The sequence below is a fragment of the Molothrus ater genome, chromosome 14, assembly GCF_012460135.2.
Source record: "Molothrus ater isolate BHLD 08-10-18 breed brown headed cowbird chromosome 14, BPBGC_Mater_1.1, whole genome shotgun sequence".
In the NCBI taxonomy this organism is placed as follows: domain Eukaryota; kingdom Metazoa; phylum Chordata; class Aves; order Passeriformes; family Icteridae; genus Molothrus; species Molothrus ater.
Window position 1 is genome coordinate 11,794,446 of NC_050491.2, and position 69,414 is coordinate 11,863,859.

General features: G+C 45.0%; 2 protein-coding genes across 4 annotated transcripts in view; both read right to left on the minus strand.

Annotated features, from left to right (window-relative positions):
* The window catches only part of DOCK11 (dedicator of cytokinesis 11), an 82,881-nt gene extending 75,724 nt beyond the window's left edge, over positions 1-7,157 (minus strand). For 2 of the 3 annotated variants that reach the window (XM_036401956.2, XM_036401957.2), the window contains exon 1: positions 6,994-7,156. In XM_036401956.2, coding sequence (XP_036257849.1) covers positions 6,994-7,095 — 102 coding nt within the window. In that variant the 5' untranslated portion in view covers positions 7,096-7,156. Of the gene's footprint in view, positions 1-6,993 lie in introns of all 3 variants that reach the window. The other variant, XM_054516307.1, reaches the window with a different exon arrangement.
* Positions 7,158-16,988: 9,831 nt separating this feature from the next.
* On the minus strand, positions 16,989-40,206 carry WDR44 (WD repeat domain 44). The gene is made up of 20 exons (XM_036402269.2): positions 40,102-40,206; positions 33,735-33,768; positions 31,247-31,321; positions 30,114-30,744; positions 29,410-29,540; positions 29,224-29,316; positions 28,156-28,292; positions 27,061-27,144; positions 26,633-26,739; positions 25,526-25,677; positions 23,971-24,109; positions 23,815-23,879; positions 22,494-22,607; positions 21,578-21,700; positions 20,499-20,690; positions 20,235-20,336; positions 19,857-19,972; positions 19,284-19,411; positions 18,513-18,644; positions 16,989-18,062 (listed from the first exon to the last, which is right to left on the minus strand). Exons 1-20 carry the CDS (start codon positions 40,173-40,175, stop codon positions 17,968-17,970), a joined length of 2,724 nt encoding a protein of 907 aa, XP_036258162.1. The 5' UTR covers positions 40,176-40,206; the 3' UTR covers positions 16,989-17,967.
* Positions 40,207-69,414: the final 29,208 nt, after the last annotated feature.

The following is a 69,414-nucleotide window of genomic DNA, read 5'->3' on the forward strand; positions in this document are numbered from 1 at the left end:
CAAGGGCCACAGGCAGAGGCTGTGCTTGTCAGGCTGGCAGAGCCCTGGCAGACACAGAGCCAGCTGCCCTTCTGAGCCCTCCAGAGCTGCAGGACACGTGCCCTGCTCCACACACAGACACTGCAGCCCAGCCCACACCCAGGCTCCAGGCCACTGCCAAAACACAGTCACACATGGCTGTGATGGCTCTCCAGAGCAGTGTGCAGCACTCTGACACCAGCAGCTCCCACCACTGCACAGGGGAGATGTCATTTCTCCCTTGCAGTGTCCTTGCTCAGGGGAGAGAGGCCAGGCTGCAGTGGGGATGTCACCCAGCATGGAGCCAGGGGCAGAGGAGGAGTGGGGAATGCTGTGGAGCAGCACAGTCTCCTTCCAGATGCAACCACTCCCCAGGAACAGTCCTGTGACAGGAGATATTAACAGGGAGAGAAGAAACTGCTTTTCAGTGAGAGAGAGGGGTGAGAAAGGGGTCGGGAACAAGCAGCCCTGACCCCATTAGAGAAGCAGCAGGAGGCAGGGAAAAGCTGTAAAGATAAGTCAGGGCTGTGTTGAAGGAAAGAGGAGCCATCAAGGGAGAGCTTTGATTTGTACTTTTAAGGGAATGAAAGAGATGGAAGAGTTGGTGACAGGGAAACATATTCCAGCATTTTTAAGATGACAGCAATGGCCACAAAGGTATAAGAAACGACTCTTTTCTTCCCTCCACAAAGCAGGAGTGAGGAGGCCAATTAACCAGGGATGCTGAAGCACACGTGTACCCCAGGCCTGGCTGCTGCTCAGCTGCTGTGTGTGACCCTGACTTGCATTCTCAGGCCACAGAAATGTCAAAAGCTTTGTGCAGTTTTGCACCATTAGAGATAATAAATCAGCATGCAGAGGGCTAAGTGAAATGATGAAAGAGCCACCCAGCTGCATCTAGAAAATGATGCTACACTACACACTAGAGCAGGTTCTGCTGGTTCAAATGCTCCTGGTGCTGGGGGAGATACCTGCAAATATTTCCAGATACCAGAACAGGCTGAAACAAAGCCCAGGAGCCATCCCCTCTGTATTCTGAGAGCACAAATCCCAGCTGCAGTGCTGGCAGTGGCTGCAGGCAGCACCACCAACCATCTGTTCCAGGCATTTCACTGCACTGACAGGGGTGGGCTGGGGCAGATGCTGCCAGGGCAGGGACACCTGCATTTCCATGACACTGTCCTCAGCACTTTCAGCCTTGCCCAGTGAGTGCTAAAGCCCCAGCTAGCAAAATGTGGTAGGAGATAAACACATGTGGTGCTTCGTTCTCTTCCCAGAGCTCTCCTATAACAGGCAGGAGGACACAAACATTTAAATGATGCCTAGGGAAGGATAAGATTTTGCACCCATCAAAACCTTGTCATTGCTTCCAAAAACCTCCAGAACTGGACACACTGACTGCAGCTCCTGCTGTAACAGTCACACCTCAGCACACAGAAGAGCAAGGAACTGCTCCATCTGTTAAGGATGGGTATCAGTAGGAGGTGTGCCAGAGATTTGTCCCCACACAGCTACAGGGTGTACTTGGAGCCTTGCTCCTCTCCATCAAGGCATGCCCTTCATCCACTCCACAACTGGTGTGTGCTCAGGCAGGGGCAAACTCAGCCACTTCCCTGGCACACTTGGCCAGCCCTGGGCTAAATCCAGCCCCTCAGGGCACAGGAGCCCTGATTCAGGAAAGCATGGGATTAATTTTAGGAATGCTTTTAAGTGTTTTCTCGAATGAGCCCCTGTGAACAAGATTCTCTCCACAGACACTTCTATAGGAGTCAGCAGGGCCAGCTCTGGAGGCACAGCAGGCAAACCCTGCCCAGCTTAAACCAACAGCAAAGCTCCCGCCCACCGAGGCAGGGGCAGAATTTCCTCCCGTGCCTCATATATGTCTGTTTTTCTATGTAAATTGTGCAAACACAGCATGCTGACTACCCCCAGGGGAACAGGCATATATTCTGTCTCTCTTGGGTGCCAAGATCACTACAAACGCTGCATATAAACAGGCTTCACATTGATCAAAGTGAATTTAGCTTATTAAAAGAGGATTCTATGCAGAAAGCTGATTTCCTCTGCATGAGCATAAATCAAGACACTAATAATATAGTTTAAGCTGAAAAAAAAAAAACCCACAGAAAGAACAAAATGCCTTTTTGCCTCCAGTCAAAACCTCCTTACTATCACCATTAAGGAGCATTATATCTCCTTTTTGTGTCTGACTGAAACTGAGCCACCCATAGGAGCCCAGCCCAGCCCAGCCAGGATCAAACAAAACCCATCTCCTCCTGGCATGCTGCCCACCCTCTCACAGGGAGCTTTCAGGGAGCACACCACAAAGAGCAGACACTTGCCCTGAATACCTCTGGGTGGCAAGGATCCACACAGTTGTTTGTAAGCAGAGGCTCTCCCACTGCCATTTGCTGGCCCAGAGCTGTGAGTGGCACCAAGCTGTGCCCTGGGGGTATCCAGAGATGCTCCCCTGGCCTGGCTGACCCAGCGTGGGCTAATCTTTTGCAGCTGCTCCTTCTCAGATAAGGTAGTCTGGCTCTGCACCCTTTCTAAACTCCTCATGGCAAAGCAGTAAATGCATCTTCAGTCAAACTGTATAGAAATGATCTAAAGAAAATCAGGGCAATTGTGCGAGACTTTGAATTGCCACCAGATGACTGGGTTTGGCAGCACTGTGGGAAAATGCATCATCTCTGTTTTGCCAAGTGCTTGCTGCTCTGATCTTGTGCCTCCCACACTTTTAATTTCCCTGTCACGACACAGAGAACGACACTTCTGGAAAACCTGCACTGGGCTGAGACACAGCCCCCTCTCCCTGCAGGGCCCCAGAGCTGCTGAGAACATCCCAGAGAGACAGGGCAGGCACAGGGGGTTCAGCTTTGGCCTCACATCCACCCAAACAAGTGCAGCTGATTTGGTCCTTAGGCAGAAGGAAGAGCCCTTGCTGTTGTCCTGGCAGTGTCACAAGAGCCAGGGTCTCACTCACACACGTGAGCTCAAACTGCTCCACTCTGCAATGCCCCACTGCACTCCATGGGCTGCAGGTGAGTGGAGGAGAGGGGCACAGGCACTTCCATCAGAACAAGGACTGCCCACCTGAGCACTCAGGTGCATCCTGCTGGCAGAGTCTGAGATTGCAGCTGCCCAGGGCCCCCATCAGCAGTGCCCCCCAGCACTGCAGGGTTCCCCTCCTTGCTGCTCAACTTTTCCACTATTACTCAGCAACATCAGAGGATGGGAGGAGGGAGATTGCACTGAAGGTCTGAGCCAGAATCACCCATCTCCATCCACTGCCAAAGGTCCCTGGTTGCCCTCTTTCAGCTCTAGCCCAGATGCCTCTCCCAGGTACCATCAGCACTTTGGCTCTGAAGCTGCACTTCTAACACAGCATTTTACTGTGGGTGCCCGAAGGTTTAAGCTGGCTCGTCTTTCAGTCAAGATTGGTTTACATTATCACACTTGGGCTTTGACTGCTCCTTTCTTTAACCTAATCTTAAAATTTCCCTTTACCTTTCAAGTGTGTCATTTATCCCACCTGCCAACAAACACTTCCACTAAATTTGTCTGTTTATTTAAACAGTGACATTATTTGTCAATTAGCCAGCCCAAACTTCATCCCTAGCTGTAATCAGTAGCACACATCAGGGACCATTCAAAGCTGAAATTGATACAATCTGCCCTGCAGCCTCGTGCAGAGAGGAGCACAGGGAGAAGCAGGGTTCCCACAGAGCGCTGCCTGCGGCACCTGGCACTCCCAGCAGGGCTGTGCCTGCTTTCAAGGGATTCCTGCTGAACTGTCCCTCCCCAGAGCTCCCCTGCACAGCCCGTCTGTGAACGAGATGCAAGGCCAGAATGATGGCCAGGATGCTGGGAACAGAAGCAGAGTGAGAGGGAACAGGAGCCCCAGGTGACGGCTCTGCATCCTTCCCCGTGCTTCACACAGGGACCAAAGTGTCCCTGAGCTCCCCTCCACAGCCTGTGCTGATTTCCACTGCTGCAGGTTCCAGCTCTGCTTACCCTGACAGGAGCAGCTCTGACTGCATCCTAGCAGCTGGTCCAAAGGGCAGAGTGTGGACACAGGGACTCCAGGACACCTTGGAAAGGGACAGGCTCCCCTCACTGCCAACCGCCACCATATCCAACACCTCCCTTTCACAAGCACAAAGGAGCAAAGCCCTGCCAAAATCAACAATGTAAATACTCTCCTTGCACTAGACAGGCATAAATCAAAAACCAGGAACAGAAATAAAAGATGGCATGGGCTTCACTGCTCCTGCAAGACAGCAGCTTTGTAACCACACTGTAGCAGACATCACACTCCTGGGGCTGGACACGGCGCTTCTGGCTAGAGAGACACCTCCTTAAACACACAAATTGTGGCTCTGGACAAGCTGACCACTTCCATGGCATTAAAAGCTTTCCTCACTGAGATGTTTTCTTTTATGAGCATTTCATTCACTGACTACAAACAGCTTCTTACTCCAGACAGTTCCTTGTCTCGAGGCGTGCCCTGAATGCCCAGAGTGCTGAGCTCACCCAAGACACCGAGAGAGCCCCATGGTGGCCACTCCTCCAGGGGATGGAGGTGTGGGCTCTGGTACCTGCAGCATTAGCTCTGCCCACCACCCTTCATCCCCTTCATGCTCAGCACCAGAGATACCTGTGCTTTCAGCTATTATTGCCAGAGGTACCTGTGCTTTCAGCTATTATTGCCCCAAGGCGAGCAGACTGCCAAGGCACTTGACAAGATGACCAAGGGAATATTAAACTATTCACATGCTTTTTATTGACTCAACATCACCTGCTCTGTCCAGGATGCAGGAAGAGGATGGGATCCTGCCAGGCAAAGGCTCCAGTGCAACTCCAGTCTGCTTCATAAAGTCCCAGTTCCTGACATGCTGGGACACAGAGCATCACCTGCTGCCAGCCTGCTCCACCCAGTTATCAAACACCAGCTCCTACTGGCCACCCTCGGCTTCCCTGAGCTCAGCACTCCCCAGGGTGAGGGATCACAGTCCTGATTGCTGGGCCCTTCCACCTGCCCCACACTGGCTGTGGCAAGCAGAGGGCAGATGGGATGGGGAGGTGCTCACACAGCTCTGCGGCTGCCCAGCACCATCAGCACCAAAACTGAGACTCACCTCGGGAACACGATCAGAAACTGTGACTTCTCAGCCCCACCCTCCCTCCACCACTCCCCACCATCATTTCTCAGGATCCTCTCTGTACCCTCCCAACAACCACAGACACCAGACATCCCTTCCTCACAAAGATGACAAACTAGAAGATAGAGAGGAGCCAGCTTTTTGCTGGAGCACACCTCATCCTTAATCACTGAGGAAGGTGAAAATGCCACCTGAGACAGTCCTATGAGCTTGTGCCACCTCCTTCCCCACTCCCTGATCACTGCAGTGCCTTATGGCCCTTCCCAGTGATGCAGAAGTGCTGGGATTTATCCACTGCTGCTGAACTGTGGAAAGCAGGAACCTCTGCCAGGACCTGGATCAGGAACACCTGCCCTCACCCTCCTCTGGTGCTTGGCTGCAAACACACGAGGCAGCACAGCAGCTCTGGGGATCTGCCTGCCAGAGAGAGGGAGAAGTTGGCAGGGACAGCGTGGGCAATGAAACCCTAGAGGGGATCAGAAAAAGAGTGGCTGCCTGACAGACTCTGATGCTCCTCTGGGTTCCTGTCAAGGTTTTATTTATCTTCATCTGCAGTCCCACCCATCCCTTCCCCTTCTGAGAAAAAGAACCTGACACGGGCGCCACATAACCATTTGCATGTAGGATCCCAAAGCCCTTCTGGTCCTATATATGTAATTTCTTGTACAAAGCCTTTGTCCCTGTGTATTGTTGATGAAAGAGGGAAAGCAAATCACATGGAAGCCCATAAGAATCTCCAAACAACTGCACATAGGAAGCAAAAACTAGTACGAGGAAATCAGGCTAGATTATCACCATGGCTTTTTTTCTGGCTTACAAATCTGTAAATTTACAAGAGAACTCTGCTTTTAAAATAAATGTTAAAACCTCTCAATTTATTTAACAGCACATGCCATTCAATCTAACAGTAGAGAACTAATAGGAATCATTTGCTGAACTTGTACTGCACTTTCTGCATATCCCATTGCCTAACCTTTCTTCCATCAAAGTCAAGGTCAAAGTTGATCACACGCTAGAGTAATTCAATGAGCACCAGTGAAACACATCCAACAAAGCCTGGGAAGCTGGGAGTTGACCCCGGCATCCTCCCAAGGCGCAGCGCTGCCGTTTGCACAGCTGTGAGCACAACAAAGACAACCTGCTGCAGCATCCCACATGCCGGCAAGAAACGCAGCTGACCACGAACGTGACTTTCACCCCAGACCCTTGAGCGCGATTCTCGGGATCTATCGGGATCTACGGGATCTATGGGGCTCCCGGCTCACAGCGCCTGTGCCTCCCGCCTTGCCCGGCCGTGCCCTTCAGTCCTGCCCTGTCCATGTGCCGGGTTCACACTGTCCGCACCCCGTTACTCCGTCACCTGTTTGCTCGGTGCCCCGCACTCCGGTTCCCGTTAATTCCTGCTGCTGCCGCCGCCCCACGCCAGGACCGAGCGCCGCTTCCCTGCGATGCTCCCGGCCCGGAGCGCTCAGAGGGGCGCGGTGGCGCAGGTGGGATGGCAGGGCAGGGCAGGGCACGGCACGGCACGGCGCACACGGAGGGGACCCCAAAGACAGATCCTCATCCCCTGCCTTGCCCAGCCGCGCCCTCCTCATCCCCTGCCCGGAGCTTCCCAAACCCTGCCCCGCCGCGCCCTGCGCATCCCCCGCTCTGCCAAGCCCCGACCCAGCTCTGCCCTTGCTCCAGGCCCTCTTCCTCTTCCTCTCGGCGCATCCCCTGCCCAGCTCTGCCCGTCCCCGGCGCTGCCGGGCTCCTCCCGCTGCCGAGCGGGGCCGGGGCGCGGCCCCTGCCGGGCGCTGCCCGCGCTCACCAGGACGAAGGAGCTGCGCACCGCCTCCGACACGCTCTGCCGCAGCTCGGCCGCCGTGCCCGGCTTGCTGAGCCGCTTCGTGAACTTCCTCACTTCCGACATGGCGACATGATCCGATCCGCGCCGAGCCAAGCCGAGCCCCGCGCTCCCTTCGCGCTCCCTTCGCGCTCCCTCGCTGCCGCCGGGCGGGCGCGGCCGGGCCGGGGCGGGCGGAGCCGCGGGGCGGGCCCGGGAGGGTCCCCGCTTTGTCCCGCCCCGCCCGGGCCCGCTTTGTCCCCGCTGCAGGTGGCCCGGAGCCCGCCCCGGCACAGGCACAGCCCCGGGGGATGCACCAGCGACCCGGCCAGCGAGGGCACGGCGAGCCGGGGACAGCGGGCTCAGAACAACGGCACTGGCGGGATGGGGCAGCGGGCAGTTGGTATCACGATCTCCCGGCTCTCCCAGGTGCTCCTGCAAGACTAAGCTGGATCCAGGACAAGAGCTGTCTACTGAGCATCTCTGTGCTGGTGATATTTACCAGGGCAGCGGGCTGTGTTTTGGATTTGTGCTGGAAACTGTGTTGATAATTAGGGATGTTGTCCTTACCGCTGAGCAGCGCTGACACAGAGTCAAGGCAAGAACTTTTCTGCTCCTCACCCCACCCCAAAATTGCAGCAATGAGCTGGGAGGGGACACAGCCAGGATAGCTCACCCCGAGTGACCCAAGGGACACCCCACACCCTGTGGCATCAGCTTATGGTATAAATCAGGGTCAGAAGAAGGGAATGGGGACGTTCAGAGTGTCTTCCCCAGTCACCATCACTCATGAGGGAGCTCTGCTGTCCTGGGGATGCCTGAACCTGTCTGCCCTGGGAAGTTGTGAATGAATTCCTTGTTTTGCTTTGCCTGTGTGAGTGGCTTTTGCTTTACTTGTTAAACTGTATTCAGTTTCCTCACTTATACCCTCCTGATTCTCCCCCAACATCCCACTGGGGTGAAGGGATGGAACAGCTGCGTGCAGCTGAGCTGTGAGCTGGGGTTAAATGAGAAAATATCCAACCTATCGAGTTTGCTATAGAAAACTGCTAAACTGCTTTGATTACAGAGGCCATGATCACATTTGCTTGCCCAGCTGCAAAACCAAGAAATAAGGATATGAAAAGAAGATTCCTTAGGACTCAATTCCTACTCCTCATTATTTTGTCATTGTGCGCTTCTTTGAAGGATGGTGATTTTGAAATTACAATGGTGAGCCTTTGTTTTGTTTATTAAAGCCTTTTAATTTTTTTTACTTATTTTGTGTTTTGTGTCTTCACAGCAAGATACTGAATTGAACAGAGTTACCATGTAGTCATAGGAATTTACACACATTGTGCCATATGACTGATTTAATACTATCTACAAGGATCTCACTGGAATTATAGGCATCCCATTAATCACACAACTTATAGAGAAGTAGTTTTGATTATGAGAGCCAATCTGTAGGGGGAAATGAATACAGCCATTATGATCCAAACCATTTAAAATGTTATTCATGACTCCTAAAGCATGTAAGCCAGTTATTGTTCTGCTTTTTAGGAGTTCACGGAAGGGGCAGCAGTCACCATTTCATATGAAACATTGCTCTGGGTTTTTACATCAGAGGCAAAACAAATCTGAAATTTTATTGTTAATTATCCAGTATCTACTAGATGCAGGATAGAAAAAGTTGACAAGTTAAGGAACTTGCATTTTCACATATATGAAGGTTTTCTGAACCCAAGTTAGTTGAAAAGCACTGTGATGCACAATTCCAGTAGCAGCACTGTGAGGTTCACTTCCTTATTCCCACATCCATGAATGTTCTTGTAGAGATTTTTATCAGCCACTTCAAATCCTCACAGCACAGCTCCAGCGACTCCCCTGCAGTGAACTGGCACATAAAATTATTAGGTCTCCTTCACCTGGCCACAAAAGGACAGGTAACACAATGATGCTGGTCACAGAGTGAGGGTGGCCCTGTTCCTGCTGGCTGCTGGGGACAGCCCCTGGCCCCTGTGGCTCCTCAGAGGGGCCTGGGCACTGCAGGAGAGCCCCACCAGTGACTGGGGCCAACAGCTCTGCCAGAGCCATTCCTGCCTTCCATTTGCTGCATTAGGAACAGCTCTGAGAACCAGAGTGTTTGTCTGGGGAGGAGAGTGCTGGGATGGTCACTTGACAAGAAATAAAACCCTCCCTAAAGCACACACTCCATTTCTTAGCTAGACAGAAACAAAAGGTTCCCACTAAGTTTATGAGCCTGGTTGGGTGCCAGCATCCAAAGAGCTGCCCATCAGCATCCCACTGACCTGAGCTCAGCAGCCAGGGAGGACCAGGGAACAGAGAGGCTGCTTTTTGAAGCAAAGCATGAAAAGGAAAATAAAAGCAAAGGGAAGGACACATCACATGAAAACAACCTGCAGAAAGCTGTGATTCCATCTTGGGCAGACTAAACATCAGAGTAAGAGCCTCAAGCACAAAAAGTGTTAAGGCAAGACAACAGCAGCCACAGCACTGCTGTTACAGACCAACCCAGGCCTGCAAGGACTGTACCTTTCATCTCCTTTTTCACAGGGAAAAAAGGCCAGTAATGGTTTATCAGCACAAGAAAGGCATCCAAGGACACACAGGAGCATTTAGAAGTGCTGAGGAGTGGCACTGCCTCAGATAAAACTTTCTCCAACTCAGTTTGCATGGGGAACTCACAGATGTGAGAACTCTCAAATGTGCCAATATTTTCATCTCTGTCTTTTTGTTGAGACTACAGCCTTGAAGTCCCCAATGTCATTTTGATCCCACATCTGCCTGAGTGATCAGAGGGTGAGCAGCAGCAGCACTTGTAGATACATGCTGGAAGGTGCAGCCAACCTGGGCAAAACAGCTCTGCTGCACAGCACAGAGAAAATTTCCAGAGGACATTATATTAGACTGATAGTGGTATCCTTCCCACTTAGCAGTAGCACTATAGCACAGAAGATGCACTAAAGAAGAATCTCTTTTCTTTTTTTTTCTTTTTTTTTGACAAGTATCTGTCAGTGCAGCTGATGCTGACATAAGGTTTGGAACCATACATAGGGGACCCTGACCCAGCTCCACAAACCTCCCAAAGGTACTGAAGGGTTAGTGGCAGGCTCAGAATTTAATTTCTCAAGCCATCCAAGATAAAAGGCACTTAATATTATCAGCCAATAATCCAATTTTTCACTGCTTTCAGTGATTATCTGTGGGCCTTACTAGCACCTGCCCATGAGTCTGTCCCAGAAAAAGCACCAATGTGATTAATTGGAGCAGGTGATTAACCAAGAGTTTCACTGCACTCAGGAGGGTCCTGCATTCCTGCAGGGAACCTGCCAGACTCAGTTACCCAGATCCAGATGTGGTTTTTTTGCTGGGCAGGAGGAGGATTACAAAGATGCCATTACATCTTCCATTTCCCAGCTGTGAGATACAGCTGTGATGTTTGAATCTATTTCAAGTACTTCAAAATTAAAAAAAACCAAAACAACCAAACAATCCAGAAAGTGTCCTTAGAATGGTATCTGCACACTGACCCCTCTTGATAGCAAAGCCAAGGCACAGACTGCCCCAGGTCCAACAAATTTTGTGCATCATGTGCCTTCTGCCAAAACAAGGGGCAAATGAAGTGCTTGGCTATCTTGATCAGCCATCACTCCTGAGCTGCACATGCAGCCAACCAGCACTGCTGCTGTGCTCAGGGGAAATCTGGGAAGTCTCAGGAGAGACAAACACTGTGCAAGGCCAGGTATGGCAGGAGCAGCTGGTCAGACACCTCAGCTACGGCTGCTCCTCCCCGGGAGCCACATCCCTGTCGCCCATGGCCAGAGGTGGCAGTGGCACTGTCATACAGCCCGGGAGCCACATCCCTGTCGCCCATGGCCAGAGGTGGCAGTGGCACTATCATACAGCCCGGGAGCCACATCCCTGTCGCCCATGGCCAGAGGTGGCAGTGGCACTGTCATACAGCCCGGGAGCCACATCCCTGTCGCCCATGGCCAGAGGTGGCAGTGGCACTGTCACTAAGCCCGGGAGCCACATCCCTGTCGCCCATGGCCAGAGGTGGCAGTGGCACTGTCCTTAGCAGCCGCTTGGCTTCTCCAGGCTGTGGAGGGAGGCTGCTCCAGCTGGGCAGCACGGAGCGGGTCCTCGGGCTGCAGAGCCCTGGTGTTGAAGGGCTGCCCTCTGCTGCCTGATCCCCGATGGACGGCACAGCCCAGGGGATGGGAGGAGTGCCAAAGCACGGCCCTGCCCAGGAGGGCGCCCTCCGGTGAGCACTCAGCTCTGCAGGAGCACGCACTGCTCTCACCTCCTCCAGCTCCTGGGAGGGAAGGCACGGCAGCTGCAGGTGCATCCTGGCAGCTCCCACCAGCATCCACCTCCATGGAAGAGCACACAAGGGTTTCAGGGACCTTGGGTAGACTCCTCCTTGCACAAAGGGTCAGTGAAGTAGCACTCAGAGGCACCACCAGTAATGGTGAATCCATGGGATGTCCCAGGCTGCCCTTAGCACATCCTTAAAGAGACAATATTGACCCTGCAGTCGCCAGATTTTTGTATTTTATATTTAAAAGTTCTTCCGAAGTTTACCTTGTGAAAAATAAGGCAACTTCATCACATTTGATTTTAAAAAACGTGACCAAGATGCTGCTTCTGTGTGACAGTGGTCACAGGGGTCTTTGGATGAGGCAAGAGATGAGGATTTGACTCCATATTTCAGAAGGCTTGATTTATTATTTTATGATATATATATTACATTATAACTATAGTAAAAAAAAAGAAGGAAAAGTTTCATCTCAGAAGGCTAGCTAAGCTAAGAATAGAACAGAATGATAACAAAAGTAGCTGGCTCAGACAGAAAGAGAGAGCCAGCTCTGCTGTGACTGGTCACTAAATCCAAACATCCACACGAGACCAATCACAGATCCACCTGTTGCATTCCACAGCAGCAGATAACCATTGGTTACATTTTGCTGCTGAAGCTTCTCAGCTTCTCAGCAGGAAAAATCCTAATGAAAAGATTTTCATTAAAAGATGTCTGCAACACTTCTGAAACACCCAGCATTAACTATTTTCAGATGCAGAACTACTAATAAGATTAATAGCAGTTCCAACTGTGTCTAAAACCACTTCTTCTTCATTTTTCTGGCTTTTTTTCTTCTGCCACAGAGAACTGAGCAGAGACAAAAGCTCCTCAGTCCATGTATTGTGCACACCCAGACACTGGAAGGAGAGAGGTCAAGATGTGCTTGTTGGTGAGGGCCAGCACTGGTCTCACTGTACAGGTGGAGAGCCCTGCCAGCAACTGCAGAGCTGCTGCCTGCACCACAAGCATGGATAGCACAGCCATGGTCACACAGCACAGGACAGCACTGCCCTGGCTGCTCACTGCCCTGCAGGCTCCACCCCTAACCCCAGGGAGAAAGGGCAAGAACAATTTCTGGTAAATTTGGAACACCTCAAAAAGCAGATGTTTGAATCTGTTCTAGTGTTTGACTATTCTGACAGGGGAAAAATAACCCAACCCAACACTTTTAAAATGTTTATTTAAACATAGGAATTTCCTCTATCTCATTTGTGCCCATGGTCACTTGTCCTTCCACTGGATAGCACCAGGAAGTCTCCAACATTTACCCAGTCAGGAATTTTTACACATGGGCAAGATCCCCCTGAGATGGCTCTCAGACCCAGCTCTCCCAAGCTCTCCATACCCTGACTAGCCCTTTGTTGGACTCTCTCCAGCAAATCCCTGCCTCTCTGTGTACAGGGGAGCCCAGCACTGCAGTGATGATCCCCTGAGCTGCTGCCCCTCTCTCCTGCATCCTGGAGCAGAACTGATCAGATGGGAGTGATGGAAGGAAAGCCCAGGGTTCAGGCTAAGCACAGAGCTCTACTGTAACACAGCAACATCCAGCTTATCAGCACTCCCCTATTTATCTTCCTCTGCTTGAAAGCTTTAACGATCATTTACAATAACTGCCACACACAAGAGGATTATTATCTCACACAACTCCCATGAGCAGCTCTCCAGCTTGGACAAAGAATACAGCAATTAAGAGGTGGATACACACAGCTACTGGACATCCCCCCCTTAGGTCAAAATGCCATTGCTGCCTGGTCCCAGCCCAGTATTTTTCATGACAACTCTGTAAAAAAACAGAAGAAAAAACTCCCTGATGTTTGTTTCCTTGTATAGCTATGTGAGGCCAACTGGAAACCTGTATGGGGGGGGTCACCATTGCTCAAAGAAATCTATTTCACAATATGCTCTGCAGAGTCAAGTACTGCACAGGTCAATAAACTAATCTCTCACCCTTTCAAATTTTCTTACTTTGTTACTGCTCTTCATTATTTGTTTTCAGACAGCAAAAGGAAGGAGCAGTTACTTCCATAAAAACAGAGTCTGTTGAAAACCTTAGGCACAAATTGAACTAAGCAAAGTCCAGCAGGTCTAAAAAGACAAAAATTGCATTGGGATATTTAGATATGCAAACAGAGGAAGTAAGTGGAAGCAGAATGGAAGATAGCAAGGAAACACTTTCTGTGAGGCTGGTCACATATTGGGACAGGTTATCTACAAAAAACATAGTGTCCACCCCTGGAGATACTAAAAGGCCTGAGCAACTTGCTCTGACCTGGGTGAGCAGAGGGGAATGGACTAGAGCTCCAGAGAACTCCCTGGATCTTGAGCAATGTGTGATTCTGTAACAAACTGTTCTGTTAATCACTATAATATAATACCAGCCTTTATTCAGGAGGGTACTAAAGGATAGATTTAAATTTATGCATGAACCCTACAAAAATCAAAGGAGTTATGGTTAGTGGAAAAACAAACTTTCTGGCACAGCTCTAAACATGTGCTCATCACTTACTGCAGTTAAAGACAAATTTACCCACAGGCTTAAACAAGTAGTCGTGCTCCTTTCTGAATGGCCTTTTGTGTGCTGCTCCATACGTAGCACTTGGCTTCACTCATTTTTTGTGCTCCATTTACTGAGCATTATAGTCTGAGCAGAATTCCACACCAAAGCCTGAAGCACCATCACTAAAGCACATATCAGTTTCTAACCATGTGAACTAAAAAGCCTCCACTGCATCTTAGCAGGAGACCAATACTATTAGCAAAATACTAGGAAAGCAAAAGTAGCAGCTGTAGACACCAGCATAAAGAACATGGATTCATGACTCCAGCAGCACATCCTCAGAACCAGCCAACAGATCCCTACAGCCTTCCAGTTTGTTCCCACTTTCACAAAATGAAGCAATGTGCTTAGAGGCAGTTCTCAAACAAGGTATCATATATGAAACTAGAGAAAACACCTAGAAAACAGACACAGATAAAACACAAAAAATTTTTCATTGCTGATATTCCACCCAGAAGCAGCAGGTAAATCTGCCTCAAAAGGTTAACAGCTTAGCATTCCTTAAATTTCTAGGTTCACTTTGGCTCATTTGAGGAGTGGCCATTTTCCAACATGTCTTCAGCAAATTGGTAATGACAGGCAAAAAGAGCACAGTGGCCTTCCATGACTGATGAATCAATTCTGCCATGCCTATGGCTAATGCTCATATATTTAACACTGTTAGAATCACGCCAGCTGCAGAGTTCAGCATTGCATTCAGTGAAAAAAGAAAACCCAAAAGAATCTCACCAACCAAAAGAAACAAAGACATCCCTCTCCCCTTTTTAATTTCAGAGGAAAGGACTTGTGCAGCATCTAGAAATCAAATTTTAGCATGATTCAGCTCCTCGATCTGTTGTTTTTGTCCCTCTGTACGTGCACTGGGCTCAGTGCCCAGCTCTGAGAGAGACAAAGGTAGCAGGGGCACAGCTTTGTTTCCACCCACAGCCACTCACTGCCAGAACCAGCTGCCAGGACCCAGCTACAGCAGAAATGAGGTGCTGAAGATCTGTGACACTCACTCCAATCAGCTCATTTTATTGATTCTTGGGAAGTGACTGGGTTAATTCACATTTCCTGCACCAAGGTTCCTCTGCAATGGCAATTCCTCACTTTGTCTCCTGGGAATTCTCACTTTCTGTAAGCAGAATTTTGATGACATGAATGTCAACCTTTTGTTCCTTAACAGAGGTTATTAAGGAGCCCCCTGGAAAAAAACCACTCCAGAGAGAAGAACCCTCCTGCACAAAGAGAAATGTTTTATTTCAAGAGATCTCCATCCATGCTGTGCTTGTGCTCCAGCCAGGAACATCACTGCAGAGCAAGGGCACTCCCTGACCTACAGACAGTGAAGGCACATGACCGAACGCGACAGGCTCAGCAGGGAAACTGACATTTACCTGCAGGGAGAACTGGGAGCCTGTGACAACAGCAGAAGGCAGCACATCAGGTACCAGAGAAGTCTCCAGACCCAGCAGTGGCTGAGATCAGACAGGACACAGCACCACTCAGACTGGAAAAGCACTCAACCAACACAGCTTTTGGAAGGAGAGGGAAAGAGGCACTGATTTCTGAACCATCAAAACAGAGCAGAACAGTTCAGCTGGGGAAAAAGCATTGAGAACACTACATCAATGCAGAGGAACACCAGAACAACCAGAGTGCTGAAAAGCATATATCAAGATATATCAAATATCAAGATAAATGGAAGTCAATCTTCCTCAAGATCAGCTTTGTTTTTACTACGTGATTAATGAAAACAATAACCCTTTTTTAATGAGCACCTGAGTACTCAACAGGTCCAAACACAAACATCTTAATAGAATTTCTGGCAGCTAATATGCAAAACTAACAGTTCAACTTATATCTCCAAAGTAGTCATGTTGAAAAAAAAAAAATTGTTCAGATCATTAAGAGGTTACAGAGGAGACTTTGCATACAACATGTAAAAACTGCCAAAGTGCAGGCCACTCATGTGGCAGGAACCCCTCCCAAAGTTCACTCAGCCCCACATGTACCTCCAACACTGCATGTTGACAGCAGCCGGTCTTCAGTCACTCAAAGCTGGGTTGGACCCATCCTCTTCTGTGTATTTCTTAGCAGCTAATAAGAGCTCCCTTCTCCTATTACCCATCCCCAGTTTTGGCATTTACTATTTTAACTATAATATGGGAAAAGCAGGAGTGAAAGAACAGCACACACACACAAAACCCCCAATGCTAAGCCCATACGCCTCTCCCTCCAGTCTGGACTTTTATTTCCAGAGAAAGGCACGCCACAGTGTGCCAAGACTCTGGAATTAAGGTACCTGTAAGCAAAGTGATGGCATTGTATTGCATAAAGCAGCTTCTTAACTTGTATGAGTCAATAAATATGTAGAATATCTGTAACAAACCCTAGAAGTGTCTGGGAACAGCTCACAGAAATCTCACTCAGTTACAGTCTTCTACACAGATACTGCATATATTACAGAAACTGATTTTTGGAGTCACAAACCAAATGTCTTCTTGTGCCACCTCCTCAATTCTGTCAATTCAGTGGAGCTCAAAGTAACAAAAGAACCCTGAGACAGTTTAGCTTGTTTCATCCATGCAGGTATTTTCAACTCTGAGTCAAATTCACCCAACTGTGTTAACTGAAGATAATTTTATATAATGTGTGTACCATTCTTTTCTCTATTTTTACTGATAATAAACCCCTTGCAACTGCCTTTCTTGTCCAAGACAATTCTATACAAAGCCATAGCCAAATTCACCTGAGTAGAAAAGAATTAAATTGTGAGTGAGACTCACTTCCTGCCTTTCATGTCTTCATTCTTCCACTAATGGGAAGGAGAGGATTCTGTGCACACTTCTGAAGTTTTCCTCATGTGAAATTATCATATAATTACTCTAAATTCTACTTTATATCCAGTTGCAGTACTTCATTCCCCATTCTTTCAGAAATAAAGGTGTGACGAGATCAGGAAAAGCAGAACTCAGAAGGTAACAAGTGCTTGCAGGATCAATGATCTCAGAAACTGGTCAAAACTACTTTAGACAAAAGGCAAATTAACAACTCAAAATGGAAAAGAAGCAACAATTTCCAAGTGTGTGACCAAGTTTAATGATACATTTGTTCTCTGAAACATTTGACCATCAATAACATTTCATGGGTTATGATACCCAGAATGTTACTTCATAGGTGTTTTATATGAATATTTACAAAGACTTTCAAAATTCAGTGGCACTAAACAAACAAGAAGAACTTAAAACTTTAAGCTACAATGCTTAAAAAATGTAAACAGTTTATTTTACATAGTTGTAAAATATAAGAACTTTCTAATGCAGCTTAACTTTATCTGGAAGGTGAATATATCCTGGTGCCCGTGAACACGGAATGAGAGAATTCTTTACACAAGTATTGTGCTCCAGTGTGCAAAAAATTATATATAAGAAAGGAATCTAAAGTCCACAACAATTAAAAGACAACAAAAAATTTTTCACGTCCTGAAGTTGAGAAATTTATAAAAACATTTACACATGGTTGCTGACCCATCAAAAACTTGCATAACTTAAAACTCTGAATATTAGCTACTACAAATTCAAGATCTTTCTCCAATGGAATTTTGTGCAAAGATCAGACTAGATTATTCAGCATTTTTCCAGCCTTCCTTTCCCACCCCAGCTCCTGACATCTAGTGGCCAGAAGCACCACTAAAACCCTTTTGATACAGGTTCCAATTCGTGCATGTATCCCAAAGGCACACACATGTGCAGACACAATTTTGTGCAGAAACCTGTGCAGGTTCACAATGACATGGCAAAACAACTGTTTGCAGAAAGTTTAGAGTCTAATGTTTGGCAGGATTATTCTTACACATTCCTCTCTATCCTACAAGCCCAGGTGTTAATAGGCACACTGCTTTCCAAGGATCCAATATTTGAGTAGCCTTAAAATAAAGATTTAAAAATAAATCAGCCTGTAACATTATTATATTAGATACTTTGCTTTTGCCTGCATTATTTATGGAATTTCAATCCCACAGTACCATAGCTTTATGCTGTCAGTTGCAAACCAACTAAGATACATTTTTCTTTTTGTTAATGAAGACTTTAATTGCTCCAGTAAAGTCAGCTGATAAAAGCACTTCTGTGTGATCTGTCTTCAGAGCTCCTTAACAAGAATGAGAATAAATTGTTAGTTCATTAAAAAAAAAAAATATATATATATATGTATAAAAATCACACTCTCATTAAAATATATGACATCACTGTGATACCCTTCTTCTTATCATATTTCTGACTTCTAGCCAATACTTCAAGAAACATCTGCATTTCGTTTCATTAATGGTTGGTGCAGCTCTACCTCCTAACAGCTCCAATGTAAAAGGAACAATCCTAAAGTACTTAGGATGGCAACTGTACCCCTCATCTCACATCCTACCTCAGCTTTTAAGAATGCAACAGCTGCCAAAATGTTCAAGGTGGAATGCTAAGTTGGAATGTATACCCATGCCACTGCAAGGACTTTTCTTCTCAAGAAACCCCTGCCCAGATCAGAAGTATTCATAATATTTTCCTGCTCATGCCATGGTACCAAGCAGAGTTCACCTTAAACACCTACCAGAGGGGATGGTGTCTGATATCTCACAATCTTCTGCCTTACTTTCAGCTTCTTGCTTTTCAGAAGTTTCCAGTGACACCATCAGACCAGGATTTGGAGCAAAGATTGCAGAGGTGACGACTGCATTGTGCGCTTCAGAAAGACAATCCAATTTTGATTTTTTGATTACCTTGTTTCAAGAATTTGTTAATTTTACAAGAATAGCAGGCAGAACTTCTAGTAAATATACAAGAATCTCAGTGCTAGTGGCCATCAGGTAAACTCAGAATTCAAGGAACAACTGTCATTGTTCTATAATCTTGGGATTTCAGAAGATGATCTAAGTGCCCAAAACTAACTGGCAAGAGGTCCAAAATATATAAACATGGCCCACATTTTCCAAAAACAGTGTGCATGTGGAGCACGTAAAAGAGCTGCTTTTTTCCCCACCCATTTTTTGTTTTAGTCTGCTGTGAAAGAGAAAGTTTGCATTTGTTTTCAAAGCCACTTTTCCATAAAGGATTATGGGTTGGTAATTATTTTGATTTCTAAAATTAGCCAGCAAAACATTACATTAATTCAAAATCTCTTACTGAAGCTGGACAAACTCTAAGATACTTTGTCTCTTGCCATCCCAAAGAGAGTCTCCTGTGAACAAGGATTCCTGTCAGGCCACCAATTACCATGCATCCTGGCAAGAATTTGTTCACAGTAAATGCATAGCAAATAAAATATTTCAATTTTCAAATCATATGAGCTTTGATAAAACAAAGATCAAAAGCTGGTATTTACCTTTAATGCCTTCCCAGAAATCATTTCGATCTCTTCTTACAGATGTAAACTTGCTCAGGTCATGGTATGTACTCCAAATGTAGACATATTTATCTTCTGAACCACTTACAATGTAGGTAAAATCATGGCTAAAGATTCAAAGAAGGAAAAACATCACTTTTCTTAGCTGTTCAGGCATGCATTACAGCAGCTCTGCATCTCTAAACTCTGACACTAACTGGGCTACAGCCCAGGAAGTAGAGATGATTTAATCTGGGAAATTTATCTGGAGCAGGGGGGCTGAGCAAGATGATCTCCCAAGGTCCTTTCCAACCTCAGCTGTAGCACAGTTCCTGCCCTCACAGCAACAGTAATGGACACACTGTCCACAGGATGCAAATGCATTCACTCACCCACAGGAGTTCCCAGCTCATCACTCTTCACCAGAGTCTTTTTTTACCTTTGCATTCCAAGCCAAGTGACATTTCAGAAGCTCAGTTTCATGCCAATGTAGATTATTTAAACAAAACCCTCCATACTTCAGCCACAGCATTTCCCAAATCCATCAACTCCATTGTTACAAAACTGTCTTACCTAAAGCTGGCTTTGATTTGGCTGCTGCTGTTGACATAACCTTTGTACTTCATAGATAAAGACAGATCTCTTAGGTCATACAATCTGATTCTGGAGTCATTTGATGTCACTAGTATCTAGAAAAGAAAGAAATAAATTTATGAGTGGAAACAATTAGCCATCTGGAAACATTTTTTTTCACCTGCACATTAATCAGAGCATAACATCATTAAAAGAATATATAATCTATTTTACCACTACTTAGTATTGTATTAGCCTAAATCAGCAAACAGCAAGGCTCATTTCAGTAGTGTTAAAAGATTTGGCACAAACTTACTAAGCATTAGATAGAAATATCAGAATTCAGTACTGGTCCAAAGCTGCACTCAAAGACAGTACCTTATTTTCTCCAGGCAAAGGTTCAATGCCAGTAATTTTTCTTCCAACTCTATTTCGACCTCTGGTAGAACGCACGTGTATTTGTGTGTGATACTTCAAGTGCTGAAAAGATATCAAAATGTGTCCAAAACTGAAACAATTGTGTAAAAACATTAGTTTGCTTCAAGCTCTAACAGGTTTGTTTCTTGGTATTTAAATAACCATGACTTCTAAATCTGTTTATTATTTAACATAAAAAAATCCACAGCCTCAACGTTTGTTTACCTCTGTGTCATAAAAGATGCATCTTCCATCATAGGTGCCTATCACTGCATATTTGCCATTCTGACAGAAGTTGGCAGCTGTAATCAATTTTGTCTGCCCATCTACTTCATTCCATAATGCCACTTTTTTGTCAGGAATGTTCCAGAGTCGGAGTTTTCCATCCAATGAACCACTGAGGAAGTACCTGTCATCCTGAGAACACACACAAGGTTTAATCTCCACTTGTGCTATGAGTAAGTTTCTGCCTTCCTTAAAACCTTCCCACCCCATTTCCAAACAGCTCCTCTACAGAGTTTCCCAGTAAGAACCCTCAGATGAACTAATTATAACCTTTAAGAAATTTGTGGCAAATGGAATTCAAATTCTAACAGGTTTTTGAAAAGATTACACACATGCAGTTATACCTCAGGTTAGAAAATTGCTCACTGTTAGCACAGGTAGTTTCTACCCTCTCAACACTCACCCTGCCAGGAGCTGAAAGCTCCTTTCATGATTTCCCATACATCTACTAGTTCTGTATGTTTAGGGAACACTGACAAACACTGTTCTCCCACTTGAATTTTATTAATATTAGGAAGCTTGATTAGAGTATTTTTAAAAATTTATAAAAAGTTGAAATTAATCTCTGGAGGCCTCTGATCCACCTCCCAAAAGTTTGATCAGGCTGTAGTGGGTTATATTCTGTCAAGTTTTAAAAATTCTCAAGGATTCTGTGGTCTCTGGACAATCTGTTCAATCTCATTATGATTTTTTCCCCACAAATATTTTATCACAATATCCCTCACTAGAAATTCTAACTTTTCACAAAGTTACTCTGCACTATATCAGCTTTGATGGTACAGCCAACAGACAATTCACTTTCCACTTCACATGTACACATGGTTAAACCCCATGGACAGTCCTAGTGAAGTTCAGTGAAGATGAACACAAAGTCCTGGAATATTATCCATGAAGCATATTTTTGAAGTTCACAAACCCTATTATTCAATCATTTTATTTTTTTAATTAAAAAAAAAGGGAATAGAATGTTGTAATTTTAAATCCTACCTGTCTAGAAGTAAGAGGGCAGTTACACTTACCCTTGGATGGAAAGCTATAGCAGTGACAAAGTCTATATGCTGGAAACAGCAAAGACATTCTCTTCTTGATATGTGCCATAATCTGACAGTTTTATCCATAGAAGAAGAAAGCAAGAAGTAATTCTGTGAAACAAGAGAATTCCTCAGTTATTAATAGACACAAAGTAACTGGAAATACAGAAGCAATTTGATTGGTAGAGCTTTACTAAGGCTATGCTGCCATGAAATTCAACATTTTATATTTTCAGATAAAAAGGTTTATCCAAATTACCATTACTGATCAGTGCTTTCCTTAAGAGCTGTACACTGACCCTTGGTAACAAAATTTTCTGGAAGAATCTCAGTGAAAATGAATACTTGGAATGTAATTAAAGTATTCAGAGAAGAAATGGCATGACAGACCTCAGAGATGACTGAGATGCTTCAACCAGACTGTGTTCCTAAAAGTACAACTGCGTTCCCATGTGGAGAATTATCTGAATAAGTCTGATGTGAAACAAGGTAACTCTAATTTTAAAATAGATGTATGTGTTCAGCAACTTCAGAACATGTACACTTTGCACAAAAAGTGAAGCACACTGAAGACAGGAAAAGCAGTAACACCATATAACAGAAACCACACACCTCAATGGAAAACCCTCCCACTCTAAATAATTTACTTTCATTATTGAATACACAACTGTAATTGTTACTGGCTTGTTTGGGTTTTTTTAAGACCACTCTTAATTACACAAGCACAAGAAGATTGCTCAATTTATTCCAACTATTTCAGCTAGAATAAATGTTGCCTGTATAAAATTTCTCTTAACTTCAAGGATCATTTCCTATTGTTTAATTGTATGGTTCCAGCAGCAACTGTCAACAGAAAATAAGGAAAACACAGAAGAACTGTGTAGCCTGTATTAAGGTGCCTTACCTTAGACCAGGAAAGATCAAGAAGATCTGCTGTGTGGCCTTTGTACTTGCAAAATGGTCGTTGACGAAACGGGGCATTTTTATCATCTGGGTCTTCATCAACTGCACTGCAAATCTATCAGAGAAATGTACAGAAATATTACCAAATATTAGATGGAAAATTTTACTGCTTAAAAAACTGTAAGGACAATAACAATTTGAACAAACAATATTGCACTAATACAAAACCAAAGTAAATGTCAAGTACAATGGGCTGTGAAGCATCATCCTGGAAGTGCAAAATTATGAAGTTCTAAATTTTCCATTTTTCAGCTCTTATTCAGTGGGATCAGTTTGACAGCAATTTAAGCAAACACCTGAAGATAAGCTTTTGGAACAAAGTATCTCAACCTTAAAAACTGTGTTCCACTTCAGAATATAAACTGTGAGTTCAGGTTTCCAAGTTGCTAGTGCATATCATGAATGACAACTTCCTAGTAAGAGACCAGTTCAGAATTAACAGGTGTAAAATCATAATTTTTAAAAGCCCTAGAAGTTCCTATACAAAACCTCTCCAGGAAAAAAAACTAACCCAAACCCAACCACTCAAAACAGCATCTCTGGTGTGTGTGGCTTAGCAAGCCCACTCATTTACATGAGTTAAAGAACAATTGCTGGCCTCCCTGCTTCCCCCTCTGCCAAGACAACACACACTAAATAACGCTGCTGCCAAGATGTTCACTTAAACCCTGACTTTATCATCTGTTTCTTATACTGCTGAAGCCAAAAATAGAAAAAAGCCCACCTAAAATACATTCATTTTAATGGCAAGGTTTACTACAGTATCTGGAAACTACAAGTAAGAGTGTCTGAATACTTTTTTTCAGTCATGTTCCATTTTTTTCTACAGAGATGTGAAAAATTTAAATCTGTCAGGTATCATTATGCTTCTGGGAATCCCACTGCTCACTTTGGCCTTCCTCAGAAAAAACATCAAGTCAGATGTTAACCACAAGTAATGGTCAGAGATAAAACACTAAGACAGAAAATTCAATGATGTAGGGTTTTTCCCCTTAGCAATTCACTCAGCAATCTCCTCTGGCAGGAGGCCACAGCACAGCTATGCAGATCTTGTAATGCTTTCAATTCAGTGATGGGCTTCCTTGCTTGCCCCCCTTGTACATGGAATTAATATATTTGATTGAAGACATCTATTGATATGACAGTTTGACAAAAAGACACAAGCCAAGAACTCCTTAATGTGTATTTGGATAAAGCAACAATGAAGATCTGGCATTACAAACCAGACCATCTCTTCCCCTCCCAACACCTTGTGTACCTACCCCTGCATCAGTATCAGACTTGGAAGAATTCAGGCTTTCTTGAGAGGGAGAAGGGGAGACACGGCCTGGAACACAGACAGAAACACCATGGTCAGCACCAAGTTCCCAAATACCCAGAATTTCCCCTGTTCCAGAGCTCCAGCCACGCACAGATACCTTCTGTGTTGTACTTCATGCGCATGTTATTGAAATAGTCAAAGGCGTTCTTCAAAACCCATATCCTCACTACATTGTCCTGCCCTGCAGACGCCAGTAATCGCCCACAGTGAGAAAATTTCATTGTCCAAACAGCACCCTGTCAAAATGAAGAGGTTATTAAGTCACAAAAAGTGCTTTTCTGCATACCAAAAAGACATTCTACAATGTCAACTGACAAGATTTTAGACATACTCAAGATACCACAAGTAAAATAAACTGTAGATCAAGATGCTGATAAGTAATTGTTAAGACTGGTGGATTGTGTAACATATGTGCAAAAACAGTTTGAAAGAAAAAACCCACAGGGCAGATGACTGCAAGAGAGGAGTTACAGGACGTCAGCCCTACCACAGAATCCCACATAAGACTTGTACAGTTGTCTGAGGGGCTCAGAACCTCCTGCTTGTTTTGTAGAACTGACAAGTACTTGTAGTTGCACTTGAGGTTTGCATGCGTTTTTTAAAGTAGAAACTGTGATTGGTTACACCAAAATGGGTACTACATATATTTGTTGTATTTATCATTGGCATGAGGGTTTTGCAAAGCCTCTGATGATAATTCTTTCTCCATTGCCAAGTCTAAAGAGTTACTTGTCAATAAAACATAACCACACAAGCAGTATCCCATTTCCTCCTGCTACTGAATAAAGAGCTACCAGGCATTTGACTCCACCATGCTCCGCCTATTTGGAGGCATTTCCTGGGTTTAAGAAGTCAAATATTGGCATGATGGAAACTAGCAGGGATTACCAGCAGGAATTGAAAGTTCAGTTGTGGATGACAACTTGGAATCTCTGGTCACTGACTGCTGTAGGTCATCACCCTCAGCCCAACACTTAGAGATGAAAGATTGCTTCCAATGTCAGACAGCATCTGTCAGCAGAAGTTTGGGAAATCAGGAATACTAGAATGTATTCCAGACTCATAGGGAAGCATGCACACTTCAAATAGTGACAAATAAGTAGCTTTTCTGCCTGATTCTCCACAGGCATCTCTGCAATATCCTATCCTGGTTTCTCCCCACCTTATCACTCTGAACCACATACTCCATTAACCTCTCCTGACTTTTGCCTCCAAAACCTAGGAAGTATTTCTGTTCAATATTGTGTTCATCTGTCCAATAGACTCATTTATTTACTGCTGAGCAGGTAAAGCTTGCTGCTCTGTGCTCAGTTCTGATAGATGAAAATAGCCTATTTCAGCCTAAAGTTGTAACTGCAGGAACTGAAAAAAACAAATACCACTTGATACCATCGCTCTTCAAAGGAGAGCTCTGGAGAATCCCTGGAATTCCTAGGAATCTACATGCTTTTTACCCCCTGAAGATCTGGGCAAACCAGCCAAATTTTCTCTTCTTTTTTTTTTTTTTCTTTCTTTTTTTTTTTTTTAATGAAGTTTTTCCACAGAGAATAAACCTGACAGTCATTTTTGGAGGTCAGCAAGTAGATGGAAATGAGAAGTTGAATCTCAGGCTGAACAGATTGAGCAAAACCACAGATGGAAAAACCACCTACCATATGCTCTCCACTGAGATCCTGAACAACTTTAATTTGTTCAAAATCATATGGTCCCTTGAAGCCATGTGCTGCTTTGAACTTAACTGGTCTTGTATAGGGCATCCCTTCATCATCACTGGAAGAGGGATCATCTTGATCTGTGTGAAAGACTTAGAGGAACACAAATTCAGCACTAGATATTGCAGCACCTATTTCATATGTTAGTAAGCTTTTTGGTAGTAGATTAGTCTTGAGTTAGACAATTTCTATAGGCAATTTAAAGATCTTAAAGTAAAATAAGAATAGTATTGCATTAAGCTCTAAAAATACATCTGCATTAATTTTAGGCTACAGCAAATCCAAACACTGAACACTGAAAATAAGAAGAGCTATAAATTTTATAAATTTTTGTTCTGCCCCTTTCTTGGCACCTGCCTTGCATTCAGGAGATCCTGCACTAAGTGATTTCTGTCAGTTTGATGTGTGCTGAAAATGAGTCTGTTGGTTTTTTCTCTCTGAGTACACTGCAATGGCCTGGTGATTTGCCCATGAAGTACAAGAATTGCAAAAGAGCTGTGGGCAACAGCCACTGGCAACACAAGACACAGAAGTGCAGCATTTCCATGGCACTTATCTCAGGCTGTGGTTACATCAGCTGCTGCAGCACTAAAAGTCTGTCTGAAAGATATACAGATGAAACAAAAAGGGGAGAATTCAGCTGTAGTTGGGAAATCTAACAGGAGCTCATGCTATATGAGAATTCCAGTTGTAGTACTGGTTGCCAGAAAACAATCTGATTTACTAAAGTAATGAAGATAATCCCCACTTCTACCTTTGCTGGAGTAACTTTCCAAAAATGTGCACGTTTTGATATCAAAACCTCTTTCTAACAGCACAACAAAAAATCAGAGCATTAAGCTGGTTTAGTTGAAGAATTTATCCTTGTAACCTGGTTGCCTCAAAATGTCTACTAAGCTACAAGGTTCAACTCTAAAAAAATCCTATCACCAACTGCAGAACAGTGATAGAATGCAGCAGTGTATGTTCCTCTAGCAGCTTTGGTTCCTAAAAGCACAAGGATAAACCAACTACCCTATTAAAAAAAAAAAAAGGATTGTCATTTACCTTCATCTCGAACACTCTTAACCTTATTAACAGCACGTTCACCGTATTCTTCAGCAAGGTGCTTTGCTTTCTTCACAGATTTGCCAAGGAACTTTTTCAGTTGAGTCCTTAAAAACAAGGGTACGTTTTCAACACATAATAAAGGAAACTTTCTTTTTTTTTTGCTACTATAATCACTAATTTTGATTTGTAATGCAACCTTATCTTTTTTCATTACTGCTTCTTAAAATAAGCAGTAAATTTGACAGCAGTCATGCAACCTTCAGTTCAACAACAGAGCTACAGGCTTATGTAATATCAGGGATCACTAGTAAAGTGATTACTCAAAAGGCAACTTGATCAGTAATCAGAAGGGAAGCTTCCTCTTAGAAAAATAAAATCTGTTTTTTCTTTCTAGGGAAATGAAAAAACATAAAACAGCATCTTACGTTTTCTGTTTTAACCTCCCTCCATCAGTGTCAGTTTGCTGTGTCTGCATTTTGTCTTCATCATCAGACTGTGCTGCATCATTACTAGGAAATACAGAAGTGACTGTTTAATGGGATATCATAATGAATCTAAATTGAGTGAAACATCAGTAAAGTAGGCCATGCATTTTAGGATCCATCTTTATTCCTCTATGTAACACATTGAAAAAACATGGACATTATTTTAATCACTTAATAAACAGGTCTTTCAATTCTTAGGCATCTTGATACTAAATCTGCATACACTCTGCAGTTGCCAGATATATTATTCCCTGCCACAAATTTCCAACTTAAGCTTATAGTGATACTTTGAAAGCTAAGAGCAGACATAATACATTAAATTACTAGGAACTGGTAACATGCCACTTTGTTCTCATATCTTGCTTTCCACAGATTAAATAAATTAATAGTTGTTAATCCTGAAATATGAGTTTTTTCACAAAAGAGTTCTAGAAAAGTGAGCTTTTCAATAATACACCAATGCAAAAAACTTTGAAGTTGTCCAATGTATAAATTCATACGGGCCTTTGAAAAGAACATCTAGACTGACATGGTATTCTAATCATTAAGTACGTGTCTTTTTCTATCAAAGATTGCAAAAAGAGTCCATTTTACAAATTAGAAGGATCTAAAACTCTATAAGAACAGGCAAACCTCAAAGCATCACCTGCACTAAAGACAACAGATCTTCAGAGAAACAGTCTCCTATGAAACACTGAAAAAACTACAGGAGGTGGTGGCACGAACAACATCCAGTACATGAACACAAAACGTGTTTAATTCAGCACAGAAATGACATTTAGTACATCAAGGGCTAACTGGAGATCAGTGGATTTTCAGATGTACTTGCTTATCAAGTTCCAGCAGGATCAGCAAGTTTTAGTTAACTTGAGAGAAATCAGTAATGAGCCTGGTTCATTGAGAACTGGGAATCAGCTCAGATTAGTCAGACAGATGGATTGGGGCTCTTTTTACCTGCGTAAGAGCGGCTTCCGTTCATGCAAAAACCCTGAGAGCAACAGCATCTTGTGAGCTGAAAGCTCTCATGACTCATACCTGACATATTCTTTAGTTCTCCTCATGATATGCAAAGTCAGGGGATTAATGCCTGTTGGCAACTTTTCTTCTGCCAAACTCAGAGGTATTTCTTCACCTGTATCAAGGTTTTTTATCATTACACTTGCTAGAATTTCCTATCAAAAAAATAAGATGTGAAATGAAGAGAACTTGATTAGACTTGAAAACCTAGACCAAAACAAAAATCATCAAAACTTACAAATTATTTATCTTAATGGGAAATTCTGTAGCTCACTATACATTTATTTTACAAAGACTAAGCTTAAATTAGCATGTTAGTGCAAACATTATCAACCACTAGACAAAGATGAACAGCTACATATCACAAGCTTCAATTTCATAAATCAAAAATGCAGCTATAGAGACATCAACCACTGCCTGACACTTTTCATGCTAATATCAAACATATGATGCAATTAATAGACATTGCAGTCTTCCCCTTTCCTACTCCAACTGCTGTATCTTAGGTTTAGCCAAAGGCAAACTTAACATACAGGGAGAAAAGGAACTGAGAACTGACTAGCACTACAAAGGAAAAGGTTTATTTGGGGTATCTCATGAATGCTTACAAAGGTTCAGCAACAGTTGAAAAAAGCTATACAGTGATAGACACAAATGTAAACTTAGAAAAGCCAAATATCATCAGGATTAGCAGAATTATTAACTGAAGAAACTATTTTTAGTATGAGGAAGATCATTTTCCTATTGCTGACTCCTTCCCCTTTCAGACACCTGACAAAATACCAGGTTTGCTGCTGTTCCCTCCCATGAAAATCCTATGAGGTGTTTGCATAGCTACCAACATGAACTTGATGGCATTTCAGGTCTGCTACAGCTCACACCTTCAAAGGCTAAAGGCACACATGACTCAGGAGACACAAAGTTCTTAGGTGGACAAAGCCAGCTCTGCCATCCTCCCTATTTGCATTCCTGGTGACAGCACGGAGTGGTTCAGAGAACAAGGAGTGACCTGACTACAACAACTCATTTACCAGATAGGGAAAGCAAGCACAAAGGTGTTCCATTTACAGACACAGCCATAGATACCTCGTCTGTGAGCTCTCTGCCAGAGTTAGACCTGGGTCTTTGTGGTCCAAGTACTTCATTTGTTGTTTGGCCATCAGCTGCTTTCCCATTTTCCTGAAATGGTGCAGACACAGATTACATTATCTCTACTGTATCACTGAAGCAATAGAAAATGTTCCAGTCAAACTCACAACCATTTCCCAGTACCTGGGCAGTGACAATTTTATCTCCACTAGTTGCACTGGCCAAATCCAAGGAAGGCTGAGAATCTTTGGGCACACCTTCTGTCACTGAACTTGAAGTTAAAAGACCACCAGCTGTGAAGCTGTCTCGAGAAACTGAAAAGAGATTTATTAGAAAGAAGAGCATAACACTTGCCATAGGGATCAAACCCTAACATCACTTACAGGCCTGAACACCCTTTCTGACCAGTCTAATATTTTTTAATGATCAACTGCCACCATATATAACTTACAATTAAGTATTTCATATACAGTTGGAGGTTCAGGCATGACTTCACGCCTAGGCCTCTTAAGCTTTATTAACTTCTTTTTAATAGTCATTTCCGAGTAACCCAGGACTACTCATTTTCATAAGACCTCAGTCCACACCTTGACTTGCATTTCTATGCAAATACAGACCATACACACATTTTATTTGAAGTAACTGGTTTTTAGCTTATGTATTGATGAGTAAACTTCTCCTAGCTATAGCTACAGCTATTTTAGTAGGAAGTCTTACCTTACAAGAAAGCAGAAGGGTATTACTTCATTGTAATAAGCTAAGATTGTTGCTTGATTTTTTACCTATCAACTAAACTAAAAATCACAGGACTGAATGATCCTTCACTCAAAACACAAAAAAAATGATACCCTGTAGATAAATAAACCCATCTAAACTAGAATACTTGCCTTCTAGAACAGGTTTTTGCACTTCAAAATCCAGTTCACTCTTCTTCTTCCGGGGGGGTGGGGCTGGCCGAGCAGGGGGGGGTGGTCTTGGGGGAGGGACATTGCTGGGAGGGGGGGGCCGGGCTGGGACAGGTTTCTTTGTGCTGGCAACTATGTCAGGCTCTACAGTCAGCTGCCGTGGGGGCTTGGCTGGGGGCATTTCTTCTGTTGTAGAAGGGTCTTTGGTAGGTAAATCTGAAGCCACTTTTTCTAAAGTATTTGTCTCTTTCTTGTCTGTTATGTCCTCTTTTTTTGATGTTTCTCCTTGTGCTTCAGTTTCATCCATTTTACGGTCAGTTGCATTTTTTACTTTTGTTGGTTTGTGAGATTCCTGTTGGTCAGAACTAAACAAAACCTTCCCAGACTCCAATTCAGTGTCCTTACACGCACTCTGATCCTCTGGTTCTCTAGTGTCTTCTGGTAATGGTATTTTAGCAGCTAGTACTTCTGGGACATCACTAATGATACCTGCTCCAGAAATCCAAGCATTTGTATCTGAAGTTGGAACAGTCAATTCATTTCCTCTAGAAGCTAAAGCATCATCTTCTAGTTGTTGGGCCTTCTGGCTTTCTTCTATAATACTGTCAATAATCTAGAGAAACAAAACAAAACAATTCTACCTGTCAACAGCAGGCACTTCCTGGGTACACAAATCAGTCAGCAAAATACCCACAAGAACTCTTCCACTGAAGACTTGTTTTGTATACAAAATGCAGTTTGTTAAAAAAGGAGACCAGAACCTTGGTGCAGAAATGGGCATTTTCAAAAGATAAAACAAAGTAACTCATTTCCAGTCTTCTTCAATATACTTGGAGAGAAAACAAAACTACTTTTTGTTAGAAACAAAAACTGTTCACTCTTCAGTTCTCATGTACTGCTAAATATGATCCTGTAAATTACACAAATAATTCAAAACTGGTGAATCCTAAATATGTTTTTAGAACACTTAGTTTGATTTTTACCCTTTAGATGAACATTCTTACTAACATTAACAACTAATTTTAACCTATGGTAGTTTCAGGATGAATATTGATCATTAAATGGTTTAATATTTTTTCTGTGATGCTGGAAGCTCAAAGCAATATTTAACGAACCTCTTTTGAATCATCTTGTTTCATTTCTCGTACAAATGTTTCATTTCCAGCTTTGTGTAGTTTATTGTCCACATCCTACAAAAGAAAACATCATAAGACGATGGTTCTAAGTTCTTCAGTAAGATGATCTAACAAAAATACAGCTCCAACAAATTCAATAGCATAAAGGACAAGAAATCTGACACATTTTCACACATTACTGCTGTCAGATGCTTAAACAGTAATGCTCAGTACACATGAGAAGTATTTCAGAGTCATGCACACTGCAACAAAATAGGCAGTTATATATGAGAGGCTGCAACCTCAACTAAAATCAAACTGAAGGCAGCATGAAGTTCAGAGAAATAAACACATGTGATAACGTGCAGCAAGGAAATTCCATATTAAAGTATTTTCTCTTTTCCTCATCAGCTTTTAGGAAAGGATGCAAGAACTATGTAACAGCCACATATAGTAGAAACTATTCAGAAATTTCCAAATTAAGGCAGGCAGCTCTATCAAGTGGTCACAAATATGCTTTTGAGGTTCTAACATGGAATCTTACACTCTACAATTATTCCTAGTGCTCATTGCATATTTTAGCCATCAGTCATCTTCATGCAGATCCTTTCAAAATCCAAATAAGCTGAAAATATTTCATTTGTGAGTAAACATTTAATCAATTCCTGCAAAAATGTTAGGTTCAGAACCATAAATAGTTTTTACCATAGGATACAGCTCTAACCTCAGGTGATACAAACCAATAAGAACTTCATCATACCCCTTCTCTTCTACATTAATTATTAGAATGCTAAAGAGTTTGCATTAGGGAAAAAAACCCTTTAAAGACCATCCAGTCTGATGAAAGGCCACAACATCACATTGTCCATAAGCACATACATCAGCAATATCTAAAATGGAACCTGATGGAATCCTTGACATTGGAAGGGATCTGCAGAAATCCAGTAGCCCTCAGAGCCAACTAGAACAGGGTATTTTCAATCATTTGTCCCTGTTTATTATTTAGAGTGACTGTCTAGTACAGATATTAAAAAAAATTCCTCCTTAGACTTTGTCTAGATTCTCAGACAACCAAACAGAACACCTAGAGCATCCTAACATATTATGTTTAAAACTCCTCCCTGCCCCAAACTCTTGCAGACATCCATCTTGGAGAGTTCTGACCTAAAGAAATGGCATATTGTGCAAAGACAGCTGCAATTACAGAAAAATTCTTCTTCCCTCTCCACTCCCTCCTGCCACAAAGCATTTCTAATCTAAATGCAAGCTCTACTTTGCTTTATTATTAAAGTTTATCTTCAAATGTATGATGACATAAATACTTAAATGTAATCAGTGCCTACAGAAGGCTATTATATTAATTTCCAATTCTGTTGACATTAAACTCACACACCTATTAGACTTCGGACTTAGGAAATATTTCTTACCCATTCCAAGACAAATGATACCATTAGTCACACATTCACTGAACTGATATGATACCAAGCACAGAAGCTACTACTTTTTCCACCTTCAGAAATTTAGCTTTGAACAAGTACTTCAGGAAGATACTTCAAAAAATTCAATAATCAAATAGCAACATAGGGAACTTCATAGCTAATAATTCATGAAGACATTAAAGTTAGTTTTGAAGTTCATTGATTGCACACAGTTTAGTGAGAATGATAAAACAACATTGCTTGAAAGGCTTACACATGTAATACTTAATTATTAAAGGGACATTAAACAGAACACAAAACTGGGGGTAAGGCCCTGTTCCCTAAAGAGGTATAGCAAGATTTGGTATCACTGGTAAAACACCATTGATTCAGAGCAGAGTACTGCTGACAGCTCAGAAACACTGGCTTCACTAGGATTTCCCAACTCTTTGCAGACAAACCTACAAGAAGTGTTGTACAGCAGCACCTTTGGCCCTTGTGAGAGCAGGAAATGAGTGTTATTTGCACAAGGTTCCAGCTCCTCACCTATTCACTGTGTGCTGGATTCAGCCTTGCTGTCACTATGCACAGAATACCAATTACCTGCGTGGGAAGTGGCAACGCTGTCTCATTAAGCTAAATATAGTGGTTTATCTTCACATAACCTAGAGGGGAGCCTTCTGAAGTACAAATATTAAGATTTTCCTTATTTTGGAGACAGAAGAGAGCACAATCAACTATTTCATATAAATCAGGAGCAAAAGCCAGGTGGCTGCAGAGCCTTGCTTACTACTCACTAATGAGTTAAAAGAGCACAGTTTAGTGATCACATACAGCTTAATTAAATTGCACATACACATTTCAGAATAAAATGAGCTTTGAGACACTGTAACATACCCTAAATAAATGGAAAGCTGGAATTTCAAGACTAGCACAATTGCTACATACAACAAGGAAAGTCTGTAATTTCCTCTGTGTGCAGATGTCAGGGATACTGTAGCACATTAGGTGGAAATACTCAACACTGTGCTCATCAACAAGCACTTGACTGATTTTAAGAAGAAACTCACCTTTACTACATGGGGTCCAACTTTTGTTGGTGACCTGTTAGAAAGAGAAGACAGACTTAGGTAGAGTTCACAGACAGGAAGCTTTGTTTCAAACAGCCTATAACTCAGCCTTCCTTTGCAGGAACTGTATACTTGATAATTTGGATGAGCAACAAAGTGAATGTTTTTTACATCGCTTCTATAGAAGTTCCCTACTCTATACCACACACAAATCCACAGCTTCTACAGATTCTGAGAGTTTGTCAGCAGAATCTTCTAGGAATCACCTATCACCCTTTTCTAGTAAAAAGTTGTTATTCCAAGTACAAAACTAAAACCATCTTGCACTACAGAGAATTCAAAATTAGCACATGTATGCCAAGCACTGGGTGGACATTGAAGAAACAAAAACTCTCAGAGAGCAGAAGCACAAACACTCCAGTACTGTGCAAATCTAGTGCCTGAATCCTGATCCACAGAGTTAGCACTATCACAGCCACTCTGCCCTTCAGACTCCGTAGCAAACCTAAGATCTTGTTTCTAATCAGGACATTTGGTATAAATTGAGACAAAATACATTGTAACAGGAAGGAACTGGTGTGCACTACTTTCCAAAACACTCACAGTGAAACAGTGATACAGCCTTAGCAACCACTCACACAGCACCTCTCATTACACTAATTACATGAAAGAACGAGATATCTTAGGGGAATGGTATCAAATAATTACTTCTTGTCAAGTCAATTCAATTAGTGGATGGTCAGCTCTTATTACATCCTGAACTTACATCTACAAGATTTTCAGAATTCTGGAAGATATTTAAATATTGAGTCACACTGCTTACTCTGACTACAGAATCTTGCTGATACATAAAGGAAAGGTTGGACCAGATGATTTTTCCAGGCTGCTTCCACCCTGAATTGTTCTATGATTTTATCAGTTTGTCAGTCACAAGCAGAGACAAAGTTGCAGATTAATTCCTTAAAAGCTTACTACCAAAAGAACTGCCTGGATTGCACACAGATCCCAGCTGACCACCAAGATCAGGGACACCCTGAACCCCAAGTATCACCTGGCACCAAGCAATACAGACAAATATTGAGATCTCAGCCTCATACGCCCCTCCTGCCTCCAAAATAATTTTAAAGAGCAATACTTCCTGAAAAAAACCACAACTATTTCCAATTGTTTTTTAAGAATTTCAGCTCTTCTCTTTACCATCTGGAAGCATTTAATCACAGAAAAAGCAAAGATCCCATTTCTACAGCAGAGCTAAGTAAACAAGAAAGTACAGTGGATTGTTACATAAACACTCTATCATTGCAACTAATTTAACACGCTACACTAAGGTGCTTCTGTCCCAATATCAGACATTGATATTGACATTGTTTTGAGGTATAATCCTCCTAGAAAGATCTAACCTCAATGTGCAAAAAAAAGGAGAAAATTAATATTTTGGCCAGAAAAACAACATCTTTTGTATCACAAAATACATTGCTGGGAAAGGCCTCAGCCTGTGTAGGATTTCTGGTTACTGAAACATTTTCGGTTCCACTATCAACTCTGGGATTTTCTTAGGAGTGGCAGAAATGTGTCACAGTTCATTAAGTCCATGAGATGACTTTAACAATGAAATATATTTATAATTACAGCATTAATGCCTAGGCTTCAGCCAGGCTCCTATTTTACAAGACACCGCTTAACAACCTAAATAAGACAAATCCCTCAACTGCAAATAGATATTTCAAATGCAAATAGATATTTCAGTTTTCAACTGTGACACTTCCCTCTAATTAGCCCCTCACTTCTGGTACAGGCAACTCATTCCTACACTGGTTACACAAAATAGGAGGTTCAAAAGACACTGCTACTGTTTCAGACTTCTCCAGCTAGTTTTGCAGAAAATCTGCACTCAAATAAAACCAGATGTTACTTTCCACGCTCAGGCTGCTCAGCTACCTTGGGAAAAAGGTGCTTGAGTGATAAAGGTTACAGAACTAGCAGGTGTAGAACATAACATGGTGCTGTTAGCTTGACATAACCCACACACACAATTTAGGAGAAGCTTTACCATGGAATTTACATGCTTTTAAAATACTGGAAAGCTTCCACAACTGTTTGGCAAAACCCCCACTTTCAGATCAGTTTGTAATACAGGCAGGTAAGTTCAGTGCCTTGCCTGAGAGGATTTGAGCTGTGTGTCTGTCAGCAGCAGGGCTCCCAGAGTCGTGAGCAGTTACTGCTTATGTGCTACTACATTCACACAGAGTCAGCCAGCTCAGTCACTGAAAGCTCCTGCAGTTCAACACGGCTCTGGAATGGTCTTTCTTCCCAGCCACCTGAGCTTACAGCCTTCTGCATGCCCCTTTACTTTAAGGCCATTCGTTTTCTGGATGCAGTGTATAAATCCTTGCATTTTTAAAGAACATATATACAATGGAAAAAGTGTCTGAAAATATTTACAAAAGATCAACCCAAAGATCAAATATTGATTTGGCTTTGAAAGGTCAGGCAGCACATGAAAACTGATATATGCCACAGAAAACATAAGGCAAAAACTAATCTGGTGTGAACATTTACTAAAAGGTGGGATTTATAAACTGATAGCAATACATCTTCTAGACTGCATTTCACATAACTTCTAAATTATCTTACATTACACCACTTTTACACCAGTTTAACAAAGGAAGGCTTCAAGGTTATCTACAAAGATTAAACACAATTCAAAAAAATACCCCATTTCACCTGCACAAATAGATGTCTGATTAGTCTGAAAGTCAAACAAACTCACAAAGAAACTTTTTTTTTTAAATTGTTTATCCCACTATCAAATTCATCCTGACAGTGACCAGACCACATTAAGCTCCAATTCTTAATATCAGGGAGCTCCAGCCTAGCACCTGTTTGAAGAGGGCTTAACATTTTCAACATGTTGTTGTTCAGTTTTGTGACAGAAAACAAAACACTCAGCCCTTCAAACAAAAAACAATGTGAGTACTGGCCTTGAGCAGATCCCAAAGCAACAGCGCCTGCCTTCCTGGAGGATGTACATTGTTACACAACAGGTGTGCCAGCAAGCAGATGGGAAGGTGTTTGCAGTGCCCAGAGCAGCTGTGCCCTGCTCAGAACAGACAGGCTCAGCAGCCAGCCCAGGAACTGCCTTCACCCCTGTCCTGCACACCGTGTTCCCTCCAGCCTGTGGCTGCCCTGGAAGCTGTAATTACTCCTGCTGCAGCTCTCCATGGCAGTCACACCTCCCAGCCTACAGGGATTCACTGCTGCAATGCATGTCTGGGCTGCCCTGGGGGAGCTCAGCAAACTCTGAGTGCAGAAATGCATCTGCAGCACTGAACACAACCAACACTTCCCACTCCATCTGTTTGCTGCCACGATCAGCTTTGCACGTTGGCTGTAACACTCACACACACAAAAATTGCACTAAAAATCTCCCACATGTCAATGGGACACAACTTTACCTTACCTGTCTTCCTACAGAGAGGAACATTACATTCTTCAGGAAAAGCATCAAGGCAACTTCTAAAGTACAGGACTATTGAAGTTACAAGTTAAGAATTTCAACAAAACAGAGGGCATTTCTCATTACCTACACCATCTCTTCCATTTGGTTTCTCATAACAATTTTTAGGATACAAGCATACTAGGAACAAACTTGCCCCCTCACTGTTAGGCATATGAAGTCCAAATGATTAGGTTTAACAGTTCTTGATTTCAGAGTGGGTGGATCACTTTTCCTATAAATAAAATATAGAGGGTCTGTCACGTGCCTGCATCTAACCAAGTGTGCCTTACTTCATATTTTCCTTCTCTCAAAACTGATATCCTCCTGCATGGGACTGTTCAGGCCTCTACATTTCAGCATCTTTTCCTAAATTCTTCCATGGTTATAGTGCTTCTAAAGTGAGTGACATAGGGGCATCTTCTGTCACACTACCTCTCCCTTTTTACTCTGGACTTAGTTATCCAACAAACGGACACCCTCCACATGTCAAAAGTAGAATTACAAATAAAAGGCAAGATCTAGAGCAGAAGGGAAGCACACAGGCCTTGCCAGAGGGCATACAGTAATCTCAGAACATCTCCAAACACACCTCACCTTAGAGAAGTCATCACCCCAGATGTGCTACCCCAGGAACACTACCTCTGACCATTCTAATCTGAAAGAAACACTTTGGTTTATGTAATTTCTGCTAACTAGTTCTTAAAAAGCACCAGCTACAGATGTAGTCAAGGATAAGAATATGGTGCTTTCCTTGAGTGGGACTCAAGCATCAGTAATTTAATGACTTAACAGTGGGAATTGGGAGCCTACATCCAACTTGAAAACTCCACTCTTATAGACCAGACAATTAATAAAGCAAGTAAACAGCAAAGAAGTCAGCAAGCTGACGTGAACACTTGGCACCACTTTCAGAGTTTCTCTATCAGCAGCTATTAAACTTCCCCACATAGAACAAAGGCTAGGGAGGGAGGAAGCTACAAACCTCACATTTTTAATGAGGGCAAATGTATCTACACTGCTTTGCTGCAAACGAGTGCTGCCAAAAAGGACTCCCAGCTGATTTTACTGATCATCAGAACACTGAATGCAGGAGGAAATATCTGAAACTGCAGAGGGCAACATGTACTTGTTTTCAGTTGCCTTCCCTGCAACAAGAAGGTTTTGATTTTTTTTTTATGTGGTCCCAACTCAACATCATTACACAGGCAAAATAATATACCAGCCTGCTTCCTAGAAGTGCCCAATGCATGTGTGAAATTAGCTCTTATGAAATCTCAAAGCTTATTTTGAGAAAATACCGTCCATATTGTTAGATTCAACAACAGACTGAATTAGAGACCAGCAGCTGTACTGCAAACTAAGCTCACAGACATCACCTCCTTACTTGACTCAGGCTCACAGAATTCTATTGACTTGCATCAATGATGCATTGACACAGGTTATGGAAGAGCACTAGAGAAATTAAAAGCATCTTTCACTTTTATTTCTAGTGAGTGACTTCATTAAGTTAGACTGATCAAGTTCTGCTTAGATACAGGTGGTGGAAACCTGCAAAGCCAGGACACATGCCATGATCTGTATCAGACAAAAGGTGGATGTGCAGTTGGGCAGATTTAACAGCTCACTTCTACCAAACAGTCTGCTTCCCCTTTCCTGTCTGTGGTCTCTAGTCACACTAATCCCTCACCTTCACCCTCTCCGTCCCAACCTTGACAGGCTTCAGCTGCTTTAACTTATTGAACAGTTTTTGCTGTTTCTAGTTTTCTGCTGTTTACTTTGAGTTAATGGAACTCAGAGAAGAGTTTCATCAGTATTCCTAGCAGGAGGTAAGCAGTTGGAGAAAAACTTCATTTCAGTACAAGCACTGTGAATCTGGCTTATCACATCTTGCAGAACTGTATGCTAAGATGTGCTTTTCACCAGGGTACAGCTAAGTAGCTGAGCTCAGAAAAACTTTAATACAGGATCTGAAGGTGAGGAGAAAAGATCTAGTCTTTCCTTTCTTGTAGGCATCCAGTGACCACTGAGTCGCAGCTTAAAACAAGTTCCTTGGTCCAGTATTAAAGCTTCAAATGGATCCCACAATCCATACCTATTACTCTATAAACAGGCCATGTGAAATCTCATCCTACCACGTAAAATATTGAAGAGGTTTGGTCCAGGCTACACGAAAACCAGAACTGATACAAGGCATAACCTGTCCAGCACACAACCAGAAAGAGATTTACAGCAAGAGGGGCAGATTTGGCTGACACCAACAACAGTGTCAGGGTTCGTTCTGAGGCAGCAGCACTGGGACAAACCCCACAAAACGCTGGTAAACCTTCACTACATGGACCAACTGGCTTAGGGCAAGGAACATCAAAGCGACACCGAATCACAGATTTGTCAGGGTTGGAAGCGACCTCTGGAAATAATCTAGCCCAGTCTCCATTAAAAACAGTGGAAGTATTAAAGGCACCACTCAAAACAGAGCACGGAGCACACCAGAAGTTGTTCTTCTCGCAGCAACAGCTGCCTGTTGCTGACGAAGCTCGCTGGCTTCTCCTTCCTCAGAAAATCTGTTACTTTTATCGCATTTCAGGGATTATTCTGTCGATGCCATCTCCGCCCGTCTCCTCCCAGCTCTACACCCGCTCCCGCCTCAGGAAGGCTGGTATGAGCTCATCCTCCCTCTCACGGCCGCCGCCGTCCGCAGCAGCGCCGGGCGAGCCCCGCTCGGTGCCCGCACCCTCCGCGCTCCGAGCGGACCCCGAGCTCCAGCGGGGGCCGCGGCCCCGCTCTGACCCCGCTTCCCCCCCGCACCCCCGGGAACTGCCCAGAGACGGCGGGGCCGCGCTGAGAGGAGGGAGGGCAGGGCGAACTCACGGCGCGGGGGAGCCCGCGGGGTGCACGTCCTCGGGCGCATCGTAGAACTCCTCGGTGTCGCTGTCGGACGCCATGGCCGGGCCGGGCCGCCACCTCCGGGCACCGCGGGCCGGGCGGCGCCGTGCGGGTATCGCGAGAGCGGCCCGGCCCCGCCCCCGCCCCGCGGAGCGACAGAGGGCGGCAGGGAGGGAGGGGCTCCCCCGCGCCGCACAGCGCCCCCTGGCGGCCGCCGTCAGGGCGTGAGGGGGAGCCACTGCCGCTCGGCCTGTGCAGAGCCAGCGGATCCTAAAATCACGGAACCGAGCGGGTGGAACAGACCTCGCGGTCACCGAGTCCAGCCCATGGCCCAACACCACCTGGTCAACCAAAGCGTGGCACCGAGTGCCGCCTTCAGTCTTTCCTTAAACACCTCCAGGGCCGTGACTCCATCACCTCCCCGGGCTGCCTGCTCCAATATCGGATCACCCTTTAGTGAAGAAATTCTTTCTAACGTCCAACCTAAACCTCCCCTGGCGCAACTTAAGGCTTTGTCCCCTTGTCCTGTTGCTGGTTCCCTGTGAGAAGAGTCTGACCCCCACCTGGGTCTTTTCCAGCCAAAAGATTCTGTGATAACAGCCAGGTGATAGAGAATTAAGATAGTCTACTAGACAAAATGACAAGAACGTTTTAAACGGTTTTTTCTCATTAATTTCTGTAATGAATGCTTGAAACCGGCAGCAGGAATTAAATAATATAGTTCCTTATTTGTTTTTCCTCATATTTTCCTTCCATAAATTTTCATCTATCTTCTGGTTGGTTTTGACCTCTCAACTAATTATGAGTAATCAACAGCAACTCCCAGAGGAAAGAGGCTTCCCCTTGAAACCTGCATTGCTTTTAATATTTGCTCAGTAATACATACCTGTTCCTGAGCCAAAACACTTAATCAATACATGTGACCGTGGCAGGCTGAGCATAAATTTAGGCTTCCCTGAGCATAAATTTAGGCTTCCCTCCACATTCTCTGCACTGACCTCCTGTCTCCCTTGCTCTTTTTCTGAAAAAGAGCTCAGCTCTTTTTCTGACTTCTAACAAGCACAGAGTTTCCCAAAGCACTGACACAAACGGGAGTTCTCTGTCTATTCTCTTATTTTTGTAAAATAAGTAAGGGCTTAATGTATTGAGACAGATACTGTTGTCAAATGGTCAACACAGAGGTGGTTGTGCCCATGCAGGCAGGTACATGCACACCTGTCCTGCACATGCAGGTGACATCAGGCCACATCCTCCTCAAAAAATTCCCTTAAAAAAACATTATGCTTCTCAGCCAAACCAGAAGTGCTGGGATGACAGGAAGAAAACACACTGGAAATGCATGAACAGTTCTGATTCTTTTTAAAAATAATGAAGAATGAGCCTCGCATACACCTTAAGCTCTCAATGTTGAAGAATTTGAATAAATAATTAGTACAGAAAATTGCTGACTTTATTCATTGCACACTGTTTCTGCTCTGACAGCCAAACACAACAATAGCATCCGAGTAAGTAGGAGGGCCTCTAAATAATTAAAGTCAGTAATGATGTAACCTTAGCTGGGAAAGGCAGATGGCTCTGGAAACTGGAGAAAAATGCTATTGAAAAGCGTCTTGAATTGTTTATCAGTGTGTCACTCATGGCAGCTGCATGACTTCATGTTTTATTAGGCGAAGGAAATTATGTCATTGCAGAATTAAAGAACATTCAAATAAAAGCCCAGTTTTGGTATTTAGTCAGGTCTTACACAATTATTAAAATTCAGCTTTACCACAGTGCTCTTGATCTTTCCGCTCAAAACACGCTTGTTTTTTGCATCAGAGGGGCTTCTCAGAGGTTGATAGAGCCCCTAGAGCAGGGGGATTATAACCACAGGACCACAGTGACACAGACATGCCTGATTTGCCCTTGGTGACAAATGTAATAGTGGCCTCTAAGGTGTTATCTAAGCACCAGGAAACCCCCTGGCCGAGACAGAGCCAGAACAAGGATTTGTTCCTGGTAGGGTTATGTTGGCTGCTGCCTCTGCAGGGTGTTGCTGGGGATGTGCAGTGTTTTCAGGCTGGCTGGCTGCTGTTATCTCTGCTGCTCGTAAAGATCAGCAAGAGGACAATTGGGTGTAACAGGGACAAAGTTTCCTGAGATAGAAGATAAAGGTCATAATTAGTGTTTGCAAGTGACCTGGCTGCTTTCTCCCCAGAACTGGCACAGCTCTTCCCAGGTGCAGGCAGGGATGAGCACCAGGAGGGCAGTGAGGGCTCATCTCACCTTGCCATAGAAGTGGGATGTGTTGGCTTGGAGGGACTGCAATGCCCAGCTCTGCAAGGAGCTGTTAAATCCTCAGACTTATATCTGATATCGTCCCGGGCCCAGTTTTCTCAGAACCAAACCCACATGAGGAAGAAGACCTATGAGGTCATAGGTTAAAATCCTTAGGGATGGCAGACTCCTTGACCTAGCAGATTGTACATGTGCTAAGATTGGCTAACATGAAATCATACACAATTGAATTGAATTGTTTTCTGACTTGCATGTTCTGCTCAACCATTCATCGATGCATTTCACACCCAAGTGAGCACAAACTGGTCCCAGTGTTTCCCCAGCACACCATGGCTGAGCCCTGTGCCCAGCAGCTGAAGGTCCTCCATGCCCTCTCTGATCCTGACCAGGTAATGAGAACTTTTATCTTCTTCAGCTTCGTAGCCCAGGGCCCAGGGCCTCTCCTGAATCAAGCTCATGTATCAGCTTGTCCCAAGCACTCTGGTGTCAGCAGGACCATCTTACCAAAATCACCACTGTGTGGAAGTTTCCTGGTCTTTTGCCATGGCCAGGCTGACTTCAAGCATAAAGGCTTGTGTCTTTTTGAGTGACTTTGCTGCTGCTTTCATAGTTCAGAGGCTCAGAAAGCACAGGAGTCCCTCTCTGTTTCTTGCTGGCTCATTCGCTAGGACTTCTGATATTGGCAGACAGTTCTTGACCTCACTAAATCTCTGTATACTCACTACAGACAGATACAGGGTGGCCTTGCATCCTCTGCGAAATATCACCCATCTCCAGATTCATCTGGTCTCCTAGGGACATAAGGTTTTAAAGCAGAACTGTTTTCTATCATTGCATTAAAAAAATAAGAGTAAAAAGTATTTTTAGGGATAACTTGGAACTGATTCCATCCTGCAGCATAGACAGCGGGTGATCTCCTGAGTGCCCTCTGGGCACAGGGAGAAGCAAGAGGCAAAAGTGCTGGAAGAACTGCTGGTCTCAGTCTACCATAGGATGAAGGCAGTCAAAGTGAAACCCAAAACTTTTGGCTGAACCAAGAATTACACTGAGGTTTCCTGCATGGCATCCTGGGGCTTGGAGATGCTTCTCTGTATGAGTTTGCTCCCTGGGGATACAGAGTTTGGTGAGAGTAGAAGAGACCTGTGTGGAACTGTGAATGGCATCAGTGGCCAGATAGAACAGGGCAAGTGCCTTTGATTCAAACTCCTGAGCACCAAGCCTGTGCTGGTCTGAGAGAGGCAGGGAAACAGGAAAAGCTGCATACCTTGAGCGCCATGTAGGAGCATCTGTCTTTGCCAACTTGTTTGACAAGCCATTGATGCAAATCATGATTTCTGGTTCTCTTTGTGAGAACTGCTCCTGCCCAGTGCTGAAAACCACTGTTGATGCATGGGCACCTTCCCTTGGCACCTGCCACCACAGCCATCACACAGTGTCACCTTGGTCCCTGTGCTGTCCCAGGGGGAGCGTGCTGGGAGGTTTGGTGTGTTGACAACTGTCTTGCATAGGCAGCTTTGTGTGAAGGGTGGTCACACAGGATGCAGAGTGCCCCCAAAATGGTGCAGAAATGCCAGGAGGGTCGCAGGAAGATAAGGAGGGGTAAGTATTGGCAAAGAGAGGAACCAGGGGAAACTGGAGGAGGGAGGATCCCAGCTAGCAAAACGCTATGAGGGAACTCAAATCATCCTGCAGGGGGTGTAGAAATGCACTAAGAAATGCAAACACAAAGATAACAGTAGAATGTGGTCCAACACCCACCTCCAGGCACTGGGGAATGGGAAATCTGCACTGGGAAATGGGAAATGCTGGGAAATGCTCTGAACTCAGCTCCCACACAGTCTTCCCTGGGCACTCAGGTAACAACAGTGATGAAAACCCCATAAATAGCAAATCAGATCACAGAAAACACACTTGTCAAAAACGTATCAAGCAAAATGTTTCCTGAAGAAGGCGTGGCAGGGAAGAGAGATATGGCAAGCTTGTCTGTGGCTGTGTGTGTCAGATGTGGAAACAGACAGGGGCATTTGCCAGCTGCTGATGACTGAGTCACACTGCAAGCCCTGTGCCTGGGCTATTTACACCAGCAGCTATGAAACAGGTTTGTTTTCATGCAGGTTATGAGACTGATAGGGAATGGTGCTATAACACATGCCTTTCCTTTCTGGGAGCATGGGAAGTGCTCAGCACAAGGCATGCTGTAGGAAAGAAAATATCACGTAACTGAAAAGCAGATCTGGAAAATATTTGCCCTGAATGGACTGGGCAGTCTTTTCCTATTCTGATTAAGAGGGAAAGGTCCTCTGACTTATTTTTTCTGAAGGTTCATCAGGAGCTGTAGTGATAGGAAAAGGAGTAATGGGTACAAACTGAAAGAGGAGAGATTTAGTTTAGATATACAGAAGAAATTCTTTACTGTGAGGTACTGGAACGGGTTGCCCAGAGAAGTTATGGATGTTCCATCCCTGGCAGTGTCAAGGCCAAGTTGGATGAGGCATTGAGCAAACTAGTGAGAAGTGCCCCTGCTCTCTTCCTTATGAAGATGCACACCCATGCCTGGCAGTGCCCAGCAGGGTGTGCTTTATGCAACTGAAGGGATTGCCTTGTTTTTCCTCTGCAAAGACCAGATCCACCACGGGAAAATCCAGCAGTGAGGCTCCTTCCCATGGCTCAAAAGATGGGAAGAAGAGGTTTAATGTCCACTGGAGGCTGGTGCCCTTTTGCTCCAAACAAGGTATGCCCAGTCTGGATCCTGCCTCCATCCCACAGGTGTAGGGACACAGTACCTGGAGCTGAGCAGCAGTGACTGGTCCCTGCCCAGGAGGAGCCAGGACAGGCTGAGCAAAACTGGCAGTGCCTGGGGGGTTTCCCTGCTTCCAGAAGCAGAGCATCAAACTTTTCTGTTGGAAGTAGAAAGAACCTTGTTATTTTATGGTCAGTTACCCAAAGTGTGAAGCAGAATAAAGTGCAGCTACTCAATCAAAGGTGAGGTGAAGACTCGGTGCCTGCTGAATGGGTTAAGAAACGGTTAAGAAAGCCCCATCTGTCTTTTGAGGTGGCCTCCCAAAAACTCAGACTGTGCATGGCTTTCTATTCAAAAGATTTTCCTGCTGCTCTGACTTGCACTATATCATCTGCTCTCACAAACAAACCAATTTAACTACACAGACATGCTGTTTAATCGCTCTTCCTGGCACGCTGACAGTTCCTGCATGTGCAGATGAGTTGTGTCTCAGCTTTGCCAATGCAAATGTTCTTTCCTCCAAATTTCCATGTTTTATTTTTGTCTGAAGATGCTCAGTGGATACATGTACAATTGTTACATTTTTGTTTTCTCTACATTCTGTCTCTAAATGCCTAAAAGCACACTGCTATTTTATGAATCAGGCTTGGCGTATCAATGTATAGCAGAGCTGGGAGTTGTGCTCTTCTCTGAACATCTACTTTTGTTCTTCATTGCAGCTCACCAAAAATCATGATCAAAGCAATGAATGCTGGCATGCACAATGAAAAAGAGTGCATTGGCTGTTTTTGTAAGGAACAATGGAGAGCAGCTTGCTTTGAAGTGAATTTTGTCATATTTTAAAAGGTAATTTGTTACTTGTGAAGATTGAACAAATCCAGAATTAATGTAAGTGTTGAAAGAGAAACAAATATGTATCTTTTACTAACATGATTTTACAGAACACATGTATTGAAAGGGAAAGAGAAATAGAAAAGATAATAGCATTACAGTGGAGGAATTATGTTGCATACATTTTCTGTGTTGGACAAAATTCATTCTGAAATGGCTGAATTCTAAAACTGCTCACAAGAATCAGTCTGATTTCTAAAGACACTGAGGAGTCTGGAAGTTATAACTTTATATATACAATTAACATGAAGCCAGTTGGTGCTAAGAAAACATCTTCTCCAGATCCTGGTCATTACACCTCTATTTAATAACCTGTGACTGCTCTCCTGGGCACTGCCTCTCTGATGTGGCAGGAGGACTCAGACTCTCCTGGCCTACAGCCAGCAGGTCAAACTGCTTTTAACAGATTTTATCAGCTCTTGGTCTCTGGTTTAGACTCAATTCCTCCACAGAATAACTGCAAATGGGATGCAGTTGCATGAAGGGATTTCCATGACTGTAAGAAATTTTTCTTGGAGGGAAATGAGGCTGTTCTGTTGCACAGAGGTACCTGCTGCCCAGAGCAGGACCTGCAAGCTTTAGCCCTGTGGGCAGGACCCATGCTAGGGCTGACACTGATTTAGGGTTCACAGGTGGGATTTCAGTATTCCAAGCTTCACTACTAAAACTTTTGTCTTCCTGACCAGCTTCTCATCGTCCCATGGCTTGCTGGGGCTGTGGGCTCAGGAGTTCATGTGCAACCTCACTTGTGAGCCCAGATTTACCTGTGCCTGTATTGGTACTTTCCAGATCTGGGTTTCCAGTTCTTCCCTCAAAACTTGCATCCTCTTCTACAAACACACCAGCTGCCTTCTCCAGCTCCATTAGCTGTCCACAGAATGCCCACAAAATGCAAAACACACATCAGCACTTGCTGGGAGGTCCCAGGGAGGTGCTGCAGTGCCCAACCACCATGGCATGAGTCAGAGTTACCATGGCAGCCCCAGCTTTGAATTCTCCTGCTTTCATGGTTTTCTGCCTAAACCTTAGGATTAGTTTAACCCAAGTTTGTTTGTATCTATCATCTATCTATCTATCTAGAGATAGATTATGTACTTTTGATGATAATTACTATTTACTTTTAGTGATTCATTCTGCTGTTTTTTCTCTTGATAGACTCTGGGTCCCAGAGGAAATTAAATTGTTCTTTGCTGCTCTTTCCAGTGCCCAGAAAGAACACATCTGTGGACCTGGGTGGACAAATGTGGGAGAAAATTCTGAAATGGGCCTTCTCAGTTTTTATGGAAAGAATCTACCAAAAAAACTCCACTGATTGAACCACCTGCCCCATTCCTGGGGATGAGCTTTACTCTCTGGTGCAAGAAGTGCTGTCAGCAGAGTACAGAGATGGGGAGAGAGGTGGAGGTGTGGTGGTGGTGGTAGCAGAGAGGTGTCAAGGCAGGGTGACAGTAAAAGCTGGAATAACGGTGGTGGTGGGGTCAAATGAGCATGATCTCTCCCAGATAAGGAGTATTTGCTGATATATCAAAGTATTTTATGTGGTAACCCTAGGGCACCCCAGAGACTGCACTGCAGCTTGTCAGTGTTTAATCTCATTCTCTTTTCTGCTTTTTCTTTGCCAGCAGGGAGTGTGTCCTATTCTGCCATTGTGGTTTACGTGAAGGATCACTCAGGGTGCAGCAATTTCCTGCTGTACACTTCCATTTGTGCCTCTTTGCTGCTGAATATATGTCTTTAATTATAGGCAGCAGAACCAATTTATCTGTTTAACAGTGGCCAGGAAAAATACCCGGGGGAGATCTCTGAACATGACCACAAAGCTGATAAAGATTAATGTTAGGTGACAGAGCACTGGATAAGGCTATTCTCACATTTGGGTCAATATCTGCTATTCATAGCATGAGCATTAAGTAAACGAATATCACCTTATTATGTGCTATTATATTTAATGAAGTTCAGCATTTACTTTTCCTCTGAGGACTGCCAAGGACCACATGAACATTGTTGTGTGCTCTGGCAGGCAGGAGAGCAGTGTGGTGAGTTTAGCACAACAGTCACATCAGAGCTTTCAAAGGGCACTATGTGACCTCTATGATTTATTGTTAGGTACAGCTAATGATATTTGAGTTAGTCCCCGTTGCTAACACAGAATTCATTATTAGTGAGTATAAATCTCTTTCCTGCTACAGGTGTTGCTAACTGCTGTGGAAGCTAATAAAGACATCAGTAGTCATTTATAAAAAGAGAAGCTCCAAGGGTATTGTTGTTATTGTTGTGCTTTAGTCAACAGCTCCATGTCCCTGCTGTTCTGTGTGAGAAATAACAAAGCAGCTCCTTTGCTGACCCCTGCACTTCCATTCTCAATTCTATTCATTTCCTGCATTGATTGAAAAGTAATAATAATAATAATCACCCCAGAACCATTTAGGAAGTGCAGAAACCTGGCTGCATCCTGCACGTGGTGGCCAGTCTGTGTGTGTGTAAGCCCAGGCCAGGAAGCTCCTCACCCCCCAAACAGCTGCCTCCAAAGGCTGCTCCCAAATCCCTGCAGCCTGGCAGGATTTCTTCCTTTATCCCTTGGCTGTTCATCACCTCTCCTCTGCTCACTGGCCACTTCAGCCACGTGGCACCCATTCTGTGAGGCCAGGACTGCCTCCTGAATCCCCTGCAATGCCCTGCTCCCAGGTTAATCCAGAGGCTGAAGAGCCCCAGTACAGCCATCATGAAAAAGAAACTAACCCATATCCAGCAATAACTTCTGTGGAGAAACAGGAGTTTACTGGGAAAGTCTGGTTTTCTGTTCAGTGTGTTGAGTCACACTGTGGTTCTGGGGGAGCTGAAACCACTCTGGGAATTCTTCAGGCTGTGCTAAAAAGAGCCTGATTTATTGTGCTGAGCAGCAAAACCACCTCTGGCTGTGGGTAATAAACAACCATCTATGGAGGCACAGAAAGCAGTGATGCTAAAGAATATAAAATTGAATGTATTTCTTAGTGACACAGTTATTCAAGAGAGCCCAGCCATGGAGCACTTCAGAGGCTGCAGGACAGCACTGCCAAGCCCTGGGCCAGCACCATGCAGGACCAGCATCTGCAGCAGCATGGGGCACGTTGGGGGTGTTCACAGCCCCACTGAAGGTGAAGAGAGGACCTACAGCTACCAGGAGATAAAGACAAAGAGGGAGCTGCACTGAACCACTGCAGATGAGCAACATCTGTGTGCTCCAGAGTAGGACTGGCATCCTGCTGAAATGGTTTTCCCATCTAGGGGAAATTGTCAATATTTTAGGCTTTTCTGCCCCTTATCAGCCGAAAATTCAAATTAAGGAGAAATTAAAATCTCAGACATTACGTTTTCAAGCTAAGTCCCTAAATTATGCAGCCTAACAGGCAGAAGGAGTTACTGCAAGGTCTTTGTTTAGATCTTTGTTCTAAATTTAGAGCTTTTACTGGCTGTAAATAAAGTCCTTGTGGTTGCTTATATACAACATTTTTCCTTCTTTTGGTTAATTTTGGGGGTGTCAAATATGTATTACTAACTAATTGAAATGTCATAGTCCTAGATTAAACTCCTCTAGTGGAATGAAATGAAGGGTTTCTGCTCCTGGTTTAGAAGAACCCAGTGTGACTGTTTTACAGTAGCAACAAAGCCAGAATTACAGGTTAAGCTCCCAATCTGTGTGCATGACTAACACCAGGAAAACAGAAACAATTCTAATTTTAGACTCTCAAGCCAAGAAACAATGAAGGAATTGTAACTTATTTTAGATCCAGTGTTCTCCTGGAAGGAAGCAACTCTTGCTAAATCCCTGGGCTCTGATGGCTCAGGGCTGGGGGTGCATCCCAGGGATGATCCCTGGACCCTGTGTGGATCTGATATTTTCATCCCAGCTATCCCACAGTGCTTGATTTGGTGGGACTGGCCAAGGCTTGCAGAAGAGCAGCAAAAGCTGAGCAATCACCTCTCTCTTTCTTGCTGTGATTTAGGAGCTCATACCCACAACAGCCACTGCCCTGCCAATGGTTATACTGCCCTGGAGGGCCACAGTTCTGGCAAATGTTCATTTGCTTGGGGAAAGAAACCCCACACAAAAACCTGTTTGTGACTGCATCAAGTGCTCCTCACAGAGGCTGCCCAGAGGCTGGGCACCCGCTCAGGTGGGTGTTCTGTGGGAACAGTGGGTGTTCAAGGCCAGCCCTCCCCATTCTGCCAGCTCTGGCTCTGCAGACAGTGGCAGGGAAGCAGTCAGGAGTGGAGGCTAAAGAACAGCCTCCTCCAGAATTTTCTGTGCCTCAGATGACCCCAGGAAAAACAAGAGGGCTACTTATGTCTGCTTCTGTATTTAGCACAGGAGGGAAATGCCCTCTTCAGCAGGAAGGCAGCATGCTTGACCTTCCTTTCTGTGTGTCCCAGCATGCAGAACACCAGTGACCTTCATGAGAGTGGGGAGAAACACATCACTGCTGAATTTTGGGGAGAACTTGGCACATTTGTCACTGTTGGTCTGGGGCAACTGGGAGCCTTTCACCATCTTCAGCTCTGCAGTGGGATCCTCCATCCAAGCTTGTGACTGGACAGGAATTGGTGGTTACGGAAGGAAGCAGCAGAAATGCTCACTGCTGTGCTGATTTGATTTTAAACTTTTACCTGAGGAACGCTGAGTCAAAGCTGCCTCGCTCCTCACATGGGCCAAAACCACCCTGCAGCATTCAATAGCAAGGTGCTGCTCTCAGCTGGCTTCTGCTTCATTTCCTCCTCAGCCCCTCAGCCAGCTCCATGACATGCCAGTGAGTACAATTTCCCATTTCCTTCCTCAGCTAATCCTGAAAGGGACAATAAATAACAAGAGGAGTCCTTTATAAGCAGATATGAAGTACTCACATCCGCAACCTATTACTAAACTTACAGTAATTTGTTTTTAGAATATCTATTGGTGTGAGCAGCACTTGAACAGGTCTGTGCTACAGAGTGTCTCACTTCTCGAACTTCAAGGTTTCCTCTGCAGCAGTGTCCTCCCGTTCTTCCTCCTGGAGCTGATTCTCCTGAGCTGATGGAGATGACGAGGCAATGAACAGGGAAAAAACTCCCAGCAAACTCAGTTTATGTGAAAAGATCAAACCAAAGGCTGAGATTCTTAACCGAGAGAGGGAAATTTAAGAATCTTTTAAATACACCTTTTTTCAACAGCTGGCTCTGAAACGACCGACAAATACCCTCTTTCCACAGCTGAAAAGGCAGCACCAAGGCTCAATCCCCAGCGCTGCGGGGAAGCCGCAGCCCCGTCCCGTACCGAGCCCCATCCCGGCCCCTGATGCTCCGCCCGGGCTGAGCCCCGAAGCAGCGCTGAAGAGGCGAGGAGGGGAGCAAAGGGGAGCGAAGCAAAGGGAAGGGAAGCGGGGCCGGGAGAGCAGCCGGGACCGCGCGGCTGCGGCCGCGTCCCCAGAGGGTGGCGCTGGGGCCCCGCCGTGCGCAGCGGCAGCGATGGGCTCCGGGCCGGTGTCATCGGGCAGCGAGGGGCTCCGGGCCGGTGTCACCGGGCAGCGAGGGGCTCCGGTGTCACCGGGCAGCGATGGGCTCCGGGCCGGTGTCACCGGGCAGCGAGGGGCTCCGGTGTCACTGGGCAGCGATGGGCTCCGGGCCGGTGTCACTGAGCAGCGATGGGCTCCGGGCCGGTGTCACCGGGCAGCGAGGGGCTCCGGGCCGGTGTCACCGGGCAGCGAGGGGCTCCGGGCCGGTGTCACCGGGCAGCGAGGGGCTCCGGTGTCACCGGGCAGCGATGGGCTCTGGTGTCACGGGGCAGCGAGGGGCTCCGGGCCGGTGTCACCGGGCAGCGATGGGCTCCGGGCCGGTGTCACTGAGCAGCGAGGTGCTCCGGTGTCACCGAGCAGCGAGGGGCTCCGGTGTCACCGGGCAGCGATGGGCTCTGGTGTCACCGGGCAGCGAGGGGCTCCGGTGTCACCGGGCAGCGATGGGCTCTGGTGTCACGGGGCAGCGAGGGGCTCCGGGCCGGTGTCACCGAGGGGCTCCGCGGGGTGTGCGCTGCCCCGGGTACCCTCAGAGCCCTTCAGGGATGCGCAGCGGCTGCGGGGGACAGAGCCCGGCTCTCCTGGACTGAGCCGCACAGTGAAGCCCCGGTATCAAACCCCGCTGGAGGCTTTGGGGTCGCTGCTTCCCCTGCACGGACACGGGTTTGACACTCCAAGGGAAAGGCACCGTGTCTTGCCGCTGTATCCAAGAGCTAAAGCCGTCCTTCGGGGAAAATGAATCACGCCCCCATCCCTGGAAGTGTTCAAGGCCAGTTTGGACGGGCCTTTGAGTAGCCTGGTCTTGTGGGAAGTGCCCATGGCAGGCAGATTGGAACTCGATGGTCCTTAAGGTCCCTTCCAACTCGAAGCATTCTGTGATTCTGTCTCTGCTCAGGGACTGGCAAAGGAATCAATTTAAAGCCATTTATCTGCCTCCGCATGGGAGCTGAGCTTAAGCATGCTCACTCCCTCGGGACCTTTCCACTTGCTTATCTTTGCAGCAGTTCTCAGGGGTTGTTTTGATCATCTCTGCAAGAAATAAGACTCTGGTGGCTTTCCCCAGCTCCTTTCCAACAGTTTGGGTTTTGGGTACTAGTTGAAAGACTGGATATAGCATGTCTGCAGCAAAGCAAGCTGAGATCTGCCCTGTACTTGGTTGACTTGGCTGGTCTCTTTCCTAATTGAAAAATGCAGAAAGCCCCCAGGCTCTCCTGTACAGATATTTCACAAAGGCTGAGAGGCGAAATCAATTTTAAATGGATTAACTCTTATGAGTGTACCTCTGTTTTCTTGAATATATATCACAGGACAATTTAAATAGATTAAGTCCTGCGAGTTTAGCTCTGTATCCTGAATACCGTGGAATTAAGGAAATCTTGTTTTATATCTCTGAAAGGACACTGATTCATCACACAAAGCAGAGGTCTAGTGCAGGCCAGTGTCTCTTGGAAAGAGCTTTCTGTGTTGTTTAGGCTGCTGCCTGGCCCTCACTGTGTCTTGAAGCAGAGCAAACAACATTTCACTGCCCCCTTCCTCAGGCAGCAGTGGAAGGGCAGTCTGGTAGAACAGAAAAGCACTTTGGCTTCTGGGGGAATGACTTGGATGAAGATAATACTGTGGGGAAACAGGGGCAATGGAAACAGATCCCCTTCCTTGGGGCTGGGGCAGAGCAGACCCTGGGTAGCAGGGCAGGAGGTGTCTGGTGCTGGGTGCTGTGCTGAGGATGGCACCCACAGCTCATCTCCCCTCCTGCCATCAGAGTTTGGGGTTTGGGTTTCCATGGCACATGGCACTGCTGCAGGAGACCGAGCATGTGAGAATGCAAGGGTCACTCTGCCAGCAGGGGGATATCTGCTGCTGGAGCCCTGCAGTCCTGCTGCCTCCACAGCCAAAGCACCATGAGGCCCCCAAGCATTTGGCACACAGGCTGCTGGAGCTTTCTCTGAATACCTGGTTTGGAAGGCAGTTTGCAAAGCCACGGAGACCTGTCCCTCCCTGGCACAGGGCTTGCAGGGCAGTGCTGGCAGCAGGAGCCTGGGCACTGCTGCAGCCCATGGAGCAGTGTTCAGCTGTCCTGCTGGGCAGAGAAGCCTGCCTGTGCTGCATCTGCAGCTGCTGTAGGCAGGGACCCTGTTTCACACTCACAGCTCCCTCTGGCCATTGGGGCCACCACCTCCAACAGGGTCCTGCTCACTCACTGCTTCCAAACACAGACAGGATCTTCCTGTCTTGCAGATTTAAACTCCTCATTTGTTTTTACAACAGCCAAATGAGCAGCTGACTCTACCAAGGCCATAAAGGAAGACTTGCTTGTTCTACTTCAAGTATACATCCCAGACTGAAAAACTCCATGTATGCAGCACAAATAAATATGTCAAGGAATAGAAGAAAACAGTTTAAGAGATATCTGTGTATAAAAAGTCCAATGAGTAACTGCTAGTATAAACTTTGAAGAAAAGGAGCCAGGTCCTTACAGGAGGAGCCACAGCTGGATGTGCAGGGGGCAGCTGCCCAGGACATCAGCCCCCAGAAAGACTCTCAGAGGCTCAGAAACACTGTCTGGACACTGAGCACCTGCAGTTTGCAGTGCTGTCCAGCAGGAAGTGTGATGCACCCTGCTAGCTTGCAGGAAAGCAAATATTGACATTTTGGAGAAACTTGTAAATAGCATCTTGGATAAAACTTTATTTAAGCAGACAGGACCTTTATGCTCACATGCAATGTGGAATCCAGTAAAGACCAAATGTCAAACTTAAAATGACTTAAAAGAACAAGACAAATGACCACAGTAAAGGACACATTAGAGTAAATAAATCTGAAATCAGCAGCAGCCCTCAGAGCACTTGGAGGAAATAGAAGCTCATCTTCCCCTCCCCATGGTGCAGGACATGCAGCAGAAGCCAATTTAGATGTTTGTACTACTATTGGCAGCCCTGAACCAAAGGTAGAAGATTCCTCCCCCTTCTCCAGCCCTGGCAGTGCTGTCACAGTGTTTCCTCACAGCACTGGTAGCTGCACCTGGGGCATTTCCCACTGAGCTGCTCCAGGCAGAGGAGCCTGGAGCCTCAGTTCCCTCAGGAGAAGAACTGTGGCAGCCCCCAGTGCTGGGCACAGCAATGCATGCCCTGGCACTGCCAGAGAAAGGCTGGCACTCACCTGCCCCAGGGGCCTGAGCTGGAAGGAGCCTCCACCTGTGACACAGGAATTGCAGAGCACACTCTGAATCAAAGGGGGCAAGGTGGAGCATGGCATCAGGGCTCTTGGCATGCTCTGTGCCTGGGTGGTGCAGTCCTGGCTGGATGCACTGGCAGGGCAGGGAAGTGCACTCCATGCTTTGCCAGCCATTCACTTGTGCCTCTAGCTAGCACTAAAAATAGGTCACTTTCATCAGCCTCAAGTTCATCACCAAAAGAGAGCAAGCAGACTTAATTCGTTTGAACACAGCTTTGTCTAGTCTTCAAGGGGAAGATGTGAGGCTGGCTTTTGCATTTATTATTTATCATTTATCTAAGATGGAAACCTTTGGGGTGCAGTGGCAAGGCCAGGTGGGGGCTTCTGATAGCAGCTGTGACAATGTGTCCTTTGTCCTTTTTCTAATGAGGGTCAGGCAAGATCCAGCCCTGCCTGATCAGCAGTTCTGCTGAATCCAGGGGTTACACCCATGTTCAAATTACTTCCCATTAGTTAAAAACTAAATAAAGGAAGCTCAGTGAGGCTGACAGCCCATGCAAAACCTGCACAGCATGGGGAACTGTCCACATTACAGAAATGATTGTTCACCTCTGTATAGATGATGGCCAAGTCAGAGACTTTCACGGGGGTGGCTGTCCCAGAGCCATGGTCTCAACAGAAAGTCAGTGGTAGGTCAGTCAGTGTTTTAAAGCATTTAACTCAGGTGCTGGGAAAAGCAAGAAACACAGAATTCATGCTCTTGTTGGATGCATCTGGCCCTCAGCAGATTGAAATTCAGGCACCACCACTCTCACCTCAGCCACTTGCATTTGATTTATTCCTTGGCCAGGAATGATTTATGTATTTCTGCCTATTGCAGTTCATTAGATCTAAATAACAACCATCTTGCTTCAACCTGAGGGCTCATCCACTTCTTTATGCTGATGTGCACTGACACAAAGTCAGTCAGGAATGTGAAACGATGGCAATGTTTGCTTTGAGCCCACTAATGTGAGGTGCTCTGGATGGAGCTGTGCTGGCTGCTCAGCCCAGGGCCCTGACAAGGGGAGCACCAGGGCTCTGGCTCAGGGACTGGCTGCTGCCCCAATGCAGATAACACCACAGTCCTGGCTCCAAGAAGGTTCTTGTGGGAAAATGCCAATGGAGCTCCTGCTGCTTGTTTGCTGTGGGACAATACTAGCAACAAGAAGCCAGGAATTATACCTGGCTGTAGAAATACAAAGGCAGCTCTGCAGGGAGACTTCAGGAATCATGGAATATGACATTACATTTTCTGTAATGTGACAAAGGCACCCATGCCCTCTTCCAAATGTCCTTCCAAATATCCTGGTGAGCTGACACCCATCCATCCCCAATGCCACCATACTCTGGGCCTCACTGTCTGTCAGCAAAGCTCAAGCCTCAGTTTGTAGGTTCAGCCTAAACAGCCTCATGGGAGCTGTGAGCTATCTCAGGGCATGAAGCTTGGGCAGCTCTTTGCTCAGCAAAGCTCAGCAGTGATGGGCACAGGTCATTAGGCATGTGTTGTGCCTTTGTTAAATCTCAAATTAAAGAGAAAGAAAGAAAGAGTAAACTGGGAAATGGCAAACATTTTCAGCACTACTCTGGGACAGAAATGGTCACTTCCCAGGCTTGCTGAAAACAAAGTTGCACCATCTTCTCACATATGTGTAGATTTGTTTTGTACTCTTGCAATTGCACCTTTTAAGAGCAAGTAAAAAACTCAACATGATTAAAAAAAAAATCCTCTCTGGTAGCTCGGAAGCTGCTGCTCCGGAGGGAAATGACTCGTCTTTAGTCTTATCTGCAGCTTGCCCTGGCTGTCGCGCGGGGGGATTACAGGGTGATGCTCTGGGTGAATTGATCTCCCTTCGGGGTGGGAGGTGGGGTGTGTGTGTGTGTGTGTCCCAAAGCGCACCAGGAGCAGGTCAGCCCTGCTGGCTGGAGCTTTCCTCCCGGTTTGGCTCCTTGTACATCCCTGTGTCACTCTCTGCAAGGTACCACCAGCCCTGGCATCTTTTTTCCCCCACCCACAGCGAGAAGCAGAGCTGGCCTTAGACCACGGCCATGCCAGGGGACTGTGGTGTCCACCCACGGGGCTCGGGGCATGGAAAAACCCCAAACACGCAGCAGCATCCAGGAGCAGCAGACGGAATTGCTGCAGGGAGCACACTGCTGCCTGAACCCTCCCATTCCCAGGGGAAGCACCGGAGCTGATAAAAGACAATTTCCCACACATTCTGCAGTTTACATAGTGATGAGCTTCTATACTAATTCCCAGGGGGACGTAGCTGAATTATAATTGGATATATGACGTAGCAAGGGCGTAACTTAACTCTCAGAAGCCTTTTCTGAAGCAGATGAGTATCTTGATTACTCTGTCTGCATTTCTCGCCAAATGTTTGTGGAACGAGGCGTATTCATTATCTAGATCCAATGTGCTCCCTCCTGCTGCGGGTGCTGAGGCAGCAGCTCCGGGCCAGGGAGAAGCCGGGGAGGTGCCCAGGAGCGGCTCGGCAGCCCCGGGAGCGCTGCAGGCGCACAGGCACAGCCCCTGCTCCCTGATCCTGGTCACAGGCACTGGGGCCTGGAAGGCGGACAGATATTTGGGGTTCTTTTAAATGTGCTTTTCTAAAAATCCTACACAGTACTGTGGGAGTTTTAACTCACGTTTTTCTGATAAATTTATCAGGTAATGTAATTATTTTTTTTTTAACCATGTACAATTTCAATCAATCTTTGTGGATATTCTGAAGGGAGAAATGTAGGACAAAGAGGAAGGGGCAGATTTGAGGTTCACTCTCCCAGCAGCTGCAGAGCTCTTTGGCCAGCAAGCGATGTTGGGGACACAAGGCTCAAAGCAAGGGGGGGCTGCGAACATCCCCCTGTATCTCCTGGGCTGAACTCTCTTCCTTTGGGCCCAGACGGACCCTGAAGACCATCCCAGACAGCTCACCCCTATCCAGAGGAGACAGCTCCCAAAACAAAGCCCACTGGGGGCGGTGGTGGCTTGCTCAAGGCCCAGCTCTGTCGCCCAGAGCCTCTGGGGCAGCATCTCCCTGCAATCAGGGAGGGATTACCGTGGGATGGAGCACTGAGCTGCGGTGTGGAACAGCAGAAGCCCTTTCAAAGTGCTGGGTTACATCATAAAAACTTAGCCACTGATGAAACAGGGAGGGATAAAAATAGCACAGAGTGTGTGTAACATACTGTGGCACATCTGGTTACGAGTCACTTTTAGGACAGACTTTGTTTTGAAGGAGTGGGACCTCTAATGTTGTTTGTGGATCCTTTGCAGACAGGCTAATAGCAAGAGAAACAACTAGAAAATCATCTGAATACACATGGGTACAAGGAAGCCTATATATGCTACAAATACATGTATTTTGGCAGTGGAGATTTAAGGGAATCGCATCCACATCTGATTTCCAAAGAATTACTAAGTACTTATTTTTGTCAGCCAATTCTCCCAAGGGAATCGTTAAGGGAAAAACATCCAAGGGGCAGCAAAACAGTATCTCAACAAACTCCTGAAAAGACAAGCTGTGATTTCAGAGTTAGAGGGAACATTTCAAAAGGCACAGTAAGTACCTGCCAAGCGCTCAGATGTGTCTGAATTTCCACCAGCCTCCTGTCCCTTGGGGCTCCCTCCGCAGGGAAGGGGTTCACACCCACCAGGAGACTGGGATATGTCCAACGCACAGTGGCCACACACAGGGAGAGCTGCAATAAAGGCAGAACTGGGTGAGACCTGACCGCTGCTGGCTCTGCTTCCCCCGCGTTTAGAGCTCTTAAACGGTTTGTTATCACTGGGCTCTCAGAGGTGTCAGCACGTCTCCTGCTGAAAGTGGGACACATGTCCCCAAAGACATGGACTCCTTTTGCTTTGAATTAAGCTCAAATAAACAGAATTAAAGACCATCTGGCTGAGGGATTGCAGGGGAGCAATCCAGCAGAGAAAACAAAGGTGAAGTGATAATGTTAGTGACAGCTTTTGAGCAGAAAGGCCCCGAAGGTTGTGTCTTTGTCCTAATTTTACACTGTTGGTATCTTGTGTCCTGAGGAGTGTTATTACAAGATATAAATAGCTGTGGCTGAGAACAGAGCAACACCTTTGTCTCTTCAGTGGTAGAGACCATAGTTATGGAGCATTAAGCAAGTAAAAACCAAACCACTTGAAATAATAAGCAAAACTGATGAGTTTCGTTCATGCCTGTAAACACAATTACATTCTGTGATGGTTCCTGTACTTTCAAATGAATCTCAGTCTAAAGCTGATGGGGATGAGAAGGGACCACTCTTCCCTGAAGTCCCTGTGAGCCCTGTGCAGATGCCCAAAGCAGGAGAGCCCAACCCCTGCAATGCTCCATTCTCCTCTAAGTGGAGCAAATGCTTGGAACAGACATGTGGAAATATGAGAGCAACTCAAAACATTTCAAATTATTACAACCCTCCAGTACGGATGGAGGTCAGTGCTGGTGGATGGCTGCAGGGCAGGAGCATATTGGTGCCTGTGGCCATTGGCTTAGCCATGCCTGAGATGAACTGGGCAGAGAGAGCAGAGATCAAAGCCTATTCCAGGTCAGAATCTCAAGGCTGACACACAACATCCTGTTTCTGACATCCTGCATTTTCCTCCATGGCCCTCTCCCTACTTCTGCTGGCTACATCTGTCCTACTTGTTGGACTGTGCACTTTTAACTCCATTTTCTTTTAAAAATTGCAAGGAATTCCTATTTGAGAGCATAGCCCCAAAAGCTGAAGCTGTGGCATAGAAATGAAAAGCTTTTGTAGAAATATTTTTTTAAATGTCATATTACAGGCTGAGGCTGTAGAAGAAGCAGTAGCAAGAATTAGCAATGTCCCTGGTGAAGGCCTCAGCATAGTCTATAAAGTTTCTTGATGATTAGCCAGCACCTGGAAAAATGGTTCCTGTTCCAACAGTGAAGCAAGACATACTGAGCAAGTTTTGCTCTTTAATATAAAGTTTATTTTTATACTGCTCTGATCTTCTTTAAACCAGGAAACCGGAAAACAGGAAAAACCAGGAGAACCATAAAAATGGCTAGAAAATGTTTAGCAGTGGCACTGCTGGACCTGTAGTGTTTTGAGAATGAAAGTGGGACAAGTTTCATGAAGACACAGCTTCTTCTGTGACATTGATAGAGCTGGAAGAACACAACAACACACTTTGCACAGATAACCCACACTTCAAGTCTAAAATAGCAGATACAGTCTTCAAATGCAAATGGAGAAGAAGTGTGCTGGGCTAGCTGATGGTGCTGGGCAGTGGAACTGTCTGGAAAAAGAGAGGTCAGACCCCACAGAGCAGCAGCCCTGTGTGGCAGGGGACGTGACAGGGCAGCTGTGTTGCACCCACACTCACCATTTCACATGGACAAGGAATACAAACAAAGCCTGGTCAGAGGGCCACATCCCTGCTCTGCAGATGGTTTCAAAACTTAGGGAAAAACCTTTACTTTTTCCGTAGGGAAATGTGACTGTTCCTCCTGGCACAGCTGCCAGAGCCCTTCCTCCTCCTCCTCCTCCTCCTCCTCCTCCTCACCTGCTGTCACACTTGGCTGGGGGTGCAGGAGAAGGGCCCTCTCCTCCTGCTACAGCTTGAGGGGACAGGGATGGAGCAGGGACAGATGTGGAGACTGCAATTACACCTTGTGGGAAGCAGGTTCTGCAAAGCCCAAATATGCCCTGTTGCCCCTGGTGAGGAGCAGGTTCACATCAGCTGGTAGGTGTGACAGTGACCTCTCCTCTCAAATATTACAGAATCCTCTGGCAATGGGATACTCTCCGTTGTGAAAAACAAAAGCTAGAGACTATTTTTAACATTTTGATTTCAGGGGGCAGTATATTCAAATATTTATTGAATCTCCACTCTTGCAAGGGTGTGCCCGTTTATTTATAGCTGCTTTTTCTCCATTCTTATGTTGTTCCAGCTAAACCAGCAACTTTTACAACCTTCCTCTGCACATTTTCCATGTTTGTGTTACACAGAGTAACTGAGAACAACAGCACTCATGGTGAGAGCTAAATCACTCCTGGACCAGTGGATGCAGTTGCAGTAGCAGAAGTTTGTACTAAATTGCTGTTTGGGGGCACCAGGTCCTCCACTGACTCCCACAGTCACCAGAATCTCTCACTTATCAGCAAGATGTCAGGGAGGCACCACAAGGCATCCTCGCTGCTCTTTCCTCTAGGGTGCTGCATGCCCAAAACCCCCAAAGGCAAAGGGATGGGTGAATCCATTACCTATTCATTTCTGACATTTCTGTTGTATTTGGCAGCACCAGGATGGAATGACATTGCAAAGCTCAGACTTTCTTGTAGATTCAGGTTACACTGCCACAATCCCTTGTGAGACTCAGGGCTCACCTGGAAAATCTTGTCTTTATGTTGTCCTCATTAAAATGCAGGAAATGGATGTGGCCAGCACTGCCAGCATCAGGCAGTGCTTTGAACATGAGTCCTGGGACAAGGTCCACGTGTCTGTGACCTGCCTGGGAAGTTGTACCAGATCCTGGCAGGGTCTCCCAGAGCCATGGGTGAAGACAGAGACAGGGGAGAGAGTTGATCAATTATTTCTGAGGTATGGTGGAACATCAACTCTAGAGTGAAACACTGAAATTTCATTTTCATGTCTTTCCACTTAGCTGCAGGCTACAATTCAATTAAAATTCAGATGCACTGTATTGAAGTGCAATTCCTTATGACCCCTCAGGACCTGCATAGTAAAAAGCAGGCAGCATCCAGCATACCTGCTGCATTCCCAGGCATCAGCAGCACCACAGGCAGCTAGGAAAGATGTGGTGAGGCAGAAGCAGTAATTTTTTTTTCAGACATCCTGGGCAATAATGTGGAGGAACAGCACAAATTGCTACTGTCAGAAATGTGCATTTTTAATGCTAACTCTGCTGATGAAAAAAATAGCCATGGGAAGTACCTCAATGTCTTTTTTCTCCTGAAAAGCCCATGGTATTTGGGAATTCCTTCTAGGATATCACACACAAAGAGTTCATGCAAGGAGATTAAACAAAGGGTTAAGCAGCTCTGCCTTGAGACAGAGAAGCTCTGAGGGTGGATATGATTTTTCTCATTTAATGAGAATCCTCATTCCACTTTTTTAATAAATTGGCTCTCTGCCAGGAGGAGTCACAGAGAAGGCACAAACCCCCACTGGGACACATGGACTGGCCAGGAAATGAAGTTGAATATCAAAAATATTGCATGTATACTAAAAATAATTTAAAAATATGCACTAAATTCCTCCCTGAATTAAAAAAAAAGAAACCAGCAAAACCAAACCCAGCCCCCAAAGTTACTGGGCATCACTGCATGCCCAGGACAGCTCTGAGCATCCCAGCAGGATGGAAGCTGCACTGCAGTGGCTGTTTCCCCCAGCTTCACATCTGCCCACACGAGGAAAATCGACTGTTGCTGGTGTGTCCAGGACATGTGAGTGGAAAGACACAGCAAGAGCCCCTCTGCCAGACAGTGGCAAATGTGCCAAGGCAGGGAAGGGAGGCAGAGTGTTAAATGGGTGTGACACAACACACCCAGACACAACAGAGTGTCCAGCATCCTCAGGAAGGCACCCGGGACCTTCCTGAGGGATCAAGTCATCCTGCTCAGCTGTGGAATGGCAAAAGACCATAAACTGCATCCTTAATCATGGACTGGACAGGACAGCCTGCAAGGCCCAGCCCGTGGATTGTGTGCATTGCAACCTCTGCTCCTGAAGGGAAATGAAGAACCAGTTTTGTTTTCCCCTCTCTGCCCGACCACCTGGATTAGAGCTTCCCTAAGGACATCTCTCCTGGCACTGAAGGGATTGCCAGAGAGCCAATATCTGGGGCTCTTGAAAAGAATGGAGTATCAGCCTCATAAAGCTCCAAAAATTCCTAGCTGTGCAAGCTCCAGCCATCACATAAAACCACTGTCACAGAGCCCAGACAACAAAACCCTGGAGAAAAGATACTCAGGACTTGCTCCTGAGCCTCTGGTTTTATTGGCACAGAGGAGCACTGGCTGTGCTTGCTTGTCAGACATTCACAACTATTTCCAGGAGCCTTTCAAGGATATTTTGAAAACACTTTCTATATAGTTTCATGGAAATAGTTTTCAATGATGTGTTGAGCCAAATGAAGCACAGCTTCACTGACAGAGACACCCCATTTTATTGTATTGTTTTTGATATTGTGTTTCCCTGTTTGGTGTAAGGGTTTGCTACTACACCTTATGGACAGATGATCTGTGGGATATCATTCTTCAAGAGCAATGTTTACAGCCATCAGAGCCTGCAGCTGGGACCAGCAGTAAATAAGGAGTTTCAAAAGCAATTGGCTGGGCTCACCTCCACTGTTTTTCCTGCTGCCAAACACCTATAATTTCCCTGCCAATACTGATGACCTGTTATTTACAACCCCTACTTTATGCTAATTTATTTGGTCTCCTTGAAGGAGACACACTGCTGACAACTTCTGCCATAACACAGAGAATCAAGTTTGTTGTTAAAATAGTGTGTCCCCACTGCTCCCACAACAACCAGCAGGGTTTTATCAGTGCTGGGGCACACCAGGAGAGCTGATGGTGATCCAGGTTTCTGTCAGTACTGATACTCTTTGCTGTGCCCTCTCTCATACACAAAATTTAGGGCAAGCTATTGAGTGATACAGAACATGTATATGCAGATTCATGAAACTTCTACCTGGCATTATGCTGTAAAGAATATGGACTAGAAGTACTGGAACCATGATACTACACTCAGATTGTTGTTGTATATGATCAAATATCCCTCTCTAAATGAAGCCCATCTTAGAAAGCTCCTGGAGAGAGTAAATGTCTGTGGTCAGCACACACATTCCTGGGCAGACCTTGCACAGCCTGTTCAGGAGCTAGGCTGTGAAGCTTTCAAGGAGCTCAGCCTGTTTCTTTTCCAATATACACTGTGTTGCATTTTTGTTTCTGAATTTTACTTTCCTTATGCCATTTAGGCATAGGAATTCAGGATCAGTTGTCTGCCCTCCCTGCTGTAACAGGTCTTGGTGTTACCTATTCAGGATGCAGTAGCTGAAACGTTCCCCTGTAGATAAAGTATTGGACTGAACATCTTTCTTTTCTCTCTGCAGTGATTATCCTTGTGCTGCACAGAAAAATAAAGACTCAGATTTGCACTGCAGTCATGGCTCAAAACTTAGGATTTATATCCATGAAGCTACTGCAGTAAAATACCCTGTAATGAGCTAGCTGGTGTCACTGGGTTCTGCTGATGCTGTGCACACTGCAGCATCTCAGTGGTGCAAGCACAATTAGTTTATCTCTGTAGAAACAAGCCCTTCACTGTTGTTGCTGCAGTGCTGGTTAGCCTTCCTAGAGGTGCCTGAATCTGCCTCAGGGCAGGCTCCCTTGCCTTTGGGAGTATCATGATGAGGCACTCACTATGTTTTATCCTGTGGCAATGTGAAACTTATTTTTGAAGCATTGTTTTGGGAAATGGCCACTGGGCAGTCCTGTGTTGTTCTCCTGTCCATATTTTGGCATGGCTCAGAAGGTTTACTAAGATGCTTTAGTATCAGCTGATGAATGGAGTCATTCCATGCCACTGCCAATCACTAAATTTGCTCCACTTACAGCCATTGAGCTGCTCTTATTTGGAGATGGATTTGTTAATGTATTTCCTGACAGCAATCAATAATTTATTTTATATTCATTGTGATCTCTAATTGGGAGTGAACCCTAAAGACAGATTGCTTTGATATAAGAATTATTGACTGCTGCAGAAAGCCCATTTAGCAGCTCACTTTGTGGAGAATGAGAGCACACGGTTGCTTTCACTGCTTTTGTGACATTAGGGGTGATCAGAGGCAGCTCTTCTGCCAGGGCATGGTCAGGTTGTGTCACTCCCAACTTTGATCAGATCCTACAACTTTCAAATGAGCAGTGCTCCACAGATCAGCACGAGTGTTTGCAAGAGGCAAGCAAAATACAGCCTTTATTACCTTTCTTTTTGTGATAGGAAAAATAATACACAACAGAAGTTCATATCTTGTTTTGATATTGCAGTGATAAATGAGAACTTATTAAGACATACAGGGGTTTCTAGAATTCCACATTTTCTATCCTTACTGCTAATTATTAAGAAACTGAGGTACATTGCTTTCTTCACTATGGGAAGAAATGCCCAGGTATCAAACCAGTGTATGGATTATGCCATGTGCAGTGAGCAAACGAGGAGTGCAGTGCTGCACTGCAAGGCTCCACTGCTTCATCAGGAGCCACTGCTCTCCCTGTTGCTCCAGGGGAAATGATAAATATGATCCCTCTATCTGGCACAGGCCACTTCTCCTGCATCCTGGCTGAACTGTCTTGGCTGAAGCAGTTTCCTCTGCTGGCACTTGTTCCCTGTTCATCCCCACCTGTGGGAAAGGAAAGGAAGATGAAAGTGATGTTATTTATCTGCATTCCTGGCAGTGTTGAACTCCCATTTCCTCTTGGTGATAAGAAAGACCTGTAACACCAGTTTTAAGCGTTAAAAGTAAGTTGATTTTGCTCAAATTGAGAATTATTATTAGTGTTTTAAAATTCCTGTCATGTTCTGAAAGCTGCCCTGCAGTCATATGAAAGGAGTTAGAAACATTTGCCAGCAGGGAACAAAAGCATAAGCGTGCAATGACAAATTGTTTAGCCTGGAGAATACACAGTCTGCAGTGCTGGAAGTAGTTGTCTGTGGTGATTTGTAATTCTGTGCAAAAATTGTTGTTCCAGTTGCTGCCTAAGCCAGAAGAGCAGTGAGAATTTGCAGAAGACATTGATTAACCCAGCACTTCTGTTGGCTGTTGGAACTTGTAGAAGCTGAATACAAACGTAATTATTTCATGAATCATAAAATATCCCCATGCTGGCACTTCAAAGCTCAATGCTGCTGTACAGACATTAAAAAAAAAAAAAAAAGAGAGATTGATGGGAATGATAACAAACACCTTGTTGTAGTGCATTTTGGAAATGCATAGGATTGAAAGAAGGTATTGTATTTTGCTTTTTTCCTCAGACATTTGTTGGAAGCACTTCCTGACTTGCACTACTTCACTTTTTGCCTAACAGTGAGAAAGAATTGCATCTGGCTATTTTTTCCCCATGACTTTAAAAGCTATAAAACAAGCCAAACTTTAGAAAAGACACAATGAAGACACAAATCTGACATTACAAAAACCCAGACAATTGAGACTTTGGACTTGCTGATAATCTATAACTCAAACGTCAGATTTCTATCCGTCTCTGGGCTGCCTCAAAATGTGTATAGGAAATCAAGATAAAAGCAATGTAGAGAAATAATACAACTAAAATATTGAGTTACTTCACTCTTCTTTATAAATTTGAATCTCAAAGAGAGCAAGCAAGGAAAGATTTTACAGGAAAATTCTGTATTAAAAATGAAAGCTGTTGTGGAGGAATACCTGAATTACCAAAGAAATGTCTTGACTGAGTCCTGCACCAAGCTCAGGCACAACGTGCAGCCTGCCCCAGCTCCCAAATGGCTCTGTACCTCAGCTAAGGAAAAGCACTCCCTGATCTTTTGATAGTGATATTTTACTATAACATATTATAGCATGAGGAAATCTATTTTAAAAATAGCTATTCCTCTAAATCTGAAATTCTGCTTTGCTGATTTTTGCTGGAGGAAAAACACGATAAACTCCAAAATTACTTTGGAGGAAATGACAAGTTCCACTGCTATTTATTTTTTGAGTGAAATCCTTTGAGGTAAGGGAAGACTTGGGGCTGGGACTGGTAGACTGCAGCTGGTAAAGGTTGTTATTTGTCAGTGCTTATGTTCCCAAGGAAGGCTTCCAAAACAATTTAATCAACTGAAGATGAGGCAGTCCTTGCTACAAGTGGAAATGTTGCAATCACACCCTGCACGACAAAGTGGGTAAAACATTTTGTGTGTCTGCCACAAGAAGCCATACCCTGGGCAATGAGTCTCTGACTGTCTGATGCCCACTTCACCCTTTTATGCAAAGCTGGTGTGATATGGAATGTAAAATCTACTGGTATGTCTTGAAAAGAATAAGTCAATCAGCAATCTTAGCATGTTTTAAAAATAGCATTAAAATTCCAGTGTTGCTTTTATATCAGTCCTTCATGGCCTCAAACTACAGAGGTTATTGCTGCACTGGACAATGTGAGGATGTCAGTGGCGTATTTAGGTCAGATCTCTCTTTGTAGTTGTTGGGTTAAATTTTAGAACTGCTCTGTATCCTTGAGGCATTGAAATCCCTGCCTGCCCAGGATGGCCTCCTTTCTGCCTGAATGCCAGTCACAGACTGTACTCCCTGCAGTCATCCTCTCTGATTTCCCCATCCTGCCTTCCACTCCCTTCACATTTAATTTGTCTTCCCAAACTCCTAAGATTTGGATCAATTTTAACCTAAATGTTTTCTGTCTTCTTTTTCTTCCACATGATGAATTTTAATGCTCAGTGGCCAAAGTAACTCCCCCTTCCTACATATTTTAATATTTCAAATATGCCTCTCCAGTGAGATGCTCCATTTACATTGGAAATGTTTCTCTGAGAGTAGCAATGCTGTTTATGCTGATTTCTTCCCTGTTGCCTGGCAGAGAAGGGCCGGCTGTCCAAGCTGCCTGTGATTCTCTGCTGCCCCAGTAATTGCCATTTCAGTGGTGGCTGACTGTGTGGAGGGCAAAGAGAGACAAAACATTAAGAGGGCAAAGAGAGATGAGGCATTCAAAGAGATACCAAGAAAAATTAATCTGTAGGTTGTTGTTTAGCCCCTGTTTTTAGATTTGTGAAAATGGCTATGGATGGTAAAAAAAGTTCTAAAATCAGGGCTTGCGTATGCAGGATTTGTCGGTATTATAATTTAATTTAGAATGTTTTTGTGTGCCAGCACATACCAGGCAGCTATTTCCTCTTCCAAGCACTGGGAACTACTCTAATATCTGGTACTTTTGTAATGTAAAGGCACTGACTGTGCAAGGAGAGACATTTCAAATATCTTTTTGATAAAGCTCTAATATATATTTTAATGTCATTTGCTTTTGAGGGCTGCCTGCAGCTGTCTGGGGAGGCATGGCTGTGTCTCTGTGCACCTCAGCTGGCTCTGACCTGACCAGTGCTTGGGTGGTGAGGAAGCTGATACCCATTTTTCTGCCCTAAAGCATGAGGCTGGAAAGTGAAATTTCCATTTTTTATGTTTGTATCTCATGTTTGGATCTCAGGACAGGCTGCCAGGCTGTCTTTCTTACAGGAAATATCTAAGAAATAGTTAGAAAAGAAAGGAGGCTTTCCTTGCTGATGTTCCTGGAAAGTGGCTGGTGTCTCTTGTGTGCTGTTGGAAGTGGAGATGGAGTAGGACAAAGTTGTAGAGCACTGCTCTGCCCTCCAGGGATTTTTATTTTGATAACCTTCTGGGGGAAATTCCCAACTCACACCGTGGGGAAACACCAAGAACAGGGTGTAGCTACACTCCACTCTCAATGAAGACTTTTTATGAGGCTTCACCAGCCTCAGCAAAGGTGGGGGATTGATGCTGAGATCCTCTCTCTGCTGGAGGCTGCGCTCACAGAGCCCCTCCAGTCAGTGCTGAGCTGTTCCTGGCCTTTGCATGGCATGGGATGGATGGGAATGGGATGGATGGGATGGGATGGGATGGATGGGGTGGGTGGGATGGGATGGGGTGGGATGGGATGGGGTGGGATGGGATGGGATGGGATGGGGTGGGTGGGATGGGATGGGATGGGATGGGATGGATGGGATGGGATGGGATGGATGGGGTGGGATGGGATGGGGTGGATGGGAATGGGGATGGGATGGGGTGGGATGGGGGGGATGGGGTGGATGGGATGGGATGGGATGGGGATGGGATGGGATGGGATGGGATGGATGGGGTGGGAGGGGTGGGATGGGATGGGTGGGGTGGGATGGGGTGGGTGGGATGGGATGGGATGGGGTGGGATGGATGGATGGGATGGGATGGGGATGGGAGCCTGCAGGAACAGCTGGGAGCTCAGCTCTGCCTGCACTCAGCAGATGTTCCTTTCTGCTCCAGCTCTGCAGGATTTCTTGTGCATTAGCGGGAGCCAGAGCTGTCAGTGAACTTTGGAAATGCAACGTGCATGGCTGGAATCAAGCTGTCTTAGGGGGAAAGACAGCTTTAAAAACACTTAAAATGAATGAATTTTTTTACCACAAAACATTTTCAGTGTTTACTGCTCGAGAAATATGCACCTTGCCTCTCATTTTAGAATGATTTTAATTTTGTGAGGCTGTTATTGTGACATGAATATGCAGTTTTGTCCTACACAAAACATTTTCATTATAGAAAAGGTATAAATCCTGAAAGTAACTTTTCTAAATAGCAGAAGAAAGAAAGTAAGAGGAGCTAAAAGCATTCCTGCAGCAGAGGAGCTCACTTCACTATCTGGAAGCACATAGATGCATCTCCACCTGCAGCCCTGCCCTTGGAGAAGGGGTCAGGGAAGCTCCAGTTCACTTGGCAGGCAATGCTGGCTGAAAGAGCTGCAGAAATGCTGCCTTAAACACGTGTGGGTACTCACTACATGTGAACTGCAGCTCCTCACATGCTCAGATCCAGTCTGACAGTAGCTACCTGCAGAACTGCAAGCAGTGAATCAATG

Excerpts from the sequence above, each read along its gene's own strand:
- WDR44 (XM_036402269.2), bottom strand. The coding sequence starts at position 40,175 with ATGGCGTCCGACAGCGACACCGAGGAGTTCTACGATGCGCCCGAGGAC. Across the intron at positions 26,740-27,060 it reads GGGAGGTTAAAACAGAAAAC|GACTCAACTGAAAAAGTTCC; the intron begins GTAAGATGCTGT and ends CTTGTTTTTAAG. Across the intron at positions 22,608-23,814 it reads AGTCTGATACTGATGCAGGG|ATTTGCAGTGCAGTTGATGA; the intron begins GTAGGTACACAA and ends TTTCTCTGATAG.